Genomic DNA, 69,523 nt, shown 5'->3' with positions numbered 1-69,523 from the left:
TATCCTTGTCTAGCAGTGTGGTGTCTGGGTAGTTGTACAGGTCTTTGCAGTACTCGGGCCATCTCTCTAAGACTGCTGCTCGTTCTGTCAGGGGAACAGACATTTGGTTCCGACTTGACTTCATTAGGGTCTTTAATGTACTGTAGGCTTCTTTGCTGCTGCCTTCTTTCATACCCTTTTTGATCCTCTCACACTGTTGGGAAATCCAGTGTTCCTTTGTTTCTTTCATTTTTGATTGGACCATTCTCTGTGCACATCAGTACTTCTCTGCTGCCTCTGGGCTTGTGTGTTTGGTCCCTTTTAGAGCCCTGCGTCTATCACAGAGGTCTAGAATGGCATTGGAGACCCAGGGAAGACTCTTCTTCCTCTCTCTTCCCAGCACTTCAGCTGTCTCCAGAATGGGATCTTTAAAGCCTCCAACAAATTTATTGATGTCACTGTCCATGAGGATCAGTGCTGCAAATCCAACTGGACTTGGAATGCTGAAGCTACCTTGGAGTCCTGTAGCTTTTCTAGGTCTAGGTTAATCTGAGGGTTTGCGGTGGGCGTTGTTTTCTGAGCTTCATTTTTCATGATTAGGAGAACTAGGTCATGGTTACTGACTATGTCTGTGCCAGGATATGCCCGAGTACGTGCTTTGTTGATGCTAGATTTGAACTGGCAGGGAGTCAGAATAAAGTCAATTTGGTTATGGATCTGGCCATTTGGTGTATGCCAAGTTGTTCTCCTGGATAGTTTGCAGGGGAAGAGGGTGCTGGCCAATGTGAGCCAATGACTGTGTGTGAATTCTTGCAGTCTTAGGTCCCATTTGTTTGTTTCTCCTGTGCTGAACATTCCAACTTTTCCAGTCCAGTGTTCATAGGAGTCAGGACCAACTTTGGCATTCCAGTCACCTTGCACTACGAGGGTGTCTTTCTTGGGACATTTTTTGATTGCATCCTCCAGTTGTTCGTAGAACTCTTCAACCGCTTCATCGCTGTAGTCAGCTGTAGGTGTGTATACCTCAATGAACGAGATGCTCTTGGGCTTGGCAGCTATTCTTATTGTGATGATTCTGCTGGTTATGGGTGTCCGGCTGACAACGCTACTAAGGATTCCCTTGCATATCATGAATGCAACACCCTGTTAATAATTCTTTTCATTCCCACTATACCACAATTTGTGACCTTCTTCTGTTGTTGTTTCCCCAAAGCCTGTCCATCGCACCTCACATAAGCCTATAATATCCCATCGGTAGGTTGACAGGGCATGCTCCAGTTCCTTTAACTTCCCACAGACGTACAGGGCGAAGACATTCCATGTCCGACTTGATCTATAGTTAATCTTAGAGTCTTGGTTTTGGTTCCAGTAACATACTTGGCACCCATCTCCTCTCCAAGAATGACCACAGCCAAACTCCTCCTACATAACAACCTCTTCCACTCTGGCTTCCAATCTGGAAGTCACACATATGGAGGTGCTGTGCTATCACCCCCTCATGTGGCAGGTAGTACTGGGTTACATGGTACCAGTAGCAGGGAGGAGGCCCTGACCCGACACACATACAAGTGTAGGTAAGCACAGGGATATTGTTTTTTTTGTAAGAATAGTTTTCTTTCAGTTTAATTTCCCATGGAGAAGAAGCATGCCAGACACTGTATGCCCACTGCTGTAATATCACTGTTTTACACTTGTGTGGCATACCCTTCAAAGCAGTGTATGTATGACTGTAGGTTCACAACAGTGCTGTTGTTCCTGTATGTAGAGAAATTGTAGTACAAAAATGGTTGCACAATTCTCACAAATCAAGTCCTTTCATGGCACATGAAGACCAGAGCATCAATCTGATGCCAAATTAGATAAGAATGAAACTGCTGCAATAGAGATAACCAGCTCAATGTATTCAGCTACATGTAGGCAAAAAGTACAAGTTCAGGAAAGAGTGAGACTGTACGGTAGACATGTCCTTTAAAATCCACTGTTTTATTCCACATTGCCTGCAACAGCACTGTTATGAAAAGCCCTGATGAAATGACTGTTTAATATGCTAATGTTTGAGACTTTATTACAGCAAAGAGCATGAAGAGGGAGATCTAATGGCTGCTGCTGTGGATGCTATTTTGCCTCTGCTAGTCTTTGCTGCATAGTTACAAGCATTGATTTGCCTCCCAAATTCAGTGTTTCTTTGTTTGCTCTGACAGGCATTGCCATGGAAACACAAGGGAGAGAAATTACAGTAAAGTTAAGAGGGAAGCCGTACCGAGGAGCCAGTCCACCAGACTGTGAAGGGCTGGTTAAATTCAAGACCAAAGGCAGCACTACATCATCTCTCTGGGGCTGAGAGAACTACAGCCAGCCATAAAGTTCCTGAGTGTTTCTGAGTCTCTTATATGTCTCAGAGAAACACTCCAAGTTTCATCTTAACTTGTGCATAACTTGTGTACAATCACCAGACAGGAGTCTTCCTCAATATGACAGTAATCAGATATCAGTGGCTGTTTCCTCAAACGTAAAAGCAATAAGTAGATTCTATTCCCGTCTGTTACACAGATGGGGTGTTAAACATTTATAGGGCTGATGAAGGAAAAAGTGGAGTCAGGAAAGGGGAGGAGAGAAAGAAGGATAGAGAGTGTGAGACAGATGGAGGAAAAAAGTGAAAATCTTGATTTGATATATTTAACTTTGCTCAAACACAGCAGCTTCATGGCAAGTGATGGCAGAGATTCAATATCTTACTAGGACTTGGGGGCAAACATATATAGTACATTACAGTCTGTGAGTGTTTGCACAGCAACACATTTTTATTTTTGCATATTGGTTTACCAAAGAACAGATTTTATTCTTCAAAATCATTGCAACCTGCACTGAAAGTAAACCAGAAGAGTTATTTCATGGACTGCTGTAAACAGATGTATTGAAACAAGAATGGAATGGAAAATATGAGTATAAAGTGGGTACAGTGCAACTGTTAAAAACTTTTGCATATATTGCATCATATGTTAATGATGTCTCTGATGTTCAGTCGTCTTCACCGTGATTCACCCTGGAGAAATGGAACTGACTTCATGTCTCCTGAGCCCTTAATTCTGCATATCTTGAGCATCAGTAGCAATTTGACCAAGGCTAAGATGATGACAACAACTACAATAATGATTATATATTGAGTTGCATTCAGAGATGACTTTAGCATTGCCCGCAAAGAAGAAGACAAAGGAAAGTATTTCCACATGATCTTCTTTTAATATTTGCTGAGATAAATTACTAATTGCATTAAGATGTGCCTACTGTTAGTACGTGTGTTTTGCTTGTGAAGGAATGAGTCATAAACACTTTAGTTCTCATGCAAAAGATTTTATATATTGAAGAATCAGAAATTATCACATGTACATGTGGGCAAATCTTGTGGGAGAGTCAGGCATCTCAGCAGCTGCCTGTGGCTCTCTCCCCAGAAGAGCACTGCTCTAAACTAACCATAACAATTTATACTGCCATTATCTAAACAGATTCTGGGTGCTGTGAGTTGACCTTTGTCTTCGGTCTTGTTCAAGCTGGTTTTTCATGACCCAGATTCCTCTTCATCAGCAATAAAGCCATAAAGCACACCTTCTTCCTGATGTTTTAATTTGCCATACAGAGCAATCTTGTCCAGATTAATAACAGAACATGGTGACATTGGTGATGTTTTAATTGTACGTACTGTGGCCGAACCTCCAAGATAAGGTGAATTGAGACAGAGAAGTTAGTCTCTCTGTCTAATGTATTATTTAATGGTTTATTATTTGGTTGATCCACTGTTTATTAATTAACTTACTGGAGTTTACTTTTAAATATTTGTCCTTTTAATCACTGAGTAAAAATAATCCCTAACACTACCTTCTATGATGACACTGACAGTCAAATTGACTTTTCCACTGCAACTTTTCTCCACCCATGAGACAGAGAAGGGAGCCACTCCTCTACCGCACAGAAATACAGGCCACTATTTTCAGGACCAGGTTTCAAGAGTGTTAGGCTGAATTGTCTGGGATCAGGGTGGCCAAATCTCAGGTGAACATTCTCCCCAAACCTGTCTTGGAGGGTGGAGTTTCGATAAACTGTGAATACAGGGCGCTGTTTAGTTTTTGTTTCTTTCTGCCAAAACCATGCAACCTGGAACTTGGATTCAAAGCTAGATTGTTTGCTGATGTTACAGGGGGCTTTGACATCCTGGTTTCTGGTTATATTTAACTCTGCTCCCTCATTTGGAATAGACAGATTGTTTTCTGTGAAAAAGCACAAGGGTAAAACTTTAGTTTAACAAGGTAGATCAATCAGTGAGACTTAATGAAATTCCAGGGTATACTGACAGACAAGGGGGAAATCAAGGGCAGCAGACAAAAAAACAATCAGGAAGATTTGCAAGTAGCCACACTGAAAAACAAAAAAAGAGCTGTAAAAATAAGCAGCACACATGCAGCTTGCACACAGAGAGAGCATAAGAGATGAAACCAAACAAGACATGCTAAGACTAAGGTTGATCCAAAGCTACAGAAAGAAGATATTAGATTAAAGATAGACTCTTATGCTCATTTCCGGCTCCGTGTTTATTTATTGATTCTATTAGAGTAGCTTTGCATGCTTCAAAAAAAATCCTGTTTGCACTCGCCTGTGAGTCTTGCTGTTGGGTTTCCACTCAGACACAACACACTGGTACACTCCTGAATCAGACAGTGTGACCTCATCAAGCTCTAAGGTGAAGTTGTCAGTTGCGTTCTCCGTACCACCCTCTACCCTTCACATCGGTGAACGGGGCCATTGCTGCTGATTTGTGTTGCCAGGTGACAGAGAGCTGGCCTTGAACCCCATCCACTTTACAGGCCAACTGTATCCCGCCCCCTTCGGTGGCATTTACAGCCTGCTGCAGTTTGACTATCAGCATATTTTCTGTGAGCAGATGAGGCAACAGACAGATAGCATGGCTGTGTTTGAGAAGGTAATAATTGAAAAAATTATTTTACCAACAGCAAAAAACATAAACAAGCAACAGTAAATAACACTTTATGTAAGCCTTATTAGATAAAAGCAACGAGGTAAAAAAGAAAGTGAATTAAACCCTCAATAACTGACTGTGTTTGTGTTAACTCTGACCAGCTGTGGGCTCGAGTCCTTGGCATCTCCCTGGATAAAGGCATCATCCTGGCTTCTCTCCTGAAGCGACACTCTACAGATATACTCCCCCTGATCCTCAGTTCTCACAGGCTTTAAGATGAGACGGTAATCTTTGTTCCCAGTTCGGGTGGCTCTGAGCTCTCCATTTTTCTCTCGGCCACTGTACTTCGGTGCCACTGGCCTGTGGAGCCAATGCAGGCCAGCTCAACAGTTCCCTTGAGCCATGCTACAGAGAAGAACCTTTTCTCCACGTCTTGCATGTTTATGTTACAGGACAGCAACAGCTCCTGCAGCGTTGCTGGCTGTGCTGAGATTCCCCCTTGTCACCTCTACTCAAGACAAAAACAGCAACATACACGTTGTGTCATGAAGGCAGGTGTGTAGAGGAAAGGCAAACATGAATGTGCTGACCAATATCAAGACATGCTATTTAATAGAGCACGACTGAGTAAAATCAATTAACTGATTGCTGCATCTCACCTGTGGCTTTGACTGTCAAGGTCATTTCCTCAACACTCTTCTCTGTGATGATGTACCAGGAGCCATCAGGATCTTGGATCCACTCCTGAGCCCGGCAGTAGATCTTACCTTGGTCTGATGGCTCAAGTTCAGCCATCTCTAAACTGTAAGTGGCCTCTCCCAATTTATCTAGGTGTATGAGATCTGCTCGGTAACACCCCTCAAACCCCTGACCTGGGATCGGTGTAAAATCTCTGTCCAGAGAAATGATGGGCTGAGCACAGTCCTCCCCATCTTTACGGAGAAACCAGGTAAGAGACAGATGGGTGTGTTGGCTGGTGCTGCTAGAGGCCAGGCATGTTAAAGAGAGAGCTTCACCCTCATTAAAGCTCCATGATGTGGAAGTAGGTGATGAGATACTCAGGGAGTCTTCGATCACTATAACCTGGATCACTGAAACTGATGATTGGGATCTCAAAGTTTGGATTTGAAGGCCTCCATAACAAACAAAACTAAAAAAAAACTAACAAAAAAAAGAAAAAAAGAAGAAGAGATGTTCTCTTTTGGAGTCTGGCTAAGTTTTAACAATAGAAGAAGACTGCAATAGACTCAGACAACATGGTTTTAGATTAAATGTTCGTGATCATCTTCACGCCATCTAAGTAAAAAGAGTGTGTCGGCTCAATCGCTTTATTTTCCCTCCTGCAGGAAATATTTTTTCCCCAAAGAAAGCAAGTGCTTATTGCTACTTTTTCATAAAAGTGATTCATGAAAATAATTTGGAGCTCATTTTACTTTCTTGCAACAATTAAACTGATATTAAAAACAAGGAAACCAAAGGAGAGTTAACATTATGAATCAGTGATTTTAATCACTGACTTTTTTAAATGCAATTTTATAAAATTTGAAAACAATCTGCTCACAACACTAATAATATTTTAGATTTATCACAGACATTAAGCTCAATATGCATATTTATTGATGCTGTTATTTTATTAAAATATTTTAGTTCATTCAAAATGGACGCACAGTATGTTGGCTAAATAGCACCAATGGCATTACTTACTGCTTCCATACTTTACAATTTACTCCACAAAATCTGCTCATTGTTTACTCCTCAAGACCACTGACCAGAATGGTTGCAATGCAACCACAGGAATTCACTCTAATACTTACCACAATGTAAAAGTTGACCCAGACAGAGAAGCAAACTGACCCTCCAAAGGGAGCGCAGGGAGCACCTCATCATGAACCTTCAACTTCAGGCACAACACTGCGTCCTCGGCATAGTAGTAGTTGTAGTAGCCCTTGGTTAATGTAACTGTGTATAAATTGCTCTGTACCTTTTCACACCTTGATTTAGATTTCTGTGTTCAATCCACACCCTAATAATGTTGCCACAGCAAACCTCTGTGAAACCTGACATCGTAATCCAGCTATTGTGACTGGCCTGTTCAGTACCATCGATTTCTCTTGTGCAGGCTACTTTTTTCAAATTTAGCCGTGAGAGAATAACAATTGTTGTCTCAGTATAAGGAATAATAATCATAGCATCAATATAAGGACTCACAGATGTCAGCAAATTCCTGGAGGGATATTGCTGAAATGGAATGGAAGTGAAGGAACGCACAAATAAGTGGAAAAAGTTGATGGATAAATATGTTTATCTTTTTGCATCCAAAGGACGGATGAACAAACAAACAAACAAGCAAACAAACAAACAAAATGTAGGGACCCAGGAGGGAAAGAAGTCCTTGCAATGGGGCTCTTAAGATGTGACACTGAATATAATAAATAAGATAATAAACTTTTTGGATTTATGTAAATCCAAGTCTGACCTCTTTCTGAAAACACTGCAAGTTGGAACTCATTTGTCTGAATGCTGCTGTGAATTAATGAGGCAATAGTGTCACCTGGTGGAGACCATAAAGGCTTGCAGTTCTGCCCATTCCTCCAGTCCTCCCATATCAGCATTTCAATAACCAGACTTTATTTTAAAATATAGAAACATATAAGGCTGTTCATAAGATAACCTTTTTCTCTATTCTTCAGTCTCTCCTCTGGTTGTTTTATTTATTTTAGAGATGTTTGGGAGAGAGCAAAAATGTTACAGGCCTGTAGCTTATTAAAGTCTAAAATATCAATATTGTGCTATAATTTAGTGATATGTCATACACTCGTCCACCACTTCTTAGATACACCTGTTGAGCTACTCGTTAATGTATATCAAATATCTAATCAGCCAATCACATGGCAAGATGTAGTCAATGCTAAAGTTCAAACTGAGCATGAATGAGGAAGAAAGGCAATTTAAATGACTTTGAATGTAGCATGGTGGTTGGTGCCAGGCGGGCTGGTCTGAGTATTTCAGAAATTGCTGATCTACTGAGATTTTCCTACACAGCCATCTCTGGGGTTCACAGAGAATGGTCTGAAGAAGAGAAAATATCCAGCGAGCAGCAGTTCTCTGGGTGAAAATGTCTTGCTGATTGAGGAGAATTGTCAGACTGCTTCAAGCTGATAGAAAAGCAACAGTAGTTCAAATAACCATTCGGTACAACCTACGTACTCAGAAGAGCATCTCTGAACACAACATGTCTGACCTTGAAGCAGATGGGCTACAGCAGCAAAAGACTACACCAGGTACATGTACCAGCTGAGGCTCAACAAAATTGGAAAATAGAAGATGGAAAACACTTTGCCTGTTCTGATGATTCTCAATTTCTGCTGCAACATTTGCACAGTAGGGTCAGAGTTTGGTATAAACAACACAAAGCATTGCTTGGCACACTTTGGGCCCCTTAAGATTTCACTGTGTAGCATTCCTTGTCGTTAACCCCTTTTAAGGGCTCAGCTTTTTGTTGAAATTGTTTATTTTTATTCCTTTGTATTTTTTAAAATTCATTTTATTCCTCTGAGGATTTGGGGTAAACTAAAAAACCCTCTTATATAAGCTGTAAATAGTCAGCACATTCACCATGATTTCTAATTAAAACTAAAGAAAGATTCTAAAGGATGACAACATTTATTCTTGTGTAAATTATTCAGGACACAGGTCTAAAGAATGAAGCTTTGTTTAGAAACGTGCACTAAATGAGACAGAGTAGCAACTGCTGCTGAAATGCTCTCTGTGGGCTAAACTGTCAAGCTGCTACACTCTTGGCCATATCCCAATCAGAAATGTTTTCAATTAGCAGTGAAAAAGAAAATCAGTTGCATTTACATTTCTAATTGCAGTTTGGCTAGAAATGCATACTGATGCAAACTTTCCCTGTACTGCCAGCCTCCAGCCCGGTGTGAATCAGCATGGATTGTGATCACGATAAAGAGAGAAAATATAGACCTACAAATGTACTCATGACAAAGTATGACAGCTCATTCTCACCTCCTATTTAGCATGGTAAGTCAATACATAAACACCGCCACACAGACTCATTTTGAGTTGCTTTCCAATTCAAGATAGCACATAATTAGTCAGAAACTAGCTCATAATAAATGAGTATATTGCATACAAGTAGTACAAGTATCATGGGACCTTTTGTTAGCTCCATTATGACTTTGAATCTCCCTGTGCTATAAACTGGGGAAATATGATATACCTACATGTGGACTTGGACCAGATCATCTCTCTGCCCTGAAGCCCTACTGTGCTGCTCTTTTAGACCTTTATGATGATTGACAGGCCTGCCTCATTGTCACATCAACCTGCAGCTCAGAACACGAGTGCAAGTGAAAGAAATATTAACGACATAAGGGTTTACTTTTTTCACAGTAATCACAGATCAGATAAATAGATGAAAGTCATTTATATCTTCTTAATTTACTGTCAGATATTTTTTTCACATTTACTTGTAATATTCTCAAGGAATGGGTTACTACAGTAGCCACAGGGTGGTTTAAAATGAGATTCTCCATCTCAGAAGAAATGATCCACACACTGAATATCAAAGAACCATGTGGTGCAGAGTATAGTGCTTTTGAGGAATAACATGTAATATTAACCTGTAATTATTGCAGCAATACCAGGTTAATAAGACCTAATATTAATATGATCAAATGTCAGTTTTATATCCTAGATGTGTATGGGTAGTTACAATTTCAATACAGTTGTTATTTTGTATTTGTATTTTTATATTTTGTTTTTGGTGTGTTGTTCCTTTAACAGATTTACCAGATCACTGCAACCACAGCGCCACTCGCTGGTGGAACAACAAACAAACAAACAAACAAACATTAAAAATCAAAGAAACAGCAAGTTGGGAGCAGATGCCTTTTTGGGGCTGAAATCCAATTTGATTGAGTTTGAAGGATTTGATCTTTTTTTTCTTTTGGCTGAGTGGACATCTTAGTTGTGAACCTGAGACTGTTGAACCGCAATGGCAAGCCACCCATAAGGACCAATGAACTTCCCTGGACATCTTCTGTTCCTTCTGGGTCAAATCACACTCCAGAGATAAGGAAACTGGGTCACATTTCTGAACTGTGGTAGGACTAAACCATAATTCCTGTTACTGCAACACGCAGAGGACTTAATCCAAGGACTGATTACACACCAAGCTGTGAATTTAAATGGTTTTCTGCAAATCTGTGGACAAGCAATTTTGTGTTTTCAGCATTGTAATTCCAACCGTTCTGTTGGTGTTGCATTGGTGACTCATCATGGTGTTACTGTATATCCCCAGCCAGTCAGTTTAGTGGTGTGATGAATTTGAATCAGGTCTAATTAAACTGAGATGCTTGAACTGAGTGGACTCATATTGAGCAGAGTTTGAACGACAGCTAAAAAGAATCTAAGTTAACTTAAAAAGAACCACTGCAAATGACAGATAAGGGTTAAAACAAAACTTGAATTGAACAGGGAGATATACTTTTTTTGTTTATTATTTTCTCCTGTATTTATTTTATGATTTTATGATTTTTTTATGTGGATTGTGAAGACCAGGAATGAATGGAGAAAATGTATTTCCTGCACTGAGTTCATTCTCTCTCTAACCCTTTACCTGCATGGCCAGAAACTGACTCAGTATTTCACATTCATTAAATACAGGTGGCCTATTGGTTAACAATGTCATGATTTTTTTTGTTTGCTTGTTTTAAATTAATATCTCTGAAACAACAGAAGAAAAGCCAACCAAAACCCAAGACTCAGAGTGAGTACAACATCAAGCCCATGTCAAAATATATGGCACTCATAGCAGTACACAAGTACAATTAAACTTAAGAAAAGTTTCTTCATCCCCTGCTGAGCAGCCCCTGAACCTTGATGTGCTGCTCAGATTTAAAAAAAAATTGGTTAATGTTTTGTTTTTTTATTTTAAAGATGGAGCTTTAGTCTTTCATTTATTTGAATATTTATTTAGAATTATTTGAAAAATAAAACCTAAGAAATTATGTCGGGATGTTGAAGTGGGTGGGGACAGGTCCCTTAGACTCACCCACAATGCAGCGGCAGATGATGGGCAGACCAACATAATCCCTTCATTTAAAGTCCTTACTCAGGTCCCAACAGTATGGAAATCTCATTCTGGAGGATCTGCCTGTCTGATTTGGCAAATATGCCAGAACCCTTCCTGACTCAACCCTCCCCACATTTAAGCAGGCTTAAATTACTTTGTGTGCCATTATGTTGGCTTTTGCTAAGAGTTTCGTTGCCTGTTTTTATTTCACTGATCTCTTTCCACATCTTTCTTCTCAACTGAATTTCATCTGTGTAGCATTTGTTTGCAACAACAGGCGATTTATATTGTCTTTGATGTTCTGAAGATGTAACAATCCACAGAGAAGATGATCCAAATGCAGGACATCAGGAAGCAGACAGTAGTCTGTAAGGCAAAAAGTCCCAGGAAGAAGACAGAAGGCAATGTCCAAAAAGCAGACAAAAGGTCAGACACCAGGAGAACTACTCTAGAAACACAACGAAATGAAGAAACACAAAGAAAATCTGAACTATGAATTTCAATTCAATTCACTTTTATTTATATAGCAACAAACAGTCAGCTCGAGGTGCTTTACATTGTAAGGCAAAGACCCTACAATAATTACAGTGAAAACCCAACAACCCCCTATGAGCAAGCACTTGGTGACAGTGGGAAGGAAAAACTCCCTTTTAGGCTGGGGGGTTTGCTCTTCCTGACTTTAGGATGTATTACTGGGCTGCACACCTATCGGTGCTATCCTGGTGGAGGGTGCCCCTCACCCCCCCTTCACGTTCCTGCCCATCTTGGTTGTGTATGGAACGACGGCTCTATAGGAATACCTCCTTGTTAGCACTGCTTAACAACCCCACTAAAGTACACAAATTGCAATATAGTGACAGCTTTGTAATCAGTAATTCTCTGGGCATACGGGAACAGATTAAACTGTATATTAAAGCACCCAAAATGTACATGGATGCCCCTATCTGTGAAAATCATGCTTTTCAGCCCGGTCTATCTGATGGTGTCTTCTCTGATTGGAGGCAGAAGGGTATCTGTAGCTTACATGATCTTTACTTGAATGGAAATTTTGCTTCATTTTCACAGCTTCAAGCCACATTTAAAATTCCCAGCTCAAGCTTTTTTAGATACTTACAGATTAGAGATTTTACGAAAAAGAACATACCAAATTTTGAATCCCTGATGATACATGACACTCTGGAAAAAATTATTAATATTAATCCGGCCACACGCAGGGCAGTCTCTTCATTTTATCGAATCATCCATAACAATGTTTTATATAATACTGAGAGTTAGAAACAGTCCTGGGCAGATGAGCTTAACATAGAATTGAGTGATGGAATATGGGAAGAATGTTTAAGAAATATTCATACATGTTCTGTTAATGCCAGACATAATCTCATACAATTTAAAACGATCCACAGAATTTACTTTTCACAAGAAAAGCTACATAAACTCTTTCCAGATGTCTCCCAATTATGTGTCCGTTGTAAATCTTTGACAGGTAATCTAGCACATTCCTTTTGGTTTTGCAAAAAAAATTCAACCGTACTGGAAATCTATTTTTCAATGTTTTTCTGATTCTTTTGGTAAAAATGTGTCACCAAACCCTCTGGTAGCAATTTTGGGAGCTGTTAATGCTCTTTCTCTAATTACTAAGTACGAGAAAAGTGCTATTCTTTTTGGGATGGTGATAGCAAAAAAATTAATTTTACGTATGTGGAAGCAGGATTCAGTCCCGACGTTTGATCTGTGGACGGGAGAAATGTTCAACATGTTGCACCTCGAGAGACTGAGACTGTATAATGAAGATAGAGGACCAGAGTTTGATAAGACATGGGACTCTCTTCTGAATTACATTAAAGGTGAGAAATTGTAGCTTTTAGCAACTTTGTGAACTTCACTGTGCCAGGATATGTAAGGTTTTTTTGTAACTGTTAATTATGCCTGTTTATTTTTTTATTGATGTTTATAATCTATGCAGATGTGCTTTGTTTGGTTTGTTTATTTGTTCAGTTGTGTGTTCCTATTCCTTTTTGTATGACCAAAAAAAGTAATAAATAAGTTAATATAAAAAAAAAAAGAAAAACTCCCTTTTAACAGGAAGAAACCTCCAGCAGAACCAGGCTCAGGGAGGGGCAGCCATCTGCTGGGACTGGTTGGGTTTGAGGGGAAAAGTAAATATCAGAAATACAAACCAGGAAACTGGTTAGAAATTGTCATTAATCAGAGTATTGAGCTGGCAGGTGACAAGGAGAAATGAGGGAGTACTTAAACAGAATATATATTCAGAATATATACAGTACATAATGAGGGATTAGATAACTGATCACAAGTGAGACAAATTTAACACAGGTGACACAAATGAGGGCCATTTAGTTTCTTTCTTTCTTTCTTTCTTATGTATAACATCCTCTCTTTCAGGAGGCTGTTTTATGGCCAGTTTTGATAATAACAAATTAACGAACACCACATCGTACACAACTATTGGGAGCCTCATTCAACTGCCATCAGTGCCTGCATGCTGTTGTTGAAGCAGATATAATGTTTAACATGCTCAGTGTCTAAGTCTTAGTGAGTTAGCATGTTGATATTCGTGTTTAGCACTAATGGGGATGTTTTTTCTTGCAGGTTTGTGGTTTGAACCCTGGAATCTTGACCTGATGATAGACATACAAAAGACATAACTGCTGTAGCTGTATCAAAGTTTATGACAAATCATCCAGAGCTTATTATTATTGCCAACCTGACAGTGGTACTAGAAGAAAAACATCAAGGGGTTGATGTCCAACATTGCATTCTGCTGTTGGCACTAGATGAAAAGTCAGTGGCTCATCAAAGCCATAAGTGTTGATTCTCTGCACACCATGAATGTTTGTATTCTAGGACAGTCCCTTCTGAAGTTGTTCACCAAAAAATGACCTCATGGTGGTGCTAGAGAAGAAGTCACACAATCATGAAAAGCATGAGAACAACTGACGTTTATTTTGGCACTGTGCCATTCAGGTGTGTTGGGAAACCAGACAGGCAGCATGCACAAACACATTACAAAATCTGCTCATTGTTTACGTATTCAACTGTAGACAGAGACTTTGTTTTTTTTAAGAGTAGTGTTCCTTAAGTTTCACTTCCCTTAAAGAAGAAGCATTTATCATAATACCAGACATTATATGCTCACTGCTATGATATCACTGATTTACACTTGTGTGGCATACCCTTCAAAGCAGTGTATGTGTGACTGTAGGTTCACAACAGTGCTGTTGTCCCTGTATTTAAAGAAATTGCAGTACAAAATTAGATTAAAATGAAACTGCTGCAATAGAAATAACCAGCTCAATGTATTCAGCTACATGCTGAATACATGAGTTCAGGAAAGAGTGGGACTGTGCTGTAGAATCCACTGTTTTATTCCACATTGCCTGCAACAGCACTGTTATGAAAAGCCCTGATGAAATGACTGTTTAATGTGCTAAAGTTTGAGACTTTATTAAAGCAAAGAGCATGAAGAGGAAGCTCTAATGGCTGCTGCTGTGGATGCTATTTTGCCTCTGCTAGTTTTTGCTGCATAGTTACAAGCATTGATTTGCCTCCCAAATTCAGTGTGCATTTGTTTGCTCTGACAGGCATTGCCATGGAAACACAAGGGAGAGAAATTACAGTAAAGTTAAGAGGGAAGCCGTACCGAGGAGCCAGTCCACCAGACTGTGAAGGGCTGGTTAAATTCAAGACCAAAGGCAGCACTACATCATCTCTCTGGGGCTGAGAGAACTACAGCCAGCCATAAAGTTCCTGAGTGTTTCTGAGTCTCTTATATGTCTCAGAGAAACACTCCAAGTTTCACCTTAACTTGTGCATAACTTGTATGCAATCACCAGACAGGAGCCTTCCTCAATATGACAGTAATCCGATATCAGTGGCTGTTTCCTCAGAAGTAAAAGCAATAAGTAGGTTCTATTCAAGTCTGTTACACAGATGGGGTGTTAAACATTTATAGGGCTGATGAAGGAAAAAGTGGAGTCAGGAAAGGGGAAGAGAGAAAGAAGGATAGAGTGTGAGACAGATGGAGGAAAAAAGTGAAAATCTTGATTCGATATATTTAATTTTACTCAAACACAGCAGCTTCGTGGCAAGTGATGGCAGAATTTCAGAATCTCACTAGGACTTGGGGGCAAACATATATAGTACATCGCAGTCTGTGAGTGTTTGCACAGCAACACATTTTTATTTTTGCATATTGGTTTACCAAAGTGCTGACCTTATTATCACTTCATGCTCTCACCAACATTAGACCAACCATGCAGGGACTGCATGGTTGGTCTAATGTTGGACTGCATGGTTGGACTGCAGCCCTGCCAGAGTACATAATGTTTAGAAAAACAAAATTTATAGAGGAATACAATCAGTAAACAATGAAACTCATCTTACAGCCAGTGGGACAAATACAAGATGAGTGCCCATGAATTACAATGTTTTAAATGGCTCTAGACTTCAACACAGGACTTTGCTTACCAATGCATACGTCCACCATTCATGTGCAGGTTGTGTTTCTGATCCATAGGTATTTAGTTTGCTATATCTAAGGATCTGTCCAGGCCAGCTGTTTAGGTGGGTTTTATCTTCAGTTAAATATTGACTTTCAGAAATATTGTTTAATTTTGAATCTAAAACACTGGAGTCAAGCTACAGCAATGAAAACAATATTTATGACTGTCATGTACACAAACACACACACACACACAGATACATACATATATAACACCGTGCATCATGAATCAGATGCAAATGAGAAATACTGTCGTTATCAAACAATTTGTGCAAGCTTTAGCAAGACAACCGTATAATGATACCCAAAAAAAAGAAAAACAAAAAATTCATTTGCACCAGTATCTCCTGAAAATTCTTAAGAACAATGTGGTCTTCAGTGTCTACATCTAAATGTCTGTCACATGCACAACTCAGCAGATTTGCAGACCACGCAGGCGTTCTGAGCAGAACCACAGCACTTCCCCCCCTTGAGTAATTGCTGAACTGGTTAGACATTCACCACAATTTGTGCTTATAGCTAGTTTGAGACGTGCTACGGGGGAGCAGTTTTGTAGACGTAAAGCCACAGACTGCAGGTTTTATCTGTAAACTGAGAAGTGCGATTCTCAATTTAATTTCATCAGTTCTTAAAGCCAAAAGTTGCTGAAAGTAAACCAGAAGAGTTATTTCATGGAAAGCTGCAAACAGATTAAATGAAACAAGAATGGTTTTAAATGGAAAATTTGAGTAAAAAGTACGTACAGTACAACTGTTAAAAACGTTTGCATATATTGCATCACATGTAAACAACATTTCTGACGTTCAGTCGTCTTCACTGGGTTTGGTGTTTAAAGGGTGTGACTCAGCCCAGAGAGATCCAGCCTTCTTTTCTTCTGAGCCCTTAACTCTGCATATCTTGACCATCAGTAGCAATATGACCAAGACTAAGATGATGAGAACAGCTACAAAAATAAAAATATAGGTACTTGAGTTGCACTCAGAGATGGCTTTAGCATTACCTGCAAAGAAGAAGACAAAAGAATGTATTTCCACATGATCGTCTTTTAATATTTGCTGAGGGAAATTACTAATTGCATTAAGATGTGCCTACCTTCTGTGATGACACTGACAGTCAAATTCCCTGACTTTTCCACTGCAACTTTTCTCCACCCATGAGACAAAGAAGGGAGCCACTCCTCTACCTCACAGAAATACAGGCCACTATTTTCAGGACCAGGTTTCAAGAGTGTTAGGCTGAATTGTCTGGGATCAGGGTGGCCAAATCTCAGGTGAACATTCTCCCCAAACCTGTCTTGGAGGGTGGAGTTTCGATAAACTGTGAATACAGGGCGCAGTTTAGTTTCTGTTTCTTTCTGCCAGAACCATGTGACCTGGAACTTGGATTCAAGGCTGGATTGTTTGCTGATGTCACAGGGGATTGTAAAATCCTGGTTTCTGGTTATATTTAACTCTGCTCCTGCCTTTGGAATAGACAGATTGTTTTCTGTGAAAAAAGCACAAGAGTAAAACTTTAGTTTAACAAGGTAGACCAATCAGTGAGACTTAATGAAACTGACAGAAAGGGAGGAAATTGAGGGCAGGAGCCAAAAAAGAGCAAAGAGCCACACTGTAAAAATAGGTAGAACACATTCAGGTTGCACACAGAACAGAGACAGGACAAGAAATGAAACCATCAATAACAAAACAAGAGGTAGTGCAGATATTAATGGTGCCCAAAAGATGACTAAGAAGGGCAATGTATTTTGCTAAGGTTTGAGGAAATGAGCTTGATTCCTTTTTTTTTTTTTTTACAAAGAGTTAAATCAGATGATTGATGGCTGGTACAAAGTAACAGAAAGAAGATTTTAGATTAAAGATAGCCTCTCACGCTCATTTCCAGCTCTGTGTTTATTTAGTGAGTATACTAGAGTAGTTTTGCATGCTTCACAATGCAAAAAATTCCTAATTTGAGTCATACTGGGCATTTGGGCAGTGCAACTAAGTTCATTTGCCTAAAGCTGTTTCAGCAGCTCTTCCTTTAAAGCCACCTGCCTTAACTAGATGGTTTGAACTGTGGGTGGTTGTGGCTGCCGTGCTCTGTGCATGTAGGTGGTTGCCCTCCATGACATCATACAGACTCAGGAGTAGAAAAAGATAGTCTCAAGCATGAGCTTTTGACTTCAGAGATTACTTAATAACATCCACCATTATAACAGTTTAATAAAAGCTTCTTTTGACTGCGGTTTTATCCACAAATGGTCACCACAGAACGTGGATCCACGTAAGACTTGCAGCTAACAGAAAATAACCTGCCTCTTGAATGGTTTAAAACATGCCTACAAGTACTCTCAATACATACAAAAAAACAATGTTAAAAACATCCATACACCATTAAGATCCCCCCAGAATGCTTTAAAGGGTGTGATCATACCTGTAACATTTACACTGAGTTTGATGGCACCACCAGTGTCTGAGGCCTTCAGCTGCCAGCGGGCTTCATTATCCAGCTGGTATTGCTCCACCTGGCACCAGTAAATCCCACTATCCTCTTCATGAGCCTGCTGAATACTTAGGTAGAAGCTTCTCTGAGTGGGTCTGGAGAGACGTAGCCGCACCTGCAGACCTCTGACCTCTTGGTTCTCTGGGTAACTCACCCGGCCGGTGTGATCAAGCTCAACCAGTGAGGCATTCTTCAAGGAAGAACTCTGTGTAGCATAGTGCCAAAGGACCCTATAGAAAATTGAAGAACCAGAAGCACCTGAGGTAATGTTACAGTTGAGCTCAACTTCCTCTCCTTCTCTGGCACTCAGCTCTTGCTCTTTCTCATCTAAATGAAGGTTGTTGGCTAGAGAATAAGAAAAAGAAGATACATTTTTATAATTTTAAATGGTTCATTTATTTTCTTGTTAATTTTGGATGTGATGTTGACATTTTTGTGTCTTAATTAAAAAGAAATATATTCACCAGGCTCAGTAACTGTTAGCATTGTGCTTTTGGACACTGCTGAGAGCTGATACCATTTACCACGAGGATCTTGAAGCCACTCCGCCACTTTGCATATATACAAGCCTTTGTCTGTGATTTTAGCTTGCCGAATAGTCAGTTCAAAAGCAGGTCCGTTGCTGCGCCTCATGCTAATTCGTGTCTGACTCTGGCCCATCCGAGGCCCGAATGTTACCAGGGAATTCCGGTCCGAGCTTACAAGGATCTCATTTTCTGCCTTTCGCTGGAGCAGCCAGGTGATAGAATAGAGTGAAGATGCAGAGGTTTCTTTCACAATGGAACACCTCACTGTTATGTCAGTGTTGATGTTTTGTGTCAGTTCAGGGCTGGATGACACAACAAGACTGCTCTCTAGAAAAAGGAGACAATATTTTATTTGAGGACAGGAGGGTAAAAATGTACTGTTTTCATTCAACATTGCTCCAAAGATGACTGTAGCTGGCAGTACCTCGGTTCTTTACCATCACAGTTAGCGGATTGGATGCAGGCACCTCCTTGTGCTCATTCTCCAGGAAGATAGACACATTACACTGATAGTTTCCTGCTTCGCTATGGCTGGCACCAAAGATTATCAGATAGTAAACGACTTCTTTCTCTCTGCTTTCTACTCGTAGCTGGTAGTGGTTCTGGTCTGCGGACCAGTGGATGGTACCATCGGGGTGAAGAGTCAGGATGGTGTCTGGTGCTGATACATTATGTTGCACGCTCCAAGTCAGTGTTAGTGGCATGTGTGGGCCTTTGACGCGGCACATCAATTCCACATTTTCTCCAACAGTCACCAAATTCTTACGACTCATGAGAGACACTCCCATCAGCTGGTCTGAGACAAAAAATCCAAAGTAGTCAGTAGTGGCAAGTAAGAAAGGAGAAGCTGGTGGTCATACAATCATGCGTATTCAAAGCAAAAAAAGAGATGTGAACACGCGGTTTTATATAACAAAACCACTACTTGCTTCTTCCTCCACACAATATGCTTAGTGTCATGTCATGTGTCATTTCCTACTTTAAAACAAGAAAAGGTTAACATTACTACAAAAGGATCTTTGTGCTTATTGCTGATTAATGTGCAGTCTGCCTGTTGAGTGCTGAAATGTCTCATGTGGAAAGCTGAAATTTTGAGTAGTGAGTAGCTTCAGAATAAATTACTTAGATTTTAAAACAAATTAGACCACTCAATAAGAAAAAAAATGTTTTTAAGACGTAGGTATTATCATATCATCTTGAATAATTGGTATTACTTAACCATTCGGAGACACATCTTACCTATAGGAATCACTGTCACAGTGGCAGTTTGTGACTGCCTGTGAGTCTTGCTGTTGGGTTTCCACTCAGACACAACACACTGGTACACTCCTGAATCAGACAGTGTGACATCATCAAGCTCCAAGGTGAAGCTGTCAGCTGCTGGACGCATTGCCCTCACTTTGCGACTCACGAAGGCCTCCGCTTTCTGCGTAACACCATCCTGAGTTAGACTGATGACATCGGTGAACGAGGTCCTTGTTGTTAATTTGCGTTTCCAGGTGACAGAGAGCTGACCTTGAACCCCATCCACTTTACAGGCCAGCTGTAGCCCGCCTCCTTCATTGACATTTACAGCCTGCTGCATTTTGACTGACAGCCTATTTTCTATGAGGACATGATTATAACAGAAAATAATATTGTATTAACAGTAAAACCATGAATAAGAAATAATAAGTAGAATACATCAGTGTCTGCAAGCCTTACTAAAAGTAACAAGGTAAAAAAGAAAGAGAATTGAACCCTCAATAACTGACTGTGTTTGTGTTCACTCTGACACACCTGTGGCTGAGATGCTGACCAGCTGTGGGCTGGAGTCCCTGGCTTCTCCCTGGATAAAGGCATCATCTTGGCCTCTGTCCTGAAGTGACACTCTACAGATATACTCCCCCTGATCCTCAGTTCTCACAGGCTTTAAGATGAGATGGTAATCTTTGTTCCCAGTGCGGGTGGCTCTGAGCTCTCCATTTTTCTCTCGGCCACTGTACTTCGGTGCCACACTGAGAACACCTGTGGGACCAATGCGGGCCAACTCAACAGTTCCCTTGAGCCATGCTACAGAGAAGAACCTTTTCTCCACGTCTTGTGTGTTTATGTTACAGGACAGCAACAGCTCCTGCCCCTCCTGCAGCGTTGCTGGCTGTGCTGAGATTCCCACTGCCAGAGACGGCGACGATGGCTCTACCACCTCTACTCGAGATAAAAAATAAAAACAGCAACACACATACATTGTGTCATGAAGGCAGGTGTGTAGAGGAAAAGCGAAGATGAATGAGCAAACTAATATCAAGACATGCTATTTAATAGAGCACGACTGAGTAAAATCAATGAAATGATTGCTGCTTCTCACCTGTGGCTTTGACTGTCAAGGTCATTTCCTCAACACTCTTCTCTGTGATGATGTACCAGGAGCCATCAGGATCTTGGATCCACTCCTGAGCCCGGCAGTAGATCTTACCTTGGTCTGATGGCTCAAGTTCAGTAATCTCTAAACTGTATTCGGCCTCTCCCAGCTTATCTAGGCGTATGAGACGTGCTTGGTAACGCCCCTCAAACCCCTGACCTGGGCTCAGTGTAAAATCTCTGTCCAGAGAAATGATGGGCTGAGCACTGTCCTGCCCATCTTTACGGAGAAACCAGGTAAGAGACAGATGGGTGTGTTGGCTGGTGCTGCTAGAGGCCAGGCATGTTAAAGAGAGAGCTTCACCCTCATTAAAGCTCTGTGATGTGGAAGTAGGTGATGAGATACTCAGGGAGTCTTCAATCACTATGAAACCACACCAGAGATAAAGACATAGAAAATCATGAATGCTCTGACATTTTCTGTACCATACCTAAAGAAGACTCATTAAAGCTTTTTTAAAACTGAGAAGGAGAATGGTTGCTGATTACCTTTGACAACTGTATTAGCAGTATAGGTTCCATGATAACCACTTTCTGAGTTGATTACAGTACATTCATATTCCCCTTCATCGCTTTCCCGCAGGCTTTGTATCTCGAAGCGGACTGAGTTTGGTGAGAGACGTTTCAGAGCAATTTCATTTTTTCTTACACGACTTTGGTGAGAAGAATACCCAAAACCTGGATCACTGGAACTGATGATTTGGATCTCAAAGTCTGGTTTGGAAGGCCTCTTCATACGGATTTCAAAATGTTTGTCAGTGTTTTCGCTTCTGAAGCCGCTCACATTGCAGGAGATGTAGAGCGGAGCGCCCAGCACACGATACAGAGGCCCAGCTTGTACTTCGGTGTGCACTTGGGCCTCTGCTGAGTAAAGCACAGATAAAACACAAATGAAGTCAGCTGAATCCTGCAACTTCAAAGTGTGAGTCATGTGTAGATATATTAGTATCTGACATGTAGGTTATGGCACATTGCAAGAAATGTGTACTTGAACAGCCATTGAAAGGGTTTTTTACAGGTGTGTAAAATGTTCTCAGAGAGGTTCATTTATTTTTTTTCTAAAGTTGTTTCTGTGGAAAAATGTTTCTATGACATTCCAGATAAAAAACAAATGTTTGCAAGTTTTTGTCAAAGATATCATCACCCCATAGCTACATCACACATGCCTGATATGACTATCCGTTTTTTTTTTGTTTTTTTTTCTTTTAGTCTTTTTAAGGAAACTGCGGTTTACCGTCTGGCAGTGTACATGTCTAGATCAAGATTGTGAGGACAGAAGTGATGTTCTCTTTTCGAGTCTGGCTGAAAGGCTTTGTCTTAACAACAGAAGAAGCGGATAAGACTGCGGCAGACACTTATTGTAACGTTTTTCATGAAGTGATTCATGAAAAATAATTTGGAGCTCATTAAGCTTTCCTGCAGCAATTAAACTGATAATAAAATAAAAGAGAATTAACATTTATGACTCGGTGAGTTTAATTAGTGAGGTTTTTCTCAATGCAATGAATAAAATTCGAAAAAAAAAGCTGCACACAACATGGACAACATTTTAGATTTATCACAGACATTAAGCTGAATTTACATATTTACTGATGATGAATATCTGTTGTTAAATGTTTGACTTTATTCAGCACGGACACAGTTTGTTACGACTGCTTCCTAACTTCAAAATAGCTAATTATCTGACATTTCCAATTCCAATTACTCCTCAGGATCATCGACCTGAATCCAGTGCAACTACAGGAATAATACTTACCACAGTTCAAAAGTTGACCCAGACAGAGAAGCAAACTGACCCTCCAAAGGGAGCGCATGGAGCACCTCATCATGACCCTTGAGCTTCAGGCTCAACACTTCGACGTCGGCATAGCTGCTGTGATTAAGCCCTCGGTTAATCTCACTGTGCGAAAATCTGTCTGTGCCTTTTCACATTTACTCAAGCGGTTTATGCTTCCTGTAGATGACCTAGAGCAAGAGGAAGTCTGAGATATTTCCTGCATATTACACAGTAGTCATGACTTGTCTATGAAAAGTGTATGCACGCAGGTGAATTGGTGGAGACGGCATACGTTTTTTTTCTTCTTCTTCTTCTTCTTCGTCTTTCCGTTCTAGACCGATATGAGATTTGGGATGGTTAGAAAAACTTAAGCTGTTCGCGCCCTGGAGTTCTTAAGTAGGTTACCACGAGACTTGACACTAAATATAATAAATTAAATATGAACGCTTTTGGACAGCGAGGCACTCGTTGGATATCACCCACCTCTGAAATCGTGTAAACTGAATTAATGCATTTACTCTGTCTGACATGATTTTGGTAGATGCAGAGGAGCCGCTCCCCGGCACCCCTCTCCTTATCTCAGAGTTTCTACCTTTGTAACTGCTTTCTCTGTGACCGCATTTCAGAATGAAATACATGTAACTTTCAGCTTTCTGGACTCGATTCACTGCCTCAGTTTAAAATATATTTAAATAACATGATCACTTTCCAAATAAACTAATTGCGGTTTCGACTAATTTGCGTTGCTTGGAAACAGCCACCTATCCAAGTTTGATTCCCTTTTTGCAAATATTGAAAGTTTGAATTCATTGGTTTGAATAATGCTGTAGATGAGATGCTTAATGAGGCAATAGTGTCACCTGGTGGAGAGACCGTAAAAAAGTTTTGCCCGGTCCTATTCATATCAACAACCACATTCGGAGTACCCGGAGAAAGCCCACGCAAATATGGGGAGAACATGCAAACTCCACACAGAAAGGCCCAGGCTAAGGTGGATTCGAACCCAGACCTTCTAGCTGTGAGGCAACTGTGCTAACCAAGGAAACACGGAAATCGGTATGGGAAAATATTTTTTGAAGCAAATATAAACAAGAAAACAACATGCATAAAGAAGAAATGCAGAATTTTGGTAGTTTCAGCAGTGTGAACTGTGATAAATGCCGGTTTTATCCAGCCTGTACAAGAAGCCCATAAATTACATTTGAATAAAGAATAATTATTAAGTATTCAACCACAATTGGGAAAAAGATATAATGTGGCGTAAAAACATGTCTTTCACTCATCTGCCACTTTTTAGGTGCAGTACTGTGAAAAAGTCTTGAGTCAACTCTCATGTTTTTCCAAAAGTGGTCAGTGGTATAGTGTTCCAGTTGCTGTGGCATATGCCAGAAAATGGGAAACAAGTGCAACCGTTTAATGAAACATAAATGGAAATACAGCATATGAAGCAAACAGAGTCTGTCCAATTCTAATGAGCTTGAAAGTCAATATTTGGTATGACCACCTTCAACACAGCCTGAACTCTCTGAGGCAGCTTCCTTGTCATTTCTTTGAGTAGTCTTCAGGAATAGTTCTCCAGGTTTCTAAAAGGACGTTCAAAGCTCTTTTTTTGGATGTTGGCTGTTTTTTTGCTCCATCCTCTGTCAAAATGATCCCACGCTGCTTCGAACCTGTCGAAGTGTTCCATTGTGTGTTTTTCTATCCAGGTGTGTTTTTAACTGCATTGGCAGCGTGTCATTATCATGTGCAAAAAATGAAGCTGTTGCCAATCAGAAGCTTTCTAGATGGTATTGCATGGTGGCTCAAAATCTGATGGTACACATCTACATTCATAATTCCATCAATTTTGAGAAGATCTCCAACAGCACTGGCTGAAATGCAGCTCCAAACCATGACAGAGCCTCCACTGTGTTTTACAGATGGCCATAGTGATTGCCAATGTGTGGGCTGGTGGGCTGTGAAGATACTGCAGGTGGGCCACAGTAATAACACACACTACCAGTCAAAAGTTTGGACACGCTCAGTGAGTGTTTCCAAACTTTTGACTGGTACTGTAAATTCAGAAATTACTCACAAGTATGTACGGTTACATATTTATATATATATATATATAAAGTAATTAAAACAAGTATTAGGAGGTCACTTTTCTTTAAGATATTACTTTCAGCTACAGTTCATCTGCTGTAGACAGATTTTTGGCCTTTTCCAGTTTCCTCAAAATTTTAAGCACCCACTGCACACCATTCTGAGATATGCTTTTGGCTAACAGCTCTTTGGGAATCACCTTGTTGGTGCAAAAATACTGTTCTAAACCTGACAAACCCTGTTATCTTCAACTAAAAAAAATGGGGGAAAATTATGTGTTTTCTTGTTTTGTTTTGCAACAGGCTACTAGTAACAAAGTAAAAAAAGATTTTGCTACATTTTCTGTTATGTGCAGACATAAAACTGATTCATCCCTTGAACTGGCTTCCTTTTTAAGATTGAATAATTCCTAGATCAGACAATAAACATTCCTTTGAAAATGGTCGGGTACAAGGACTGGACTAAAAATGAATGAAAAAGGAGTCAATGTCCAAAAAAATAACATCCTTTGAGAAAGACCTTCAGAAAGGCTGGAGATCTATTGCTCAAAACCACTTTAAAAAATGACAAGGAAGTCTGTGTGCTTGTTCAAACAATGAATCAGAATGGGAGGGGGGGGGGGGTGATTTGTATTAATGGCGAACATGGCATGGCTGTTGGTGCCAGAAAGGTTGGTCTTTCACAAACTGCTGATCTGCTGGGATTTTCCCACACAATCATCTGTGGGGTTTACAGAGAATGGCTAAAAAACAGAGAAAAAAGAACATCAGTTCTCTGGGGGGCAAAGCCTTGTTGATACCAGAGCTAAGAGGAGAACGGCCAGACTGCTTTGACCTGGCAGCAACCACTCATTACAGCCAAGATATGCATAAGGGCAGCTCTGAATGAACCTTGAAACAGATGCACTACATCAGCAGAAGACCACACTACTTGCCACTTTGAACAGGAATAGAAAGTACAGGAATCTGAGGGTGCAGTTCACACAGCCTCACAAAAAATGGGCAACAAAAGATGGGAAAAAAAACCCTCATCCGATGAGTCTGCTGTGACATTGAGATGGTTGTGTCAGAATTTACTGTATTAAAATGGCCTCCACATGTCTATCTAACAGAGTACGAAGGGACAGTCTGTAGTCCTCTCTATGATGGGGCAGTAAATTCACATGATCATGCTATCATGGCAGTATGGATCACATTCTCCGAGGAATGTTTCCAGCACCTTGTCGAATCCGTACCACAAAGAATTAAAGCAGTTCAGGAGGCAAAAAGGGGTCCAACCCAAGTACTAGTGAGATCTACCTAATAAAGTGGCCAGTGAGTTTATAAAGCAATACACAAGATATGTTAGATATGTTGCTACTTTACATTGAAATGACTGCAACAATACTAAAACATATGCGATGTATATTGGACACAGGGTCCTGGCTTTTTTGTTGTTAATAGTAATTAAGGACAAAAACTAAGATAAATGTGTTTCCTTTTACGATATTTTCATTATGTTTACTGGGATAGTTTCACCTCCTCAGGCTTGTGAAACTGGAAACTGTAGCAATCTAAGACTCATGTGTGCATGACTCACAAACTTACACAACCACAGAGTGTTCATACGTCAAAATGGTTGTGAACGACTGCCTCTAGGGGTTTGGGGGGGCTTTCTCAAATGCTCCTCAGTAATGGTAAAAATGGGAAGACAAGTACAGCATCTTTCATGTTCTCCCACCATGGTAAAACCTGCCAGTTTAGGTATGAGAAGGTAGCTTTCTAGTCACACTTTAACTTATGGCGCCAGCATCCTGGTGTGATGTGAGACAACTAAAGAAGAAGAGTTCACAGGAGCGTGCCGCTTGTATTTGAGATGAAGAACTTTTATTCCATCTAGGTTAAGCTGCTGAGAAGGCTTTTTTTTTGTAGTCATTACTTTCCTTTTGATAGAGGAGATCTGCTGTCTGTGATATATATATATATATATATATATATATATATATATATATATATATATATATATATATATATATATCTATAAAAAAAGCTAACTCAGAGGGAAATTTACTCAGCATGAGAAGGGGAAGTGTTATACATACGCATGTCCCTTACAGAACAGGAATAGGAAGTATGAAGAGGACAGGAAAAAAACACAAATCCACTTCTCAAAGCAAAAGAAGTGCTGCGAGCGTAAACCACAGATGTTTGTTGACGTCCTATGTAGGCTATGTGTGCAGGTGTTTCTGAAGTTAGCTGCACACTGTTCTTCTGCAGGAAGTGAGTTCTGAAGAACTGCTGGTGTAAAAGATGAGTGACTCACTGGAGAGGACTACAGACTGTCCCTTGTCGCTTCTCAGTGAGGAGTCCAGTGCGAACGAGGAGAAGGGGGATGTGACAGGCACAAGTGAGTTGAGCTGGGAAGATGGAGGTCTCCCCGTGGAGCTGCAGAAAGGGATGGAGACTCTACGAGTGAACAGAGAACTGACTGATGTGACGCTGTGCGTTCAAGGACATGACTTCCCTTGCCATAGAGCGATTCTGGCAGCTGCCAGTCACTACTTCAGGTAAAACATCGTCTAGATTTAACTGTATTGTGATTTGGAGGCCCACTAGTTTTACTGAACGGTGGCTTTTCTGTACAGGGCAATGTTTTGCAGTGGTCTCAAGGAGAGTCATGAAGATCGTGTGGAAATGAAAGGGTTGGACAGCGGGACAATGCACTGTCTCTTGGAGTATACCTACACCAGCCGAGCCCTCCTCACACATTCAAATGTCCAGAGAATACTTGAGGCTGCCAGTCAGTTTCAGGTAAACCAACTCTTTTTATCATTTTAGTTTTTCTTTTAAGTTTCGTAGTCAGCCTGTTTTGCAAAGTCATTGTTTGCAACATGTAGGTTTTGGTTTTTTTGCAAGGTCATTGGCACCTTTTGAACACCAATTATAAAGATTTAGCAGAGCTAACCAGCAGAGACACTAGTTTTAAATACAAATTTAGACTCTAATAACCAAATGAACCATTTTTCAAAAATTCAATGCCAACATATTTTCCACATAATATCACCACAACTTGAATTTAAGCCCCGTACCTTCACAACATAATTTAACAATAAAGATACAAGATTTATTTCAGATCAGTTTGGTTTGAAAGGGTTTTTGGCAGCAGAAACTTTGCAGCTCTTTCACTTTCTGTTCTTCCTGGTAACTCCCTAGAAAGCTAAAAAAAAAAAAAAATTACAGTCATATATTTTAAAATCAACACCACTGGCTATTTTATATTCATTACATTTTTATTCCCTGCATTTAAAGTCAGTTAAAACAAACAGGTCATCATAGGAATGATGACGCCTGATGCTGAATTAGCAGCAAAGGACATATAACCATTCATTTCTCACCAGGGTGATGGATTTGGTGGGGGCTATAATGTGGAACTATAATTAAATTCTTGAAACTGTTATCATCTTCTCACTTCAATTTCCCCCTTGTTTAGATGAACAAACACGTGATTGGATGAGAAATTGGTAGCACTAAGAGGGAAGTGAAAGTTGGTCAGTTGTTTACACTCAGGATCATTTTTCCATACAGGCTTAAATTAACTACACAGCTGTGCCGCACCACAGAGGAGGCAGGTGTTTGTGTTTCTGTGCTTCTGTTTTTGCAAAAACATTTTTAGTGTTAGATTTTGATGATAAGTTCAAACACTTGCTGGTTTTTCTTTTCCACTCGGTATTTTAGTTTTGAAGTTTAGTGCCACTGAGAAGTGGGGCTAAGATCACATTAAGAGTTAGGGTTAAGTCTATCAAGTGTATGGCTAAAAGATTACTTCAGTTTTATATCTTAAAACAGTAATCGGGTACTTGTTTCATAATAGCCGTAAAGAGATTCACGAATGTGTTCACTGCATGTGATAAGTGACAACATCCACGGTAATTCTGTGGAAATTAAAAAGTGGGGTTTTAAAAGCTTATATGAATTAGACATAGCAATTAGACAAGTGAAGTGGGTACATAGCAAAACTGCAGGGCTGTTTAATGCAAATCTTCTTTCTTTTTACCGTTAGATTGATTTTTTTTTTTTTTTTTTTTTGCTGAAAATAAGAAAAATAGTTTGGTCGGATACTCACAGATGTCTGAGGAGTGTTTGATTGTTTTATTCTTTAGGAGGCTTTTTTTTTTTTTTTGCCAAAAAAGTGAACTATAATCAACTATAAATAAGTAACTATAATTTTGTCCCTCATCACTTACAATGGAAGAGCACTGGAACCCAATTTCTTCACAGCCAGTTTAGACACGGGAAATGATCACCAGCAAACAAATCGCATGCCTTTAAAATTCAAGTATATCTAGATCTATCTATCAATCTGGAAGAGCTTAATCAGTTACAAATGCCTATAATCCATGCACTTGTTTTGTCTTTTTGTAGTTCCTGCGTGTGGTGGATGCATGTTCTGGCTTTCTGACCAAGTCTATGCAGCTTGATACCTGTATTGGCATCCTAAATCTGGCTGACAGACATGCCCTGTCAGCCTTGCGCTCCAGGGCTCAGGACTATATCACTACTCAATTCTCTCAAGTGGTCCAGCAGCAGGACTTCCTGGAGCTTCCAGCTGAGTCTCTGGAAACTGTCCTGCAGAGGGACGACCTTGATGTCAAGTGTGAGGAGTGCGTTTTTGAAGCGCTCATGCTCTGGGTGAGAGCCCGGCAGGATGAACGCTATCCTTTACTCGCCAGCTTGCTTTCACATGTGCGATTGCCGTTGTTGGAGCCGGCATACTTTGTTGAGAAAGTGGAGTCAGACGAGCTGATACGCCGCTGCAGTGAGGTTTTTCCTTTGCTGCAAGAGGCCCGCATCTATCACCTCTCTGGCCGGGAGGTCAGTATCAACCAGAAGACATATTACATATTGTGTTTTAGTGTTGTTAATACCCATTTTGTTTGTCTTATCTCAGAGTTTCATGTATCTTTTATGCTTTTTTACAGGTGGTCTCAGAACGAACCAAACCACGTGTGCAGCACTTTCTATCAGAAGTGTTCTTGATCATTGGAGGCTGCACCAAAGATGAGCGCTTCATTTCCACTGTCACCTGTTTGGACCCTCTTAGACGCAGCCGACTGGAGGTCGCCAGGATGCCGATGACAGAGTTAGAGGACGAGTCCCAAAATAAGAAATGGGTGGAATTTGCTTGTATCACTTTCCACAATGAAGTATACATATCAGGTGAGTGAAGAAATTCACATTTTCAGAGAAAGGCTGTACTTGTGAAATTGTTGTCACTGTTATCAGTGAAGCGCAGACTTCACCAGTATTCAAATGTAATGTGAATTTAGGAATTTATAGCATGAACAAAACAACAGGAAGTTGTGACATTATTTCTGCGCTAACAGTCACTGTGGTTTTAGGTGTCTCCCAAGGCAGCAACTGACAGTTCTGTTTAAGTGGAACACGCAAACTTTGACTGCTATGACCGGCACATAGGATTTTTACATGTTTAATAAGAATGATAACATGAGAGTAGAGACCCAGCACAGTCATTACTAAAAACACATCAGTATGTTGGAATGAAAGTGATATCTGTACAGAAGATCACAGTCTTCCCTAATGGTCTTGTTGTTGTAGGAGGTAAAGAGACACAGCATGATGTTTGGAAATACAATGGCGCCTTGGACAAGTGGATCCAAATTGAGGCCCTCTCGACTGGACGCTGGAGACACAAGATGGCAGTGCATTGTGGGAAAGTGTATGCACTGGGGGGCTTTGATGGAGGTCAGAGGCTTTCTAGTGTTGAGGCCTATGATCCGTTTCACAATCGCTGGATGCAGGTAAACATGATGTCTACAGAGTATAACATTACACTACATGTTGCTCAGTGTCTATATTTTCATATTATTTACAACTGTGTGTGTGTGAATGTATGTGAATGTATGTATTCACAGTGTGTATGCATTGCTCTTATTGACTCAGCTCTGTGAAGCACTTTAAGATTTTTGGTTAGTGCTTTAGAATCAGCTATTTCTCATCTACTATGAAGCCATGCTGCAGTATGTGGTATAGCATTGTCTTGCTGATATATGCAAGGCCTTCCCTGTAAAAGAGCATTGCTCTAAAACCTGTCTCTAGCTTTCAGCATTGATGACACCTTTCCAGATATGCAAATTTCCAGTTCCATAGGCACTAATGCACCTCCATACCATCAGAGATGCAGGTTTTTGAACTGGGGACTGATAACAAGCTGGATGGTAAATGGACTGATTCTTATATAGTGCATTTGTACTCTGCTTGAGCACTCAAAGTGTTTTTTTACAACATGTCTCATTTACCTACATCTAAGCACTTTCTGTCTAACATTCAGATTCTGATGCATGCATCAGGAGAAACTCAGAGATACTTTGGTATGCAGACAATAGCAGCCAGGAATCAAACCATCAGGCTTCCAGTTAGTAGATAACCTGCTCTTTTTATACCCAGTTGTGTTACTGAACTGTTGCCAGTTAACCTGATTAGGGGGTAAATGTTCCTCCAGCTGTTTCTTTTTAGTGCCACTTACTTTTCTAGCCTTTTGTTTCCCCCATCCAAGCTTTTTTGAGATGTGTTGCTGCCATCAAACTCAAAATACGCTAATATTTTTTTTTCTTGAAATAGTAAAATCTTGTGAATAATGAGAATTGTAAATCATTGATTTCTGTTTTTATTTACATTTTACTTAGCATCCCAGCTTTTTTGGAATTAGGGCTGTATTATTCCTCCTTTGTCACACATTCCCACTTACTGGATTGTCCTGTTGCTTTCAATAGTCCAGATTTCCAGCCAATTTGCATTCCTTGTGTTTTCTTTTTCTAGTCCAGATATTCTTTGTGTATTTTTGTGTTTCCTCGTGTTCCTCGTTGATATCCTATTGAATGACTTTTTGGACCTTTTGTCTGTCCCTTTCCTACTTTATTTAGCTCACTAACTGACTCATGTATGACCTCCAGCCAGAAAGTAAAGTTTGTGATTTTGAACTTTTACCTGTCTCTGGTGTCAGAGGAAGACACTTTTCTACCATCAATTTCAACTATTACGTTAGCTTCTTTCACTTCATTATTTTAGCTTTATGGACTGCTCCTGTTCCCTTACTGTTTTGATTCATATATACTCTATAAGTATATATATGCCTCTTTTTTTTTTACACCTCTCAGGTGACACCTCTTGCGATAGGTGTGAGCTCCTTTGCTGCTGCAAGCTTTGACAGATGGATCTATGTAATTGGTGGTGGGCCCAATGGAAAGCTGGCCACTGATAAGGTCCAGTGCTGGGAGCCAGGGACAGACTGCTGGGAACTGAAGGCACCCATACCCGTTGAAACTAAATGCACTAATGCTGTTACATTCAAGAACTGCATCTATGTAGTTGGTAAGATGTCAGTGGTGTAGTGCCACTAAGTACATTTACTCAGTTAAAGTCATGGTATTTATACTTGATTTTTAGAATACAGCAGTAACATTCACATGAGACTTTTTATTTCATCATGACTACTTTTGGTTTAGGTATATTTAGAATGCTTTATGAGTTTTGTTTCTAACAAATGTTTTTGATTGCATAAATATGAGTACTGCTATTGTATATTGATTCAGCACCTGTCTGATTCTCTTTGTGGTCTCAGGCGGTGCCATGCATGCCATGTACTGCTACTCCCCTCTGTCTGACTCCTGGACCCTTGTGACTCGTCTGGGGGAGAGGGCAAGCTGTGCCATCGCTGCTTGTAACAACAAACTTTTCATCACTGGGGGAAGGGATAATAAGAACCAAGTCATCTCCACAGTGATGTGCTGGGATGTCGCCCGAGGGGTGTTGACAGAGGAGTGTGTTTTACCGATGGGAGTGTCGCACCACGGTAGTGTGACTCTCATGAAGTCCTACACACATATACACAGAATAACGCCTGCGTCAGAGTGCCAGTGACACAGGCTGTTCTGTGAACAGGACTTTTTTGGAAGGATTATGCATGAAAAGTAAAAACATGTTCGAAGATTTTTTTTTGCATGCATTACAATGTTTACTTTATCACTTTGTGACAAGTTGATTTCTATGTTTAAACTAATGGAGGAACACAAGGATTTTGAAAAAGAAATTATTATTATTTTTTTTAATTTTTTTTTTAGAAATTTCTGGATTACAGTGTCAAAATAATACAAAGGCAACCAGCGAGCTTGAAACACAAATAAGAACATCAAACATCTGCTAAATCATTATCTTGGTCTGTCTTAAGTCTCACCGCCAGAGCAATTTAATACTGCATTACATGAGAAGCTGTTTGAATTACATTTAAAAATGTGTAACAACAATGCAATTAAATTGATTTTTTTGTTTTTTGTTTTTTTACGGTTTTAATTAGAAAATTAACTCTAAACTCTACACTATAATGTTGCCTGAAGAATGCAATAGTATTTGATCGCAGGCTATGTGCGTTTTAACAAATAAACTGACATGTCAAACAGAAGCTTGTGAATGCTGCCATCAAGTGGTGAAAAGTGCCTCATGCCTCATGTTATAAAGCCTTTAAGAGATAAGTACCAACGTTTTTGTGAAGAGCCTCTGTGCAGACTGGCGATTAACTGTTGCTTTTAACGAGCCGCTACTGACAAATCAGGAAAATCACCGTCAACTCGGAAGCTTTTTTTTTTTTTTTTTTTTTTTTTTTTTACTCTCAAAAAAGCAACTGTTTGGTTTTGGGGGAAAATATCAAAGAAATATGTTTTTTTTTTAAAGACGAAGTATAGACTGTTTATTTCCTACTTTATCTTTAGCGGGTCCTGAAAATCAAATTTCGCCGCAGTCCGTCAATCTCGCACACCGGAAACACGCAGGTGAGGTGGTGGTGGCTGAGTCACCTGTACCTTATACCTGCTTTTCGTTTGTGGGACTTTGGCAGCCCATCCGCCAGGACAATTCAGGGTCGACGCAGGTGCTGTTAAGGGGCTGATAAACTGTAGGTCAGTCCAGGCTTGTTCATTTAAACGTCAGTTCAGAGAATGAATTTCTTCGAAGCACCTGAATGAAGAAAGTGAAAGTATCCTGAAAGTCACGGCGGGGGCCATTCTGGACTTTTTTTCTCGTTTAGAAATGATTCTTCGCTGTTTCCTTGCGTGGTGGATCCTTACCTTCAATACAGGTGAGTTTGGTTAGTGTGAACTTTTGAACTTTGACGCTTTTCTGTGTACATGTATGCTACTGTGCGGACGGTCAACAGACTTCGTCCCGGGCGTCGCTGGGACAGGGCAGGGATTTACCCAGGTGTGCCAAGGTTACTTCGTATTTTCGCACCAGCTTCTTGTCTTTTCCAGGTAAAAATAGACAGTTTATGTCCCGAAAAAACACGTTACCCCACAATGTAGCTTACAGAAATCTATAGTGTATATAGGTGTATAATATACATGTATATTAATAGATAAAAACAGAGACCAGCTGCTTGCAAGTTGTGAAAGCACCCTGGCACGAAAGCAGATAAGATAAATACGAAAACAACGTTTAATTTGTATGCAATCTGGAGCTTGTGTATTTGCTGATTTGTTTATTTGAATGCTATATGCTATGTTAAGTATTCAGCGGCATTGATACAAACTTAGTCAGACAAGCGAGACTCGGGTATGTTTGGTATTTCCTGATTTGTTGTATGTTTACCTCATGCCCAGGTGAGTTTATCTTTGCTTTGTGCATGCCCAGGTGCTTGTTAAGCTCGACGTTTCTGTGTATATGAAAGTTATTATGACTGGGGTGCAAGACTTACCTACAGGCCTGATGTGGAACGGCAGTGATGGGTGATTTACGCTATATTGCCAAAAGTATTTTATCGTCTGCCTTCACACGCATATGGACTTGAGTGACATCCCATTCTAAATCCATAGGGTTTAATATGATGATGCCCAAGCCTTTGCAGCTATAACAGCTTCAATTCTTCTGGGAAGGCTTTCCACAAGGTTTAGGAGTGTTTATGGGAATTTTTGACCATTCTTCCAGAAGTGCATTTGTGAGGTCAGACACTGATGTTGGGTGAGAAGGCCTGGCTCACAGTCTCTGCTCTAATTCATCCCAAAGGTGTTCTGTTGGGTTGAAATCAGGACTCTCTGCAGGCCAGTCAAGTTCTTCCACACCAAACTCCCTCATCCATGTCTTTATGGACTTTGCTTTGTGCACTGGTGCACAGTTATTTTGTAGGAAGGGGCCATCCCCAAATTGTTCCCACAAAGTTGGGAGCATGAAATTGGCCAAATTGTCTTGGTATGCTGAAACCTTAAGGGTTCCTTTCATCGGAACTAAGGGGCCAAGCCCAACCCCTGAAAATTAACCCCACACCATAATCCCCCCCTCCACCATATTTTACACTTGACACAATGCAGTCAGACAAGTACCGTTCTCCTGGCAACCACCAAACCCAGACTCATCCATCAGTCCAACAGCTGACTGTGGAATATTTAGTAGCATAGGATGGGTGAGTGAATACTTTTGGCAACATAGTGTATGTAGTTGGAAAAAAAATGTGGGTTTTGTTTCTGGTCTTCTTGAGTGAAAATTGTTTATAGCATAATATGGCAATACATTCAGCACTATGGGAATAACAAGGCCTACACCTGAGAGTGTTTATTATGTTTAGTACATTGATTTTACGCCTGTAGTTACACCAGTGCATCTAGCACCTCAGCAGCACTGCAGTTATTCCACTATTTTTGTGCTAAGATGATAAATGCTCACCATGTGTCAGAGGGTTTGTAGGTAGTACTACTGGAGACTGTAGTTTATCCTTCTTTTTTCTTTTTGATCTTTTCTCTTTCTATTTCAACCACATTTAACATTTTTCATGAGTCGGTTTACATGTATGGATATGATATGGATATTTTTTTTTTGCATTTTATTTCATACACAGATTCCTTTTAAATTTAATGACCTTTTAACCCCTTACCAGCCAGGACTGTGGCTGCTGGTTGAGGACAGTTGAATCCATATTTACACATATCCTGAGAATACTCCTTGCTTTCTTTCACAGCTTTACTTAAGCTCAACAACCACAACAGCCTCTCCTCCCCCAGTGAATGCTAAACTGTCATTAATGAAGCTGAGGTTTTTATGTTTAGCCCTGACAGCTTCTCCAAGGAGATCAGTGATTGAGATCGACCTGCTTGACAGCAGTGTTATAGATTTTGCTAAGACCCTCTGTATTATTTTTGATGAGCATTTGAATTATGAATTTCACATCTCAAAGCTCATCCAGTCTTTGTTTCTTTCTCTAAGAACCATTGCAAAAGTGAAACCTTTACAGGCACCCAGTAATTTTAAACTTTTAGCACACACTTTCATTTTCCCCTGTCTTGATTATTGTAATTCACTTTTCACGTGCACCTCTCAGTCCTCCTCAGTCCATCTTCAGCTGGTCCAAGACACTACAGCTAGGCTGCAAACAAGCACAACCCGGCACACACACATCAACCCTATTCTTGCTTCCTTCATTGGCTTCCAGTGAAATTCAGAATTTATTTACAATTGTTAATAACATATAAAGCCCTGCATGACCAGGCTCCTGCTTGTATAGCACAGCCGCTGAGTAGCAGTCGGCCTCTCCGAGCATCTGAACAGGGTCTTTAACCTGCTCCACACTCTCATGTTAAAACCAGAGGCAATCACACTTTTGAGGTTGTAGCTCCTGAACTTTGGCGCAGCCTTCCTCAGCCCATCAGGTCGGCTCAGTCTGTGGTTTATCTTTAATTAAACAGCTGCTAAAAACTCATTTTTATAGTTTAGCTTTTTATTAATCTTTTGCCCATTATTGTTGTCTTTTGTTCACATCCAATGTCAGTATGGAGGTGTGTGTGTGTAGGAATGTTTGTGTGTCTGCATGCTGGGACATGTACATTTATTTTTTAATAATGTGTGGTTTTATATCTGTGTGTTTTAAAAAGTGCAGTTTAGAGCAGTGTTTGGAGGTTTACTTTTGAAGTGTAATAGAGTGCAGATTACTAGTTGCCCTTTTAAAAAATTGAATGTAACTATTTTAATTTCTCCATCAAAATAATCTAACTTATAAAATTTGATTATTTGTTGATTATTTTTCTGACAACATTAACACATGTAGACGTGCCTCAGGTTTAGACATGAAGCATTTCAGTGTTTGCCTTTTTCACATTCCAGAGGGAAAATATTTTTGGTCTTCTTTCACAGAAACCTGTTCTTGTCTGAGGAGTGTGTTTGGTTGTATCTGGGAATTCTTATAGCAGTGCTCATAGCATAAAACACCTCTGTTCTTTAGATGACACCTTTTTTGTTGAGCCTCCTTGAGTCAAGCTTTTTTAGACCGGCTTCTCTTCCTGACTCATATTCAAAAATGCTAGAAATGTACAGAAATTTATCATCTGAACATATGAGTAAACAAGATGACTGATGGTACTGGACTTTATATTTATGCACTGGGTCCTGTTACAGTAGCTTGTTGGTCCTTATGATCCTGTAGTTTCATACATTAGTGTGATTGAACTTGTGCTTATTTAAAGATGGTGTAATAAAGGGCAGGAGTATGTTGAAGTTGTTTTTTTTTTTTTTTTTTACAATGACATTTGTTTTCTCTGGGGGGAAAAAAGGGTAAAAAAGAAAAACAACACACAAAAAGCAAAATGGCTGACAGTCAGTTAGTTACTGTAAAAAAAAAATCAGTCATCTTTAGTACCAATATGATGCTGTCCATCATGGATGTGACAGATATAAAAGATCCGAACCAATAAAATCAGCTTCATTCAAATTTCTTGTGATTTGGTTTGTGCTGGATAAAATGAGTTAAATTGTATTAGACTGTTACTGGGATCTTGGTGTATACCGCTGAACTCTGGACTGTCACCATAGCTGTGGTGTTCATAATATACAAACGATTTAAGACACTATCTTTCATCTTTCTTGACTTTCTCTTTTCTGCGTCTAGTTTCTCTGCAGTCAAAACAATATGCACTCCCAGGTCAGATGGTCACCTTCGAGCCAGTCATCACAACTCCCCCTGATGAAATTCTGTGGAAACATAATGGGAATAAAGTGGTAGAATTTAATGGCAATGAGGAAACTGTGTACCACCCATTTGAAAAGAGGGCCACTCTTGACTGGCACGCCGCAGTCCTCGAAATAAAGCAACTGAGACATGATGACAGTGGAAAATATGAACTGGATGTACTCACAAATAAAGGGCTCAGTCGTTTTCACTTTGAATTGGAGGTCATAGGTAAGTTTTTTTTGTACTGCAGCTTGAACAATTAACACTGACGCCTGTATTCTGTAATGTTTGTGTTGTCATACAATCTTCTGGTTGCTCCCTTGAAATAATGTTTGTATTTACTGAATGAAACACATAAAATGGAGAATTGCATTACAAAGAAATTACATAATATGCAACTGCAATCAAAATATTTTATTTTTATAAAATATTTTGATATATAAGTATTTTTTATTTATTTTTTTGCAACCTTGTATTACAGTTAATATTTCCTGTAGGACAGTCATGTGTTAATCATTGTCCAAGTCCGGTGCCTGCAGTGGGAGACAGTGTGCATGAAAGTGACAAAGTGTTTATTGGTAAATTGCTCACATATCCTGTGGGCTAGTGTTTGTCAAACAGTGGCTACTATGTGAGAAAATCCTGTTGTAGCCAAAGATCATGTCATAAATGAGCCTTCCTGAGTTCTGGTTTAAAAAACAGTAAAAGATTTTCTGAACAACAAATGAAAATCATCAGCCAAACACTGCACAGGAGTGAAAGCATATCATATGAAGTATAATGGCCTTGGAAGGCTTGTAAAGGTGGAGGCATAGGTGAAGGAACTCTTACTGCAAAAACTTGTCAAAAGTTTTTACTTTCCAGGAATCTAGTTTAAAAGCCTCATTGAATCCTGAGTAAAGGCAATATTCAGATTTGAAACCCAGGTGCTAGCCGCCATGCCACCATGCATCCCTACTGTTTAATTATAACAATTTTGATTATTGTTTAATTTTTGAAATTTAAAGGTTTGCTTTTCATAATTAAAAAAAACCCTCCTAAGTCAGTTATACAGAACAAAACAGGGGTGTGGGGTAATCGCTGATTCCAGACTGCTACTTGTACCTCACTCATTTCTAATAAAAATATTTTTGCGTTTTTCTCATTTAATCTGACAACTTAATTGTTGGATTTATATTTACAGTAAATCATAAGCTTTTTTTTTTTTTCTAAATACATTAAGTTGTGTTTGGCCTGAAGTATAAAAGCTCTTGGTATTTCCACCAGCACATTCCACAGCTCATCATGATAACATCAGCTTATCTCTTAGTATGTTTCTTTGGTATCAGAGAGACTTTGCCCTTCAGAAAGCTGTAGTTGTTTGCCCAGCAGCCTAAGACAGTATACACTTACAGCTGGCACTAAATGGGAAATACCGTTGACTTACACTGGATTAGAAGTGAGAGTATTGACATTGATGCGGTGTCATATACAATTTTCAAACCACAGTGGTACTTTTTTTTGTTAGTCCAGCATTAACTACAATGTTAAAAAAAAATTATAATAATAATTCCCATTAAACAAAATAGTGGTAGATGTGCTTATACCTCAAACACAGGGCCAATGCCAAGGAAGCAAACAAACAAACAAACATTACCTTGAAACAATTTAGATTTTTTTCATTCTGGAATAACTGATAATGACAAAGATTATATTGATTTATGAATGCAGTGTTTACTATATAAGTCCATGTAATATATGGGAATATTTAATTTTTTGTATATTTTAATTTCAGGTTTGCTTATTTTGTATTTGTATTTATGTGTTCAAACAGACAGAGTAGCCAAACCCAGCATTTCCTGTAAGATGAATAATGGCAGCAGCGGCTCTGACAAATCTGTAAACGAAGCCACACTGATGTGCTCTGCAGACTCCAGTGAATCTCAGTCCTTGATGTTTGAGTGGAGCCCACGTGGAAAAATTCATCTCGGCCCAATATTAAAAATACTTGTAGGGAAAGAGTATGACGATGAAGTATACAGCTGTACTGTGAGCAACCGTTTGTCCAAAGAAATGGCAACATTCACTGCAAAGGAATGCTACCTTGGTAAGATTTTACTTAGCCATTAGCTTCACTATATGCTTATAATTTATTTGATGGAATTGGACATTTAACCAGAATGCTTGCTGGAACTGTTTTGTACAAACTACTGTTATAAGCGCTTTACCCCACTGAGAAATGATGAAGAAACAGAACTTGTGCTATTGCACTGATAATAACAGTGACTTTAATCTCAAAGAATGGTGGTGTGTATATATATATATATATATATATATATATATATATATTTTAAACTTTCCCTTAATAAAAGTAAAAATAAAACTAATGATTATGTTTAGGGAACACATCTTCACTCTATTATCAGTCATGTTAATGGAAAAATGTAATTAATTGTGTTTTGTTTTTTATTAATTACATATCCATTTAGCCTTTGATTGTATTAACGAGGGAGACTGCAGAGTTCATGTGGTCTAGTTTTATGTAAATGTAACCATATTGCTGATGTGTATGGCTGCTACATTTAGTGTACTTAGATTTTTGTGCTTCTGTTTTTTTTTTGTTTTTTTTTATGCAGTTAACAGGTCAGCTGGACTGAGTGATGGAGTGAGTGCTACTATTGGCCTGATAGTAGTACTCTGTGTTTTGGGTGCTTTGGGCGTAGTATACTGCAAACTAAAGCATAAAGGTATAGTAAAACAACAATTAATAAAAATTACAACTTCTCCAGAGAAAATGAACCCCAAATTATGAATTAATAAATATTTTGTAATGAAATACAGAAAACAATATATTCAGAGATGTTTTTTAAAGCTGTGGTTAACAGCTGACAGCTAGTATAATAAATTCTCCAGGACTCAATGCTTTTTTCGTGTCTTGGAGATCAAAGGTTTAGTCATACCAACAGTATGTTTATACAGTAAATCCATTTACTGTATGTGCAGTATTATTTAAAAGCTACTGGGTTTTAATGACTCTAACCTTCAGTGTTCAGTAAGAGAGAAATTGCTTCTTTGTTATTATTTCACTTCTCTCTTTATTCCAGCGTGCTTTGCAAAAGAGAAAACGAAGGATGTGGAACAACAATCATCTCAAGCAGACGGTATAACATTGTGTTTTACTGAGTGACAATCCTAAGCAATGAATCAATGAAAAAACATTTCTGGAACTAATCGCCTGATTATGTCACTATTGAGACAAAAAACAAGGAAAATAATTTTTTTTTTTTTGTTTTTGTGTTAGTTGTTAATTACCATTACACACCAAAACCTTTATTCAGCAATGATTTCCTTACTTATCAGTAAGTTATATTTTGTATTTCCATCTATTTCAGATTATACATCAGAGCCTCTTCTTAACACATCATCCACAAATCACGTAGGAATGAGGAAAGGTAACTAAAAGGTTCACAAAAGCAATTCACAAAGACTGATCTTGGACTGCAGTTTAGATATATGGCATTATGTAGATTGATATAGTATGTATATGTTGACATTTAATGTGACTTCATGCACTCCTTGTTCTCTGTGTGTGTTCCTATAATAAACAAAGCAGATCAGAATTAGCATGCGTATACACACACACACACACACACAGAAGTTATTTATAATCACTGATCAAGGGTTCAGTGTTGCTACAAATTTATTTTTCTGTTTGGAATTCATTCCTTACAGGGATTGTTAAGAGTTATGCTGGAATGTTTGAGCAAAAACAACAAAAAAAAGGTAATTTTTCTTTTTCTACTTCTGTTAATTGAGCACAACAGTGAAATATGATCCTCAAATAATCCTGAAACACTAACTTTTCAATCTTTTCATTCATTTTTTTGTATTAAATACAGTATTTTATCTTTAACTTCCTGTTTTGCCATTTTTTTCAAAAGTGGCTTTAAATAGTAATCAGTTCATAAAATGAAATGAAGTTTGTTTTTTTTTTTATTGAACAAACAAATTTTTAGTACTAGTTGTAAATCGCGACAATATGTCTGACTTCCAAATACCAAAGTATCTTTTATATCATATAATCTCCTTTAATTTTCTTTTTTCTGTCTCAGGTTTAGAAAACAGCAAAAACAAGCTTAAGAAAATTCAGTTTCCTGTGGCTAAAAAGCCCACATTTAATGGGAATCTTGCTCGAAACGTTAAAGGAGAAACTAATGCATAGAAAATATGTAAATTCTCCCTCTTTGTGTTATTATTATTATTATTATTATTATTATTATTATTATTATGTTATAGTTGATATCTTGTTAAATAGCATTGTATGTTATTTGGATAACACTGGAGAAGCTATTTTTAATGTTCAGACTATTTATCCAAAATGAATGGTTTACCCTGCTTGTGGGTCAGTCGGAGACCAGAGTGCAGTGTCACTTCTTGTAGATTAAAACAAGACACCGCTGAGGGGTGCCAACGCTTGGCTGTTTTGAGTTCGTAGGGGGGGAATGGGGAGTGGTGTGTCAAAGTGGTGTTATAGTAAAGTCAGTGAAGTGTGTGAAGCTTGATGCATCTATTGTGTGAATTGAACATCCTATGTCAGATCGTTCTCCAGTTATGGCCAACGTTAAAGTTTTTGTGGATAAGGAAAACTGTATTTATACAAGCATTTGAATTGTTTATTTTAATGCAGTCCATTGCTTTCTTGAGAAATTGCTTTTTGACTTTCTTGACCTATTTTTAGCTCGTAGCCTTTGGTAAATAGGTTGTTCACCTAATTTATCTTTTTCTTCTTCCAGCTACTCCATGCAGTGTTTGCCACAGTGGCTAATCTGCTAATGCAAAATCTTATTTTCATTAATAACTTTTTTTTAGTTGAATGCCATATTTGCTTTCAATTTGCAGCTTCATAAAATGTTTTTTGCCTCAAAAATTTTTTTTCAATAGGAATAAGTTTATAAAATTAAACATTAAATTATATCATTATTATATTTTATCATATTTTAACACTTTTTAACTGGTTTTTAAGCACTACTTCTAAATAATGCAAATGTTTCTGACTCCCAGATTTCAAGGTAGTTTTTAAATCATTTAATCTCATAAAGTAATGTTTTTCTGTTTCAGAATTAGGAATCAGCAAAGATGTGCATAAGAAACGTGGACCCCCTGTGGCTATAAAGCCACCTTGTCCTGTGAATTTTGCTAGAAACAATAAAGTCACTGAAATAGAACCACGCCAAGAACCTCTGGAGAAAAAAGGCTTGGAGTGTGGTCAACTGGAAGAACGTAGTGGGACCACAAAGCCTGATCTGCAAACATCCACTGGTTCTGAAAAGCCAGGTTTGAAAACTAAACCAGTTAGTTTCAGAATAGCCTCGAAAAAAAGCAGCGAGCAAGACAAAGCTTGACTTCTGAATGATAATAATTAGTCTGTCAAATGTGTGGCTGTTTTTACTACATTAGGTATTTAATGCTTCAGACATTTTTTTTAAGTGTTTTTTGCATTTTGTGTATTTTATTTATTTATTTATTTTATTATGTGATGGTGTGACAGACTGTACAAAAAGTGCAGCAGCAGTTTCATTTAAGAATGAAAAATAACCTGAACCAGTGGTCATACTTTAAGAATTAGAATTGCATTGCTTAGTTTCAACAGGCAAAACTTTATCTATACAAGCACATGTTTGAGATGAAAGAGTGGCTTCATTTAGTTAAATGTATTATTTATTTTAATGCAGTCTGTTGCTTTCTTGGGAAATGTTTTCTTGACTTTCTTGATACATTTTTAAACTTCAGTGGAGTAATATTAGTTTACTTTAAACCAAGACTCTCTCCAAACCATTTAGCTGTTCTGCCATTTTTAGTGCACTTTTTAAACATAATTTTTTTCTTACTCTTTGTTTCAGAGTCAGAGAAAGAGGAAGATGAAGAAGCACCAAACATGACACCTGCTGATAAACACAAGGGAGAAAAACAAGATGTCATCACAGATCAGGTCACCAGAGAAACTAAAGAGGAAAATGAATCAGATATCTTGACAGAGGAGGAAAAGTTGCCTACCACTGATGAACAGACAGGTGCAGAAACAACAGTAATAAACTACATTTTCCCCCTGGTACAGAAAGAATCACACTTTGGAAAAGACACCAGAAAAATAACGAGCATACACATTTCTAAAGGTAACAATGAATCAGTTAGCGTAGGTGTCCAGGAAGAAATAGATAAGTGAAACAGCCTGCCTTTATATGAAGTAGCTCTGTGCAACCTCAGAGCTCCATAGCATCAAAAATAGTGAACACCTGTACCATTCACTGCTCCTCTCACAGTGTACAGGCTGTCCTTGATACAGTAAGGATAGAAGAGACTCCTACCTCCTTGAGTGTGTTCTTGATTTGGTCAGATGTTGTGAGAGTGTGTTTCTTGACCAAGCAAGGAATTTGAAATCATCCACTTCAGTTTTCTTCCATGGTCTTTCAGGCCTTTTGGTGTTGCCAAGCTGGCCAGTGCATTTTTACCTTTCCTGAATATACTAGATTGTTAATTTGAGCACTCCTGAAACTTTTGCTATCTCACTAATAGGTTTACTTCGATATTTCAGCTTAAGTATGGCCTCCATCGCCTGCAGAAATATCTCTTTAAACCAAATACAAGTTCAAGACTTGGAATCAACTCCAGATCTTTTCTTTGCTTAATTTCGCATGAGATAGCAAGGAAACGCCTCACCTGGTCATGAAACTGCTTGTCAATCAATTTTCCAGTTATTTTGAGCCTCTGAAAACGGAAGACTTCTAGACTTTACTGCAAATGATCACACCAGTGAAAGATGATAATCCTTAAATGTTTTAGACAATCAGTTTTGGTAAATAGGTTGTTCACCTAATTTATCTTTTTCTTCTTCCAGCTACTCCATGCAGTGTTTGCCACAGTGGCTAATCTGCTAATGCAAAATCTTATTTTCGTTAATAACTTTTTTTTAGTTAAATGGAATATTTGTTTTCAATTTGCAGCTTCATAAAATGTTTTTTGCCTCAAAAATTTTTTTCAATAGGAATAAGTTTATAAAATTAAACATTAAATTATATCATTATTATATTTTATCATATTTTAACACTTTTTAACTGGTTTTTAAGCACTACTTCTAAATAATGCAAATGTTTCTGACTCCCAGATTTCAAGGTAGTTTTTAAATCATTTAATCTCATAAAGTAATGTTTTTCTGTTTCAGAATTAGGAATCAGCAAAGATGTGCATAAGAAACGTGGACCCCCTGTGGCTATAAAGCCACCTTGTCCTGTGAATTTTGCTAGAAACAATAAAGTCACTGAAATAGAACCACGCCAAGAACCTCTGGAGAAAAAAGGCTTGGAGTGTGGTCAACTGGAAGAACGTAGTGGGACCACAAAGCCTGATCTGCAAACATCCACTGGTTCTGAAAAGCCAGGTTTGAAAACTAAACCAGTTAGTTTCAGAATAGCCTCGAAAAAAAGCAGCGAGCAAGACAAAGCTTGACTTCTGAATGATAATAATTAGTCTGTCAAATGTGTGGCTGTTTTTACTACATTAGGTATTTAATGCTTCAGACATTTTTTTTAAGTGTTTTTTGCATTTTGTGTATTTTATTTATTTATTTATTTTATTGTTATGTGATTTTGTGACAGACTGTACAAAAAGTGCAGCAGCAGTTTCATTTAAGAATGAAAAATAACCTGAACCAGTGGTCATACTTTAAGAATTAGAATTGCATTGCTTAGTTTCAACAGGCAAAACTTTATCTATACAAGCACATGTTTGAGATGAAAGAGTGGCTTCATTTAGTTAAACGTATTGTTTATTTTAATGCAGTCTGTTGCTTTCTTGGGAAATGTTTTCTTGACTTTCTTGATACATTTTTAAACTTCAGTGGAGTAATATTAGTTTACTTTAAAGCAAGACTCTCTCCAAACCATTTAGCTGTTCTGCCATTTTTAGTGCACTTTTTAAACATAATTTTTTTCTTACTCTTTGTTTCAGAGTCAGAGAAAGAGGAAGATGAAGAAGCACCAAACATGACACCTGCTGATAAACACAAGGGAGAAGATGTCATCACAGATCAGGTCACCAGAGAAACTAAAGAGGAAAATGAATCAGATATCTTGACAGAGGAGGAAAAGTTGCCTACCACTGATGAACAGACAGGTGCAGAAACAACAGTAATAAACTACATTTTTCCCCTGGTACAGAAAGAATCACACTTTGGAAAAAACACTAGAAGAATAACGAGCAAAGAATAGTTTCAGAATAGTCTCGGAAAGACAAAGCCAGACTAGTTTTTCTGAATAATATAATTAATTGTTTAGGGTTAGTTTTTCAAATGTGTGGCTGTTTTTACTACATTAAGTATTGAATCCATCCATTTCCTTCTGCTTATCTGGGGCCGTGTTGGGGGCGGGGGGGCTAGCAGCCCAAGCAGAGAAGCCCAGACCTCCCTCCTTCAGTTCATCCAGGGGGACCTGAAGGCATCCCCAGGCAGGCCTAAAGATATAATCTTTACCACCATCTAACACCTCACCCAAGAGGCACCCAGGAGGCATCCTAGTCAGATGCCCAAACCAACTCAACTGGGCTCCTTTCAATGTGGAGGAGCAGCGGCTTTAAGTCCTTCCCAAATGGCTACACTCTTCACCCTATCTCTAAGGGAGAGGTCAGCCACCTTTCTGAGGAAGCTCTTTTCTGCTGCTTGTATTCGTGATCTCATTCTTTCGGTCACTACCCAAAGCTCATGACCACAGGTGAGATTAGGGACATAGATCGACAGTTTTGCTTTCATGCTCAGCTCCCTCTTTACAATTCAATTCAATTCAATTCAGAGATCTTTATTGTCCCCTAAAGGCATTTTCCCCATAGCCAGTAGTAAAGAAAGAAACATAAAAACAGGTATACCATGACAAAAAATCACGACAAATCATTTAAAAACGTAATCGCTGCCGGGACAAAAAAGTCCCTCGATCTACTCATCCTACATCTTGGTAGTTGAGATCTGTGTCCACAAGGAAGCAACCTAAACTCCTGGTACAATGGGTGGTCTGAATCTGACAGGATCAGTCTGGCCTTTTTCACTGACCTCACCTTATGCAAGTCAGTGCAGTTGCTCAGGGCAATGCCAGCAATTTTTCTGCACACCTTTATTATTTCCAGATGTTTGTTCCTGTTCTTAACATTTAAAAGTCTGAACCAGCAGATGAAATTAAAAGTAAGAACAGACTCAGTAAAAGATTCTCATAAAAGTAGAGTCCACACTGATAAAAATACATCCTCTGATGAGCCATTTTACAAATTGAGTGTCCGTGGGCTTAAAAAGTCAGCCTGCTGTCCAGGAGCGTTCCCAGGTGTTTATAATGGTTAATGACCTCAACAATTTCCCCAGAAATAACCACAGGCACAGTGGCTGCACTGTCTTTTCTAAAATCAATAACCAGCTCCTTTGTTTTAGAATCTCTTTAAAAAAGAGGACTCACACCAGTCAGTGACAGGAACCAACCACCTTGTGGAACATAGTCCATTTGGACTCAATGTCCTCAGACTCCCTCGGAATGCTGTCGAAGATCTGCCGGAGGTGGAAGTTCAAGATCTTGTGGACTGGGGCCTCTGCCAGGCATTCCCAGCGGACCTTCATTATATGTTTAGGTGCACCTGGTCTGTCCAGCATTCTTCCTCGCCACCCAATCCAACTCACCATCAGGTGTGATCAGTAGACAGCTCAACTCCGCTCTTCACCGAGTGTCCAGAGCAGACGGCCACAGATCTGATGCGATTACAAAATTGATCATCGACCTGTGACCTAGGGTGTCCTGGTGCCACGTGCACTTATGGACATCCTTATGTTCAAAAATGGTGTTCCTTATGGACAGACTGTGGTTTGCACAGTAGTTCAATAACTTCTTGATGCATTTTTAAACTTTAGTGGATTGGTTTAGTTTAAACCAACACTCTCTGGTTTTGCCATTTTTTAAACAGACTAATGCACTTTTTAAACATAATTTTTTTCTTACTCTTTAATGCTTGTTTCAGAGTCAGAGAAAGATGAAGAGGAAAATAAAGAAGCACCAAACATGGCAACTTCTGATGAACACAAGGAAAAAAAACAAGATGCCATCACAGATCAGGTCACCGGAGAAACTAAAGAGGAAAATGCAAAGAAAAAAGAAGAAAATGATTCAGATGACTTGAAAGAGGAGGAAAAGTCACCTACCACTGATGAACAGACAGGTGCAGACACATCAGTAATAGGCTACATTTTTCCCCCTGGTACAGAAAGAATCACACTTTAGAAAAAAACACTAGAAAAATATTCACTTCAATTTTATTTATATAATGCCAACTCGCAACAAACAGTCGCCTCAAGGCGCTTTATATGCTAAAGACCCTACAATAATTACAGAAATATTACAAAAATAAGGAGCAAACATGTTTATAAAGGTAACAATAAATTAAAGAGCCTTAACATCAAAACTAATCAACCCTTGTGCCGTTCAATGCTCCTCTCACAGTGTACATGCTGTCCTTGATATGAAAGATACAGACAGAAGGGACTCCTACCTCCTCGAGAGTGTTCTTGGCTTGGTCAGATGTTGTGAGAGTGTGTTTCTTAACCAAGCAAAGAATTTTCAATCTTGTCTTGTGTGGTCTTTCAGGTCTTCTCAACATAGATGCATACTGTTCAGACTAGACCCATCAAATTTCACAGTTGTTCGCTGACTTTTCTATAACAGTACATTTAAATACAATATTTTATCTACATATTGCCACTTAGCTATTATTTTTTTCAAAAGTGGCTTTAAACAGTTTATAATACGAAATGAAGTATTACTATTGATAAAATAAATCATTAACCAAACTCACTTATCAACACTACTAACTACTAACCCCCAACTTATAAGGCAACTTCTATATGTTTTAATGTCTTAAAGCAATATTTTTTCTGTTTTGTGTGTCAGGTTTGGAAAACAACGAACACAAGTCTAAGAACACTAAGCCCCCTGTGCCTAAAAAGTCACATTTTTTAAAAATAATTCAAGATAAAGCTGATGTAAATGCACTCAGAGAAAATAAAGTCTCTGAACGTGATGGTTTGAAAGAGCACAGTGGGGCCACAGAGTCTGATCTGCAATCATCCACTGCTTCTGAAACACCAGGTTTGAAATACCATGTCAGCTAGAGTCAGAATAATTATAGTATAAAGTATTAAGCAAGACAGTTTCTGAACATCAAATTATATAATTGTGATTTTTTTATTAGTTTTGAAGCATGGACCTAAGCATTTCACACTTTCACTGTCATACGTCTGAAATGGGGAGTAAAATATTAGTAGACACACAAACCACCACCAAAAAATAAATAAATAAAAACTAAAGCACAAGCTTTTTGTATAGTCTGTTTGTGCAGTTACACGTAGTGACCTATATTATTTGTCAGAAAGTTGCGTTACAGTGCTCTAAAAAGCACAAATGCCACAAACCGGGTCAAGACGTGAGGTGTGGCAGACAGCAGGTAGCCCATTTAGCACTTACCTGTTACTTAGAGCAGCCCATTGAATAGTGCACAACTTTAAGCTTTCTAAAACTTTCAACCAATACCTACAAAGACAATCCATCCATTCACTTCCACTTATCCTGTTCAGGGCCTATCCCAGCTGACATAGGGTGAGAGGCAGGGTACACCCTGTACAGGTCGCCAGCCTGTCGCAGGGCCAGCACAGAAGGACAGACAACCATCCACACTCACATTCATACCTATGGGCAATCTAGAGTGGCCAATTAACCTAACCCCAGTAAGTGCATGTCTTTGGACTGCGAGAGAAAACCGGAGTACCCAGAGAAAACCCATGCAGACACGGGGAGAACATGCAAACTACACATATAGACAGAGGCCCGGGCTAAGGTGGAATCCAGCCCAGGCCTTCCAGATGGTATTCTCACTGTGAGGCAGCAGTGCTAACCGCTGCACCACTGCCCACAAAGACCCAAATCAAACTGTCTATTGCACCGTCTTGTAAACATGTTTATTTCTACTGTAAAGGTCTACATTTTAATATCAGCGTCTGTGAGGACTGACTTGTTTTTAGAGTCACCCTCAAGTGTCAGTTTGAGGAACTGCAGTTTTTTGCACTTCATGAGTGTTGGTAGTTTCCTCCAGCATTTGGTGACTGTTGGATGAAATTTATTATAAACTTTCAGCTGTACTTCCATAAACGAGTTTAAACTTATTTTAAAAAAACCAAAAAAAAACATTACTGCGATCTAAGCTTTGTGTTTGGTGCTGATTAGCAGATGAAAAGTTCTAATAGAGAAGATGGAAAAGATTTAACATTCAAAACAAAGACATATTAACAGTGCTATTATGATCATCTAAGCCTTTCAGATTGATAAATAAAGCATTCTGTTGATGAAATAAGTCAGTAACTAACTTCTCAGCACTATTGACCCCAAACTTCCAAGGCAGCTTCTATATGATTTAATGTCTTTAAACAATATTTTTTCTGTTTTGTGTGTCAGGTTTGGAAAGCAACAAAGACAAGTCTAAGAAAACTAAGCCCCCTGTGCTTAAAAGGTCACCTGCTTTTAGAATAATTAAAGATAAAGCTGATGTAAATGCACTCAGAGAAAATAAAGTCTCTGAACGTGATGGTTTGAAAGAGCACAGTGGGGCCACAGAGTCTGATCTGCAATCATCCACTGCTTCTGAAACACCAGGTTTGATATGATACCATGTCAGCTAGAGTCAGAATAGTTATAGTATAAAGTATTAAGCAAGACAGTTTCTGAACATCAAATTATATAATTGTGATTTCTATTAGTTTTGAAGCATGGACCTAAGCATTTCACATTTGCACTGTCATACGTCTGTTATTAGTCCTAAACAAGGAGTACAATATTAACACACACACATCCCCACCCCCAAAAAATAAATAAATAAAAACTAAAGCATAAACTTTCTGAATGGTGTGTTTGTGTCATTACCACATAGTGACCTATATTATGTGTCAGAAAGTTGCATTAAAATACTCCAAAAGGCAGAAATGCCACAAACAGGGTCAAGAGGTGAGGTGTGGCAGACGGCAGGTAGCCCATTTAGCATTTCACTGGTACTTAAAGCAGCCCATTGAATAATGCACAACTTTAAGCTTTCTAAAACTTTCAACTAACAGCTACAAAGACTCAAATCAATTTTTTTATTGCACCATCTTGTAAACATGTTTAGTTCTACTGTAAAGGTTCACATTTTAATATCAGCATCTGTGAGGACTGACTTGACACCCTCAAGTGTCAGTTTAAGGAACTGCAGTTTTTGGTTGGTAGTTTCTTCCAGCATTTGGTGACTATTTTTAAAGGTGTTTGCACTTTTTAAATATAATTTTTTCATACATCTCATATTGTTTGTTTCAGAGTCAGTGAAAAAGGAAGATGAGGAAGCACCAATCACAGCACCTGCTGATAAACACAAGGAAGAAAAACAAGATGCCATCACAGATCAGGTTGGCGGAGAAACTAAAGAGGAAAATGAAAAAGAAGAAAATGACTCGGATGACTTGAGAGAGAAGAAAAAGGCCACTGATGAACAGACAGGTGCAGAAACAACAGTAATAAATTACATTTTTTCCCCTGGTACAGAAAGAATCACACTTCAGAAAAGACACTAGAAAAATATTAAATTCAATTCAATTTTATTTATACAGCGCCAAATCACAACAGTCACCTCAAGGCGCTTTATATTATATGCTAAAGACCCTACAATAATTACAGAAATATTACAAAAATAATGAGCACACATGTTTTTAAAGGTAACAATGAATTAAATAGCCATAACATCAAAACTAGTCAACACCTGTACTGTTCAGTGCTCCTCTCACAGTGTACATGCTGTCCTTGATATGAAAGATACAGACAGAAGGGACTCCTACCTCCTCGAGAGTGTTCTTGGCTTGGTCAGATGTTGTGAGAGTGTGTTTCTTAACCAAGCAAAGAATTTTCAATCTTCTCTTGTGTGGTCTTTCAGGTCTTTGGTGTTGCCAAGCTGGCCAGTGCATTTTTACCTTTCAAGAATATACTAGATTGTTAATTTGAGCACTCCTTGCTATCTCTGATAGGTGTTCTTTGGTATTTTAGCTTAATTGTGGCCCCCATCCCTTGCTTAAATGCATCTATTTGGACCTCATTGAGAGTTCCAGTGAAAAGAAACCAAATAAAAATTTTCTTCAGTGGTCTTTCAGGTCTTATGGTGTTGCTGAGTTGGCCAGTGCATTTTTATTTTTATTGTCATAGCCTTGGCATCAGCAGCATCGGCGGCATCTGTTCCACAGAAACTTTAACGCTGGCCATAACTCAAACGGTGTGACCTAGGCTGTTCAAATTCTCACCATAGATGCATACTGTTCAGACTAGACCCATCAAACTTCACAGTTGTTCACTGACTTTTCTATAACAGTACATTTAAATACAATATTTTATCTACATATTGCCACTTGGCTATTATTTTTTCAAAAGTGGCTTTAAACAGTTTATAACACAAAATGAAGTATTACTATTGATAAAATAAATCATTAACCAAACTCACTTATCAGCACTACTACCTACTAACCCCCAACTTATAAGGCAACTTCTATATGATTTAATGTCTTAAAGCAATATATTGTTGTTTTCTGTTTTGTGTGTCAGGTTTGGAAAACAAAGACAAGTCTAAGAAACCTCCCCCCACTGTGCCTAAAAAGTCATTATCTTTTAAAAAAGATAAAGCTGATGTAAATGCACTCAGAGAAATAAAGTCTCTGAACGTGATGGTTTGAAAGAGCACAGTGGGGCCACAGAGTCTGATCTGCAATCATCCACTGCTTCTGAAACACCAGGTTTGAAATGATACCATGTCAGCTAGAGTCAGAATAATTATAGTATAAAGTATTAAGCAAGACAGTTTCTGAACATCAGATTATATAATTGTGATTTTTTTATTAGTTTTGAAGCATGGACCTAAGCATTTCACACTTTCACTGTCATACGTCTGCTATTAGTCCTAAATAAGGAGTAAAATATTAACACAAACACACCCCACCACCAAAAAAAATAAATAAATGAAAACTAAAGCACAAACTTTCTGAATGGTGTGTTTGTGTCATTACCACATAGTGACCTATATTATTTGTCAGAAAGTTGCATTAAAATACTCCAAAAGGCAGAAATGCCACAAACAGGGTCAAGAGGTGAGGTGTGGCAGACGGCAGGTAGCCCATTTAGCATTTCACTGGTACTTAAAGCAGCCCATTGAATAATGCACAACTTTAAGCTTTCTAAAACTTTCAACTAACAGCTACAAAGACCCAAATCAAGTTTTTTATTGCACCATCTCGTAAACATGTTTAGTTCTACTGTAAAGGTTCACATTTTAATATCAGCATCTGTGAGGACTGACTTGACACCCTCAAGTGTCAGTTTAAGGAACTGCAGTTTTTGGTTGGTAGTTTCCTCCAGCATTTGGTGACTATTTTTAAAGGTGTTTGCACTTTTTAAACATAATTTTTTTCATACATCTCATATTGTTTGTTTCAGAGTCAGTGAAAAAGGAAGATGAGGAAACACCAAACACGGCACCTGCTGATAAACACAAGGAAGAACAACAAGATGCCATCACAGATCAGGTTGGCGGAGAAACTAAAGAGGAAAATGAAAAAGAAGAAAATGACTCGGATGACTTGAGAGAGAAGAAAAAGGCCACTGATGAACAGACAGGTGCAGAAACAACAGTAATAAATTACATTTTTTCCCCTGGTACAGAAAGAATCACACTTCAGAAAAGACACTAGAAAAATATTCAATTCACTTCAATTTTATTTATACAGCGCCAAATCACAACAGTCACCTCAAGGCGCTTTATATTATATGCTAAAGACCCTACAATAATTACAGAAATATTACAAAAATAATGAGCACACATGTTTTTAAAGGTAACAATGAATTAAATAGCCATAACATCAAAACTAGTCAACACCTGTACTGTTCAGTGCTCCTCTCACAGTGTACATGCTGTCCTTGATATGAAAGATACAGACAGAAGGGACTCCTACCTCCTCGAGAGTGTTCTTGGCTTGGTCAGATGTTGTGAGAGAGTGTTTCTTAACCAAGCAAAGAATTTTCAATCTTGTCTTGTGTGGTCTTTCAGGTCTTTGGTGTTGCTGAGCTGGCCAGTGCATTTTTACCTTTCAAGAATATACTAGATTGTTAATTTGAGCACTCCTTGCTATCTCTGATAGGTGTTCTTTGGTATTTTAGCTTAATTGTGGCCCCCATCCCTTGCTTAAATGCATCTCTTTGGACCTCATTGAGAGTTCCAGTGAAAAGAAACCAAATAAAAATTTTCTTCAGTGGTCTTTCAGGTCTTATGGTGTTGCTGAGTTGGCCAGTGCATTTTTATTTTTATTGTCATAGCCTTGGCATCAGCAGCATCGGCGGCATCTGTTCCACAGAAACTTTAACGCTGGCCATAACTCAAACAGTGTGACCTAGGCTGTTCAAATTCTCACCATAGATGCGTACTGTTCAGACTAGACCCATCAAACTTCACAGTTGTTCACTGACTTTTCTATAACAGTACATTTAAATACAATATTTTATCTACATATTGCCACTTGGCTATTATTTTTTCAAAAGTGGCTTTAAACAGTTTATAACACAAAATGAAGTATTACTATTGATAAAATAAATCATTAACCAAACTCATTTATCAGCACTACTACCTACTAACCCCCAACTTATAAGGCAACTTCTATATGATTTAATGTCTTAAAGCAATATATCGTTGTTTTCTGTTTTGTGTGTCAGGTTTGGAAAGCAACAAAGACAAGTCTAAGAAACCTCCCCCCACTGTGCCTAAAAAGTCATTATCTTTTAAAAAAGATAAAGCTGATGTAAATGCACTCAGAGAAAATAAAGTCTCTGAACGTGATGGTTTGAAAGAGCACAGTGGGGCCACAGAGTCTGATCTGCAATCATCCACTGCTTCTGAAACACCAGGTTTGAAATGATACCATGTCAGCTAGAGTCAGAATAGTTATAGTATAAAGTATTAAGCAAGACAGTTTCTGAACATCAAATTATATAATTGTGATTTCTATTAGTTGATGTTTTGAAGCGTGGTCCTAAGCATTTCACACTCACTGTCATACGTATGAAATAAGGAGTGAAATATTAGTAGACACACAAAAACTGGAGCACAGACTTCTTGGATGGTCTGTTTATGTAGTTACCATATAGTGAATTATATTGTTTATCAAAACATTGCATTAAAATACTCCAAAAGGCACTAATGCCATAAACAAGGTTAAGACGTGAGGTGTGGCAGACAGCAGGTAGCCCATTTAGCATTTTCCTGTTGCTTAAAGCAGTCCATCGAATAATGCACAACTTTAAGCCTTATAAAACTTTCAACCAATAGCTACAAAGACCCAAATCAAACTGTCTATTGCACCGTCTTGTAAACATGTTTATTTCTACTGTAAAGGTCTACATTTTAATATCAGCATCTGTGAGGACTGACTTGTTTTTAGAGTCACCCTCAAGTGTCAGTTTGAGGAACTGCAGTTTTTTGCACTTCATGAGTGTTGGTAGTTTCCTCCAGCATTTGGTGACTGTTGGATGAAATTTATTATAAACTTTCAGCTGTACTTCCATAAAAGTGTTTAAAACTTACTTTTTAAAAAAAAATAACTATATTACCGCGATCTAAGCTTTGTGTTTCATGCTGATTAGCAGATGAAAAGTTCTAATAGAGAAGATGGAAAAGATTAAACATTCAAAACAAAGACATATTAACAGTGCTATTATGATCATCTAAGCCTTTCAGATTGATAAATAAAGCATTCTGTTGATGAAATAAGTCAGTAACTAACTTCTCAGCACTATTGACCCCAAACTTCCAAGGCAGCTTCTATATGATTTAATGTCTTAAAACAGTATTTTTGTTTCTGTTTTGTGTGTCAGGTTTGGAAAGCAACAAAGACAAGTCTAAGAAACCTCCCCCCACTGTGCCTAAAAAGTCATTATCTTTTAAAAAAGATAAAGCTGATGTAAATGCACTCAGAGAAAATAAAGTCTCTGAACGTGATGGTTTGAAAGAGCACAGTGGGGCCACAGAGTCTGATCTGCAATCATCCACTGCTTCTGAAACACCAGGTTTGATATGATACCATGTCAGCTAGAGTCAGAATAGTTATAGTATAAAGTATTAAGCAAGACAGTTTCTGAACATCAAATTCTATACGTTGGTATTTAGGGTTATTGTACCAGATGTGTGACTGTTTCTCTAACAGTAAGTATTTGTTGCAGTCATTCTCCTGTGCTTTTCGTATTTTGTATATTTTTGGATTTTTAACTGTTTTATAGAAAATGTTAGGCAAATAGTTTCTATTGTCCCTGTGGCACATTTTTGTCAGTTTACATTTTTACCTTTTAAAATAATTATATTTCTTTGGAATACACCAGAGAAGGTTTTATTGTCAACAAAGGACTGGATGGTTACTCTTCATTTTACTGAAGAGCATGCTTTTACACTTTAAATGAGGACTCCTTTGTTTATTGTTGTTTACAAAACAGAAACTAAGCTTATTATTATTTTGTCCTTCCCTAATGTTACTTTATGTTCTTCTTAGCATAGCTAACAAAGTCAAACACAAAAAAAAAAAGAAAAAAAACTAAACTAAACAGGGCTCAGCTATTAAATTTAGAGTTTGTCCTTTGTCTCTGTGTATTCTTGCACTATTAAGCATTTATTTTAAACACCGTCATTGTATTAGATCGACACCATACAAGTAACAAATGGGAGAAGCATTTATTTTTAACCTGTCAGTTATATCCTGAACTAAAGTGTTATGGTTTAGTGTGGGGAGAGCACATCATCACTGAATGAAACACTCACATTGTAATCTTTGTCCTTAGTGTCATGATGCAAAGTACAAAGGGTATGGCATTTATGGTATATATTTAACAGTTCAGTATTTCCTCATAAGCCGTAGAAAAATTAACATAGATCCAAACCAGTGAACATACTTTAAGCATACAAGTTGGAAGAGGGGCTAAATTCAGTTAGCTTTTATTTTGATTATCCACTTTAATGCAGTGCATGTCTTTGAAACTTGTTTCTTGGCTATGACCTTTTTGTTTAAATCTCCATCGAATCAGAGTCGTTTATTTTATCAGGTTGGTTTTGTTTGGGGGTTTTTTTTGAAGATTTATTTTTGGCTTTTATTGTTTTTATGACAGGACAGCAGAGCAAAGGGTAAAGGAGGGATAGAGGGCAGGGAGAATGACACACAGAAACGACCTGGGTCACAATCAAACCCAGGCCCCTGCAGTAACCTTTTGGCACATGGGTCACCACCTCAACCTACTGAGCTACACTGGTGCCTTTGACATTCATTACTAAATATGTTTTTACTCTTTCTACTGTTTATTTCAGAGTTGGAGAAAGAAGCAGACGACAAAGCAAAGTCTGATCCTAAGAATGATGCTGGTGAACTCGTGGACAGCTCCAACTCAGAACAGGTTCCTGGAGAAACTAATGAGGAAAATGTTGGAAAATGAGCACATGAGCAAACTTCAAACCTGTAGACACTTGGGAGAGGACAACCAGCAAGAGAAGGACAAACAGATTTCTGAAGATATCAGTAAATCAGGTGATCTAGGAGATGAAAAAATAACAAGGAAAATGATTGCCTCGTAAAGGCCCTGTAGCCAGCAGAGCCTCAGAATATCAAAAAACAGGTAACAGTTGCAGCAAAACCTTTCTGGTGTTTCTGACAGAGCACATGCTGTCTAGTGTTCCTGTGTCATTTACATTCAATTCTCTCAGAAGAATTATCTTTTTATTTATGAATGCACTCAACTGAAGCACAAAAAAAAAGTATTTTACTCACATTCAAGTGAGTACATCTATTTGCGTGTATGTGATTTCTTCACAGTGAGTGAGTGCGTCCGCACTAAATGTTATTAGATCATTTAGTGGGGTTTGTGATTTAAATCCTTCACTCAAAGGGTACATTCACACGCAGGCCAGACATAACAGACAAGCATGCAGGTGAGGCAGACAAAAGTGAAACCACTAAGGATAATAATGAAGTCCAGTGTGTGGCCTAGAAGAAGAAAAGGAAGATAATCAAAGTCTTAGTGGAGATAAAGGGTGCCCAAAGAAAACTGAAGCTTTTGATTGAAAATGAAGAAGGAAGCATCTCAAAACAGAGGTTGTAATATCATTATAAAGATCCAAAGCACAGCTGAAAAGAGTATAGAGGTCCTTCTGTCTAAGTCAGTGCAAAGACAACCAGATATTTGCTCAGAGAAAGGCCAAAAACAGATTGACTGTAAGAAACACTGAGAACAAAAGCAGACAGTTCTATCACAGACAGGAGGTCCATCTGTCTCGTTTCATTTTTTCAAAGTAACATCATATGAAAGGCCTCCTATAAATCAGTATGCAAGCAAAACAACTACTGAAGATACAACAGAGTGATTGAACTTACAGACCATCAGGGTTGTGCTCAAGGGGGGGGGCACTATTCAGTATGTGCAAGGCTTTATGATAAAGGCTATTCTTCAAAACCCTGTAGTGCCTTCCTGAGAGCAGCAAGTCAAAAAAGATGGCAAAATGGGTGAATCATTGTCCCCAATGATTCTATGGGTTCTGCTCAATCCAGGGAAGGTGGGGGGGCACCTATGATTGTTTGTGCCATGTTGACAAGCCTCTGAAGAGCAGCCTTGTCTGCTGCTGAGCAGTTCCCATACCAGGCTCCAATGCAGTATGTTAAAACACTCTCTATAGTGCAATGATAAAATGACTAATACATTTTTAGAGAGGTTGACCTTCCTCAATGTCTGGAGGAAATACAGTCTCTGGTGGGCCTTTTTCACCACACAGTGGAGTGCGTTGTCCATTCAAATCCCCACTGATGTTAGTGCCTAAAAATTTAAAATGAAGGACCCTCTTGACCTCTTATCCAATTAAAAGTGATCCCTCTGCTTCTGTCTAAAGTTTATTCATTTTTTTTATAATATTCAGCGACAGGTTGTTGACTGCACACCTCTCCCTTAGCTTCCACATCTCTTCTCTATGCAGACTCATCATTGAGGCAACTATTTGTTGTGATTTGGCGCTATATAAATAAAATTGAATTGAATTGAATCATTGTCAGTCATGAGTCCCACAGCAGTTGTATCATCCACAAATGTTATGATGGTGTTTGTGGAGTGGATGAGTGTGCAGTCGTGAGTGTAGAGGGAGTAGAAGATGGGGCTAAGCAGGCAGCCCTGTGGTGCTCCTGTGCTCAAAGTCAAGCTTGAGGAAGTGTAAGAACAAAGTCTCAGTTTGTGTCCTACAGCTTAGAAAGTCCTTAACCCATTCACAGAGTCTGCTGTAACTTCATGACCAGCCTGCTTGGGACAGTAGTGTTAAAGGTGGAGCTGTCCATAAACAGCATCAGTATATACATGTGCCCCTCTGCTCCAGATGAGTCATAGCAGTATGTTGGTCTAAAGTGGTAGGGAGAATAGATTTAATGTGGCCGAGGGCTAGTCTTTCAAAACATTTTGAAATAATACATTTCAAAGTGACTGATCTGTAATCGTTCAAAGAGCTGATGTTAGTCTGCTTGGGCACAGAAATAATGGCTGCAGTTTTCAGGCAAAAATATTTTTACATCATATATTTCTTTGTTCTTAGCACTGCTAGTTAATTAAATGAGTTTGTTCGACAGCTACATGTAAATATATTATTTTTGCAGTGTCATTATATTTGAGTGTAAGATGATGATGATGATGATGATGATGGTGATGATAGAAAAGTATGTATTAGATTTTTCAAAATCTCCAGTTTTATAAATCTTGTAAATTAAGAATAGAAAAAAATGATATTTTAAGATGAAGTAATATAAAATGGCAATTTATGTACATAATATCTGGGATCAAAAGGTTCTTTTGAGTATTACTTGCAATTTTTTTGAGCACTGTCTTGTTGCAGTAACAATTTAAATTTTCAGGATTTATTTGTTGTTTTTCATTAATTACTTGCGATTTCCAGGTAGACTTGTGCTTCAGCATTGAGGGTTTCTTTTGTTACCTTTGTTGTACATTTAGATATTCTTCTGTTTTTGTATTGCATTGTTCCATTTCTTTCAGTTGTTTAAAAGAAGCTGTAACATGGCAGTGTTTGGCTATGTTGCACTTCCAAATGCTGCCTGTGTCTGCTGCCATAACACGAGTAAAATAAACTTTAAAGAATGCTTTTGTCTTTTTCAGCTGCAAATATACACTATATTGCCAAACGTATTCAGTCACTCATCCAGATCACTGAATTCAGGTGTTCCAATCACTTCCACGGCCACAGGTGTGTAAAAGCAAGCACCTAAGCATGCAGACGCTTCCACAAACTTGTGCAAGAAGGGTGCCACTCTCAGGAGTGTGGCGAATTGTAAAACTATTGCTGTACCAGTAGGTGGCAATGTTCATCAGCGATTGCATCAAGTCAGATTTTCTGAGAAATTATTCTTTTTAAGACCTCAGTATTGAGAAGGTTGAAGGACATTTTCTCTGTAAAGACAGGCCTAACAAATAAAGTAAAAAACATACAACAATGAAATACTGATTTGCAGAAATCTTTTTTTTTTTTTTTTTTTTAAAGTTGGAAACATTCAGACGTGTGATAGAGTTCAGGGCAGGGTGCTTATGAAAGTGTTGCATAAATGCATCGTGAAGATGTGCATGGATCCAGGCTGATGTTGAAAGATTATCTTTCAGTGAGACGAACAGTTTTATCACTTTTTTGCAAATGAATGACTGCACCCCTGAAGCTGAATTCAGTGAGGAGCAGGTCGGTGCCACGAGGGTGGAAAAAAAAAAGCTGCCAGGCCATCTAAACTGTTCAGTGATGCAAATACATGAAAGGCAGGTTCAACCCACTGCTTGGTGAGAAGCTGGTGTAGATTTCTAAGGGCATTGGTTGGGCCATGTGAGAAAGTCATTCATGATTAGTTTAACCTCTAAGTCACACAGAAGTCTGTGATCTGCTACCATGTGACCTGTGGGTTCATGGCACAGGAGAAGAATGAACGCTATCGTATTTCTATGGCTATAACAAAAAGCAGGGAAATATTAGAGGATTGAATTATTTGTTGGCACTGGTCTCTAGCTCTTCACACGAGTTCAGCTCAGATGTTGTGTTGATGGCAGCAGGAGCAGAGACTCACATCCCGCCTCATAATCTTCTAGTGGAGTTATTGTTTTTTTTTTTTTTTTAATTTAAAAATTTTTTTTTTTTTTTTTTTTTTATAAGAATTGATTCTCAGTATTGATTGTTACAGCAGAAGGGCATTTTGAGGTTTTCCTGTATTTTGAGAAATGGTATGTTGCCCTATTATGTTGTACAACTGGCCGAGGCATGCCCTTTATTGTAAGAAGGGGTTGTTTCCTTTGTCACTTTGCTACACTGGAGTGTGATATTGCCTATATAGATGCAGGCCCAATTACACTTTCCCCTTGGATTGTTTATGTCCTTTTGGCCTTGTTGCAGTAAGAGAGAGTGAGGAAAAAGAAGAATGGGCTACCCTCCAGAACTGCTTTTTATACCAGGTTGATTAGCATGCTGGGTTGTTTAAATTGCCTCCTGGAGGGCTGATGTGAAATCGAACAATATCCTCTGGCTTTAGAGACTAGCCCCAGAGCTTCTCATTTATTTTTATGCAGAGTTAGGACAGAGCCTTGGCACTGCTCCACTGAGGAGGCCGAGCCCAGGGAGGCCAGGTCCGGGTAGATCAGGACAAATCAATTAATATCAGCTAAGTAAAAGTTCCTGGCTCTTTCTGGGCCATACTTTACTGTGACACTGCAACCTGAGCGCCACCGTAATGATGTGGCTCAATTGTTAAGTGAAGCTGAGACATTATAATGAAATAATATCCTGTTCTTGCCTATCTCTATAAAAGACCTCTGTTAAGGTTTGATTTGTCTTCAGACCCTCCACCATTCCAGGATTAATACCAAAGCCAAAGCATTGTTTTTCACTATTATTATTTTACTTCATCATACAGGCTTTTCCTCTTGGGTGATGATGTTTATGACTGTACTTGGGCAGAATTCAACCTCTATGCTTTACCAACATTTGGTCATCATGTAAAATTCAAGCATGCCCAAGGCAAAAGGATTATTATACCCACGGCAGTAAGCACGCAGTGGAAACACTCATTAATATGCTACTTACATACCTATAAGGGCTACAAATGGGAGAGATAAAATGAGTGCTAAGGTAGAAGAAGGAAACTTGTTTGGCTATCCTCTCTGAACCAGAAATGATCTCAGTAGTAAGGAATAGTTCACGTAACTATAAATTTGTCATGGTTTTTTGGGGATCTTAATGAATGAGGCCTTGCTGTGTGATTGGGTGTGGGGGGGTCGGACATGCAGATCATAGAGATTTATGAAGCTTTAATGTTGTCATTATGCCACTAATGAGGAACTTAATTTAATAATGTTATCTACAGTTTGTATTTGTCTGAACAGCAGGCTCTGTGAAACACACTCATGGTGTTGGTCACATCACTAATAAAAATAAAGACCTGCAGGGTGAGTGAAGGTGTGCATGGTAGCAGCGTTATGGTGGATTCCTTCACACATCAACCACACTTAAAAACAACTAAGGGAGTCTCAGAACAAGCCCTTATGGTCTGGCTAGACTTTGAAGCATGGTCCTATATTTGTGCATGCACACTTTCACTGTCATACATCTTGGCAATTATTTCCTTCCTGAGACATCCATCCATCTGTTCTCTTAGCTGCTTATACGGTTCAGGGTTGCGAGAGGCTGGAGGAGGGGAGCACCCTTCTATGGTTCCTTTTGATCATTTGATCAGACAGGTTTCATGCATATGCTAGGAAGAGTATGACTTTTGTCAACCATTTGAAAGCATTAGTTTAATTATAGTGGTATATTTTATGTTGCCCGTAGTGATTCCAGTGTTGGTTGCGGTGCAGAAATCACAAACTGCGTGTAACAGTTTGATGCAGCCACCGAGATGTCGCATCTGTGACGTCGCTTCACACAGACACAGATACCCAATAATAATAAAGATTAAAATATTTAAATAAGGAAAGATCATTAGGAGAAACTGAACAGATTTATTAAAAATACAAATAACTGATTTGGCGATTAGACTCTGATGGAACATAGAAGCTGAAGGGAATCCCAGTAGCCCGGAGTCTAGATGCTGGTGATGGTGGAGACTACAATGGAGGCTTGGAAGGAGCTATTGGGTGGTGAAGGGGAGGAGGTGGGTTGCACGCATGAAACTGGAAGGGAGAATGACATGTGGAGGCTGATTGGCCAAAGGCAGGCGAGCAGACAGATGATTGGACTAGAAGAAATGTGGGCAGCATTGAGTTTGACAGCGTGGGAAAGTGGAGGTGACAAAAAACCCGGGAAAGAATGCAGATGAGTGAATCAAGATCTTCCTTATTGAACTTACACCTAAGTTTCACTAGCACACACACAAAAACTGGAGCACAGACATCTTGGATGGTCTGTTTGTGCCGTTAACACAAGGCAAGTCATATTTGCCAGAGAGAAAGAGAAAGAGGTGAGGCGTGGCAGACAGCTGGTAGGCAAGTTAGCATCTACCTGTCACCTGTTTTTGAAGTCACTCTCAAGTGGTCATTTAAGGAAACGATGAGGTCTCATTTACTCAGTGATGAAGGTTTCTGGAGTGGTGGCCTAGGGGAGAAGAAGAGGGTTCGTCACTGAGAGGACCCTGGTTCAAATCCTCGGGCTGGCATCACTGTGGGTCCCTGAGCAAGCCCACCCCCCCAGGTTGCTCCCCGGGCGCCCTTTGGCTGCCCCCTGCTCCATGCTGTGCTGTGTGTACTACATACTCCATGTGTGTGATGGGTTAAATGCAGAGAATGAATTTCACTGCATGTAAATGTATGTGACAAATAAAGCTCTTTCTTCTTCTTTCTTCTGCTTGGTAGTTTCCTCTAGCACTTGGCGACTGTTGGATGAACTTTAATATAAACTTTCAGCTGTACGTCTGCACTGTGGTCTAAAACGTACTTTTAAAAAAAATGAACCATATTATCGCCAACCTAAGCTTCGTGTTTGGTCCTAATTAGCGGATGAAAATTTATAATACTGAAGATGTGAAAGATTAGATGTTCGAAACAAAGCCAATGTCATTGTAAGCATGTAAGCATTTCACATTGACAAATGTGCTGCAAAGCATTAACAGCTTTTGAAAGAGAAAAATAAAAATGATGAGTGTTGCATTTGTAGTTTGATTTACATACTCTATTACAACCCCCCCACCCCATCAGATTTCACACTGTTTCAAACCACCACCGTTTGTCAAAGATAAGGTCCACACAATTTTAATTTTTCAAAGCAAAAATATTTTTAAAGCTGTCCAGCAACCACTGCTAATTAACTTAGGAGGGAAACAGGAATTTGAAATGCATGAATGTATGAATTCAGCACCATGGACAGACCGTTTCAGAGAAGCAGCAAAGGGAATCGCTTTAATTTTGTTTCTTAACAGCAGAGGTGCTAAGCTCCAGTTCTTTATTTGAACAAGCTGCCTGTCAGAGTGCCACGCTGACGTATCTGTGCTCATGCACTTGCAAAACCTGACACAATTCTCTGGCGGTAAAATGGAAAACACTTGCAGCACAACGCCTGCTTCATATCGTCTGATGGGAAGATTAAAGCCAAGCCAAACAAAATTCACTGTCTTCAGCTTGGAGTTGGTCGATGGCGAGACCACCGGAGGGGAACGGCTCACTCAACTGCATATGTCATCAGATCGCATTATCATTGATCTTAGTATCCCTCTCTCATCCTCTGTCTGTCTTTACGTTCTCGAGTCTGCCCTGTGTGTTTTCCGTAACGTTTCCCATGGCTCAGTGGTGCCTCTCGTCTCAGTGTGTGTGATAGTGTGATAAGAAACTGCAATGACTTCACCAGAATAACACCCGCCATTGAAGTGTATAGAGATACACTTCTTCCATCCATCCATTTACTCACATTTTTCTCAGCTGCTTATCCAATTCAAGGTTGAATAAGCAGTTGTGATTGGGCAAAAGGCGGGGTTCACCCTAGATTGGCCCCAGTCCATCTCAGGGCTGATTTTGGTAGAAAATAATAATAAATATATTTGCCTTTATATGACTGTACTTACCTTAATATGATAGTCAAATGCTATATGCTGGCTGATAACCTCTGTTAATCATGGAAAGCAATAATGTGCTGGGGCTATAGCTCTAGGTAAGCACTGCTAGCCTGGTAGTCTATTTGTTTCTTTGCACTCTACTATCCTATTATTATTGTTTCATGCCATACCTTTCATTACAGCCCCCTTTAGCAAAGTCCTCACAGGAAGACGCATTGATCACAGCAATCATTCAATAAATTCTGAGTTCCATTAAATACAGATTTAACAGCTGCTTTGACTACAGCACTGTGTGAAAGTTTTGGGGGCTAGAAGTAGAGTGCGTTTTTTAAAAAATGCAACAAGTAGTAGTTCTGATTTATCAGTTAACTTCAAACAAAGGACAGAGAAAGCCAATAATGAAATCAATATTTTTCCTGTTCAGGCTTTGCCTTTAAAACAGCACCAGTTCTCCATGATGCACTTTGCACGCTGCTCTGAAAGTACTTGGCAGGTAGGTTGTTCCAAGAACTTGCCTCAGTTCTCCTGTGGATTCAGGCTGTCTCGCTTGCTTTTCTCTCTCCATGTAATCCCAGGCTGACTTAATAAAGCTGAGATCAGGCCTCTGCGGAATCCATACTATTTGATGCTGAACTCCTTGTCCTTTTATACAGTATCACTGATAATAGATATTTATGACTCTCCCTGTATATTTGTCACGCTGCAGGGTGAATTCAGGGCTAACAAACGTCTCCCACGCTGTATTGCATGATGGATAAGAATCTAAACATCTAAAGTTCCTTAAAAAAAAATCAAGATTTGTGCAGCACAGTAGATAAAAAGCTAAAGCATTTACATGGAGATTACTGGCATATAACCCCTGTATTAGGCAATTGATTTTTGGAGTTCTCCCTCACAGAAAAAGAGCCTTGCTGAAAAACCAGGCTCTGCTTCCAAACACAGAAATTGCTTTTTCAAATTGCTGTCATTATAAATGCTAAAGGCAATCATCAATGATACGCTTTTCAGTCAAAATCCGTGTATATGTCAAGTCAAAACAGATTTTAAACTTAAAAAAAACTATTGAAAACAGTAAATTAATTATAAGCTTCTTTTGGTTAAAAGAATTTTGGGAACAATTGTGGTTATTTACGTTTTTGAAATTAGATGTTACCAAAACAAGATGTACAACACTCTTCTTGTCTCTGTTGTGGTCGCCAGGGAATCTGAATATCTCCAAATGCTCTCCATATGTCTGGCAACTTCAGTGATCCCTTTTATTTTGGTGTGCCAGGGTAGATGAGTTACATTCTCATCCGATGTGCAGCAATGATGTTTCACTCAAGAAAAATCACTGCACTTAAAATTCCAGCAAAAACCTAACAAAGAGACAGAGCTACAACCGTGGCATGTCTAAATTTGGATTAGAAGAAGTTTGCCACTCGTTCAATCATTACTGCCAGCAGAGGAGCTTTTAAGTAAGTTATTATGATGCATAGGTGTGTGCGTGTGTCTGCTGTTAAAACTCACTCTCTGAGACAGGGTGTTTGTGAATGTGAAAGTGAGCGTTACATGTTACAATTGTTTATTTGTTTCTGTTCAGCTCGATGGCAGCGTGTCACATCTATTTCCTGGATCTGTCTGTGAGGGAGTGATTCATGTGGACAGCAGCACAGATCGTGCTGGTGATTACTCAAAATAGCTCTGCCACATTGCGCAAGTTCATGTGGGCGTGCGTGCGCAGACGAGCACGTGTATGTCGTCGAACGCGCTCAAATATTTGTCCCTGTACCTATGTGCTAACAGAACATGGCTGCTTGTGTGTGCACATTCCTACCTTCATGGAATACAGTCTGGGATCTGGCGAGTTTCTCTCCACCCACCCATGGTGGGCCTCTCTCAGCCAGATGGATGGTCTCAGCCAGTGTCAGCGAGGTGACAGCTGGCTGGCCTGGCCTCTTCTGGCCAAGGATCTGGATTCTGTCCTCTGACAGCTCCTGATGGGTGACACGTCCACCCCCCCACCCCCACCCATGTGCTTGCTTCATGGAAACTCCTGGTTTACTAGAGAAATCAGTGATGTCTCACAGCATGCTTTAATGAAATGTAAATGATATAAGCCACACCCAGGTGAGACGACGCCTGAACTCTTAAGTGCTCTTAAGGAAGTAGCCACCCTACTGATGATTGACTAATTAGGCCTTTTTCAGTGGCTGTAAAACATGTTTTACACAGGAAAAGAGTAATAGCTGTTCCACTCCAAACTGAAGTTAAGACAGCAGGTCGTGATTCAGACTAAAAAGCAATAAGAACTTATGTACCATGTCAAAAACCTCATTAGGTAAGCTATACACATTATTGCAAAATCTCATGAAAGTCATAATTTTGACTAATTCAGTGCTACTCTTTTCACTTCACACAACACCCAGCTCTCCCTGCTGCCTCTTCTGTTCTCTCACTCTCAGTCTTAAGTGGCCTCAGCATCACAGTCCACTCGTTAGAGAGGCCGGCAGTTCAAGCTGCAACGACTAGGGGAGTGGTGCTGTAACTGGGGACTGTGTACAGGATCTTAGTAATGTGTGTGTGAGTCATTACTTTAAGCTTCCATGCGGCAGGCTGCAGGCTTCAGCAGGACAGAGATGGCTATGCTAAACCAAGCTTGTGTTAATGAGACAGCTCTGCAGGGATAAGAAGAACACACACAGAGCAAGTTTGGAGACGTCTTCTGGACCCCCCCAAAGGTAATTCCCTTAAATGAAAAGCAGACTGCATGCAAGTCATTGTTGCGTCGAGGGGGTGAGGATGAATAGTGACAGGGTTGTATTTCAACACACCTCCCCACACTCTTATTACGGGCCTGAGATGAGTGGAGGCAGAGGTACCTTGTTCAGACACTCCCTGCCGATGCTCTTCTTACCCAATTATCCTTGACTAGAATGACTTGTGTAACACTGCCTGAGTCACGCAGCTTTAGAATGGATTCTTTATCCTATCAAGGTCTTTTCATTTTTCAGATTAGGAGGCGCTCTTGCTTCCAACCAAGGACGCCAAGAGGACTGAAGTACTCTACATCTGGGAGACATTAGGAACACATGGAAGAGGCTCATTTAAGGCTCTTGTTAGCTCACCTGGCGCTTTAAGTAGGACCATTAATATTGAGCTACTTAAAATATGAGCAACCCTCGCTTCTCATGTCTGTTCGATGAGAAGTCCTCAGTGTCCCTCAGTGTGCACCAGCATGTCAGTTCCAGGCTTGCGTCTCACTATCAAAGTGGCTCAAACTGTGATTTGGAGCTAATAGGCTTTCCAGATGTTCTCCCTTGTATTTCATTGAATCCAACACCTCTGCAGGCCACTGTCCAGCCATAAATAACAGGGTGCATGCTGCATGAGAAGAATGAGAGGATGTGGCTTGATGCATAAGTTACATGCTTGATTCATGAGCTCATTGTGAATATCTTCAGAACCCAAGCAGAACAATTAGCTGTTACCTAAACCCCAGAGGCCACAAAGTCTCTTAAAGGGGTTTGGTATCCCCTTTATAAGCTCTGAAGGCCCAGCTCAAAGCCACAGGGACAGCAGAGCTTTATGTGAATGATTTGGTTTTATGTGGTATTCTTGGATGACAGTCCACCACGAGTCACTGTTCAGTGTTAGCAACAATTCACGGCTTTATTTGGTTCTGCAGGAGAGCTTCAGTTCCAACTGTCTCAGATTGGTTGGGTTGAACAGATGTCTGATAAAATGTTCTTCTTCCATCCATCCAGTGTAAATGTGCGGTGCTGGTTGTTATTAATCTCTGTAAAGCATCAGGCAATGTTTTCATTCTAACCTTTGAGCCAGAACGAGGTTCCAGTAAGAATTACATCTATGTCACTATTCAAAATGTTGGCTGAACTGAGCATTTAATCGCAAACACTCATGTGTCCATTATTCAGATAATTAAATTATCTAATGTGTCATTTTTTATCCTCCTTAGCCAACGTTATCTAATGAGAATCTCAACCTTGAGCTGCATTGAGTTTTAACTGCACAGACCCCTTGCTGATCTGAAATTTTCTGAATCCATACACAGAACAAATCACACAAACCAATGATGGTTATATTTCACTCAGAGTTTTCTCTCCAAGTGAGATTTGGTTACTGAGGCCTTTGGGAAATCATGCCATTTTAAATCTTTCTCCTTCCTGAAAGAATGTCACCTCCAACCCACTTTTTAAGCTTTTATAAATGGCCGCTGGCACGTCTAAAGTCCTTTAATATGCAATCCATCTGGTTTTTGCCTCATATACGGGAAATGAGCCGATCCATAATCTGTACCTGCGCTGGCGAGGTCATCTGATGCGGTGATGAGAATGACTGGTCTGGTGTTCAGGTTTATCTTTGCGGGAGATTTTTCTGTTTGGCTTTGATATCTGAGTGGAATGATTCAATCAATGGAAGAAAAAAAAGAGAGAGAGAGAGAAAGATGTTTGTTTCCACTGATCCACTTCTCACATGATATTAGACACCTCTCAAATAGCTCCCCACCCATCATAT

General features: G+C 39.1%; 3 protein-coding genes across 4 annotated transcripts; 2 read left to right on the top strand and 1 right to left on the bottom strand.

The window, feature by feature from the left end:
* Positions 1-14,973: 14,973 nt before the first annotated feature.
* LOC115800948 (immunoglobulin superfamily member 3-like) lies at positions 14,974-22,871 on the bottom strand. Its single transcript, XM_030758582.1, has 10 exons — positions 22,729-22,871; positions 21,462-21,836; positions 20,920-21,336; positions 20,352-20,759; positions 19,812-20,177; positions 18,997-19,368; positions 18,510-18,899; positions 17,977-18,390; positions 16,657-17,049; positions 14,974-16,564 (listed from the first exon to the last, which is right to left on the bottom strand). The coding sequence occupies exons 1-10, from the start codon at positions 22,799-22,801 to the stop codon at positions 16,368-16,370; spliced, it is 3,405 nt and encodes a 1,134-aa protein (XP_030614442.1). The 5' UTR covers positions 22,802-22,871; the 3' UTR covers positions 14,974-16,367.
* An 818-nt stretch (positions 22,872-23,689) lies between these two features.
* On the top strand, positions 23,690-33,270 carry klhl6 (kelch-like family member 6). Its single transcript, XM_030758585.1, has 8 exons — positions 23,690-23,805; positions 27,090-27,379; positions 27,458-27,623; positions 29,235-29,684; positions 29,792-30,029; positions 30,429-30,631; positions 31,988-32,201; positions 32,452-33,270. Exons 2-8 carry the CDS (start codon positions 27,123-27,125, stop codon positions 32,748-32,750), a joined length of 1,827 nt encoding a protein of 608 aa, XP_030614445.1. The 5' UTR covers positions 23,690-23,805; positions 27,090-27,122; the 3' UTR covers positions 32,751-33,270.
* Positions 33,271-33,669: 399 nt separating this feature from the next.
* Positions 33,670-60,191, top strand: LOC115800773 (chromogranin-A-like). 2 transcript variants are annotated; one of them, XM_030758280.1, is made up of 16 exons: positions 33,670-33,960; positions 37,750-38,040; positions 39,626-39,898; positions 40,428-40,538; positions 40,896-40,952; positions 41,184-41,243; positions 41,524-41,574; positions 42,910-43,125; positions 43,692-43,862; positions 45,011-45,226; positions 45,796-45,960; positions 47,833-48,030; positions 48,759-48,956; positions 50,316-50,513; positions 51,207-51,386; positions 57,262-60,191. In XM_030758280.1, exons 1-16 carry the CDS (start codon positions 33,912-33,914, stop codon positions 57,384-57,386), a joined length of 2,559 nt encoding a protein of 852 aa, XP_030614140.1. In that variant the 5' UTR covers positions 33,670-33,911; the 3' UTR covers positions 57,387-60,191. The 2 variants fall into 2 exon arrangements, with proteins under 2 accessions (XP_030614140.1, XP_030614141.1); XM_030758281.1 differs by lacking the exons at positions 48,759-48,956; positions 50,316-50,513; positions 51,207-51,386 and having other exon boundaries at positions 57,262-60,190.
* Positions 60,192-69,523: the final 9,332 nt, after the last annotated feature.

This window comes from Archocentrus centrarchus, chromosome 21 (genome assembly GCF_007364275.1).
Source record: "Archocentrus centrarchus isolate MPI-CPG fArcCen1 chromosome 21, fArcCen1, whole genome shotgun sequence".
In the NCBI taxonomy this organism is placed as follows: Eukaryota; Metazoa; Chordata; class Actinopteri; order Cichliformes; family Cichlidae; genus Archocentrus; species Archocentrus centrarchus.
The sequence above is the reverse complement of the archived record's forward strand: the minus strand, read 5'-3'. Positions and strand labels throughout refer to the sequence as shown.

Coding starts and splice junctions, on each gene's coding strand:
- LOC115800948 (XM_030758582.1), bottom strand. CDS start 22,801: ATGATGAGGTGCTCCATGCGCTCCCTTTGGAGGGTCAGTTTGCTTCTC. Junction 21,337..21,461: donor TGCTAATACAGTTGTCAAAG/GTAATCAGCAAC, acceptor GTGGTTTCATAG/TGATTGAAGACTCCCTGAGT. Junction 17,050..17,976: donor ACTCAGTGTAAATGTTACAG/GTATGATCACAC, acceptor CTTTTTTCACAG/AAAACAATCTGTCTATTCCA.
- klhl6 (XM_030758585.1), top strand. CDS start 27,123: ATGAGTGACTCACTGGAGAGGACTACAGACTGTCCCTTGTCGCTTCTC. Junction 30,030..30,428: donor CAATGAAGTATACATATCAG/GTGAGTGAAGAA, acceptor TTGTTGTTGTAG/GAGGTAAAGAGACACAGCAT. Junction 30,632..31,987: donor TTCACAATCGCTGGATGCAG/GTAAACATGATG, acceptor TACACCTCTCAG/GTGACACCTCTTGCGATAGG.
- LOC115800773 (XM_030758280.1), top strand. CDS start 33,912: ATGATTCTTCGCTGTTTCCTTGCGTGGTGGATCCTTACCTTCAATACA. Junction 33,961..37,749: donor GATCCTTACCTTCAATACAG/GTGAGTTTGGTT, acceptor TTCTGCGTCTAG/TTTCTCTGCAGTCAAAACAA. Junction 43,863..45,010: donor TACCACTGATGAACAGACAG/GTGCAGAAACAA, acceptor TTTCTGTTTCAG/AATTAGGAATCAGCAAAGAT.